This window comes from Lepidochelys olivacea (assembly GCF_965140295.1).
Source record: "Lepidochelys olivacea isolate rLepOli2 genome assembly, chromosome: 7".
NCBI lineage: Eukaryota > Metazoa > Chordata > Testudines > Cheloniidae > Lepidochelys > Lepidochelys olivacea.
Window position 1 is genome coordinate 91,458,765 of NC_140417.1, and position 67,838 is coordinate 91,526,602.

Here is a 67,838-nt window from a genome sequence, read left to right on the forward strand (position 1 = left end):
TAGTTTATTCACTGAAGAATGCTGGTTTGATTAACTTGAAACTATTCGCAAATTTGACACAAATCTCCTGAATAGTTTTGGCCAAAAGAATTTTTTGGGGTTAGATTCACAAAGGGATTTAGAAGCTATTCACAAAAGGGGGGTAACGGCGTGGTGGTGTGCTGCCTGCAGACTGGTGGTTAAGGTACTTATCGGGTATATAGGAGAGGCTGGTTTTAATCCCCACTTTGGATTAGAGAGTTGAATCCAGGTATCTCCGTGCCCAGGTGAGTGCCCTAACTACTGGGCTAGAGGATATCTGTCAATGCAGCTCTCTGTCTCTCCTGTAGAAGTGCTTCACTTTGTATGAAATTCTTGAATACTCATTGGGCCAGAGAGAGAATGAAAATGACTCTACTTTCAGAGATGGGATGCCATCTCTTATGCATTTCTGCAGTGATTCAGTATCAGCCTAAGGGATCGGGAGGGCATTAGGGGGCTGGAGCACATGACTTATGAGGAGAGGCTGAGGGAACTGGGTTTGTTCACTCTGCAGAAGAGAAGGGAGGGATTTGATAGCAGCCTTCAACTACCTGAAGGTGGGTTCCAAAGAGGATGGAGCTAAGCTGTTCTCAGTGGTGGTAGATGACAGAACAAGAAGCAATGGTCTCAAGTTGCCGTGGGAGAGGTCTAGTTTGGATGTTAGGAAACACTATTTCACTAGAAGGATGGTGAAGCACTGGAATGGGTTACCTAGGAAGGTGGAATCTCCATCCTTAGAGGTTTTTAAGGCCTGGCTTGACAAAGCCCTGGCTGTGATGATTTAGTTGGGGTTGGTCCTGCTTTGAGCAGGGGGTTGGACTAGAATACTAAATGACCTGCTGAGGTCTCTTCCAACCGTAATCTTCTATGATCAATTATTCAGTCACTTATGCATGTACTTAACTTTAAGGCTACTGTATTACATGTTGGCTGGATACAAACTAGTTTAAATTTAATTTTCTCTTGTCACGTTCCACAAAGCAATCGCTGATCTGTGTGCAGTGCCCAAGTTGTAAAGGGTGCTAAGATCCCATATAAATCCCATATAAAATGTTACTTGCATCATGTAACATAATGTAATCACTGTAATCTGTGTCTGTAATCACCACAGTCATTGACCTAAACCAACAGCACAAACATGAAGACTTAGCTATGAAGCTTTTAGTCAGATCCTTGTCCAACTCAGTTAGTTGCCGCTGTGCCTGGGAGCTGGTAAGGGCTTTTTCTGTGGCATGGCTAAACCACAAGTAAATACCCAAACTTAAAATGGACTTTGCATGGGCCTTTTGTATGAGTAAATCTTAGCTCACTCCAGTGTCTATGTTAAGCAAATATAAAAGGGGGCAAGAGCAGGGCCAAAGCGAATCTGTGGTGTTTATTAGTTTCAGAAAACATTTCATGGTCACGCCCCCCGTTCTAGCCATTAACAAGCCAAACACTTCTATGCTTAAACTGCATGTTTTAAAAAAGAATGATTTTATTGCACACACTAGCATATCAACAAAAGTCAAAGCACTGGGCACATATTCAGCAGGAGTGGTGTTTTCTGCCAGTTACCCTATTGCCTTCCGTGGCACTGCATCGCTGTAAATGAGTGCAGAATTTGGCCCACACAGTGGTCTACTTGCAGGAAGGAATATCATAGGATTAACAATCAGTACCCGTTTCCCAGTTATGTTCACTCAAAATATAATGTTGACCTCAAGCTAGATTTATTCTTCTTCGGTTTAATCAGCTTAATCAATATGTATTATTGTAGAATGACGAACAAATCTATGAATATGATAAGGAAATAATATATGCAGTCAGCAAAGTACAATCTATTTTATCTAATTTATTAAATTCTTCACAATCTTTTCATGATTATAACTTTTTGGGACATCATATCCCAATCTGGTGTTTTAGAGGAGAGATTACTGAATAGCCCCTCTATAAATACAGTGGATGAAGTTAATAGCAAGCCAGAGATTAACTACTTTTGGTTAATAGCAATGTTATGCCAGGAGCCGAGTCCATCCCATTGACATTAATGTTAATGAGATTTGGATATTGGCAACAGCCATGCTGCTTATCAACAACTTTTCACCTCTCCCTGCTGGTCCTGCCCTGGTATTGGTTGCCTGGGCTTAGCACATCCCAGCATTTTCTTCCCTGGCTTCAGCCTCACAAACCTACCTGTCTCTGGGGACCCACTGCCCAAATAGTAGGTAATGGACTGGGGCACCTGCATCTCCACCCAGCAGGGAAGCCCCTGCTGGAATCCCGGCACTATAGGTTGAGAGGGGAGGTTTCAGACAGGGCAGGAATGTGGAAGGGCGTGGGGTTTTCCATGGAAATCTCAGGGAAAACTTTCTAACTGTGAGAACAGTAGGACAGTGGAACAGACTGCCTAGGGAGGTCATGGAAGCTCCTTCACTGGAGGTTTTCAAAAGGAGGCTGGATAGCCACCGGTCTTGGGTGGTCTAGACGCAACAAATCCTGCATCTTGGCAGGAAGTTAGATTAGATAACCCCTTATTGTCCCTTCTAACCCTATGGGTCTATTATTCTAAATATTGGCATTAAATATCACTCCTACCTCCATTGCTCAGAAATGCTCCTGAAGTGCTCTCAATCCTCTGAGGATGGTTAAGAAGAAGGGGTGGGGGGGACCATACAATTACTTTACACTTCAGCTATTAGGACCCAATGACAGCAACATCAATGTTGATGCCTAAAGAAGATGGTGAGAACATAGGGAAGCACACCTGACACTCCAAAAAAATGCTTTGGAGCCATTTAGAGGGCAATTTAAACTGATCAAGGAAGACCTGTAGACCATTATCATAGACATCAGATGATATTTAATCAAAACAGGTGGTGGCTAAGAAGGGGGATTAGTAATGCTGTGCAGGGAGCTTATAGTAACACAGAGACAAGAAAAATAATTTGTCAACATTTACAAACCAGAATTTAGGTACTTAAATCTGTATTTAGGAACCTCAATAAGTGGCCTGTTTTGCAAAGATGCCAACATCCAGCAGCTCTCATCAAGGCCCTTCCTGGGAATATGTTTTGAGAAGATTGCGGTGAGACAATTCTATAATATCTGAATACTTCATGCTTCTGTGTCCACAATGAATCTGGGTTCAGACCTGACTATGATACGGACATTGCACTAGTTCTGTTGGTTAATGTTGTGCTAATGATGGATGAAAGTCAGGTGGCCACTTTGATTTTGTCAGACTGATCAGCTAATATTTGGAACCGTTAACACTATGATATTTGTCGAGTCATTAGCCTCTGTGATAGTTTTCATTTTGCTCCTCCTTTCAGCAATAAGGGAGGAGCAAATAGATTATTTATCCTCTAAAAAGAAATATTGGATTGATCGCTTGAGAAGTTTGTGATTTTTGTCCCCCTTATGTGAGAAATTGTGGACCTTTGTCTCTGGAGATATCTGAAGAGAGCAGGAGTCACCCATGAGTGGCTTGACTTCTTCCGAGCAGAGAGATCCCAGAGGGTAGTACTGAATGATTACAGTTTTGCTGTGGGGGCTCTGTCTTTCTGTAAGACTATAGCTTGCTCCGATGCACATTCAATGGAGAATGTAAAATGGAGATAAAACATTTTATTATTGATTCTAATACCGCACTTATACATGTGCAGAAGTATGATTCTGTTTTTTGAAACCTGAAAATATCTGTAGTGAAGAGTTTGTGGGCTAAATTTTGCTCTCATTTATTTTTTGGTAAAAAACATACTCTACTAGATATACATACTGCTTTGACAATTGCTGATATCCTCACTTATTGAATAAATAATTCTTTTGAAAAAAGTCCATATTAGACTTAAAATAATTAGGTGCATTAATGACTGGAACTGCGCACATACCATGAAACATTTTCTGTAAATAATGCTACCATGAATATGATTTTGCCCTGCTCAGCTTTGGCCCTTTTTTGAATTTGTTTAATACAGACATTGGCATGATCCAGTTGTAGTCATGATCGTGGAAAGTACATTTTAGTTTAGATATGCAAATATTTGTTCTTGGTTTATTTTATATATGTTGGGATTTTTGTCAACACAACAGTGGGAATAGATTTACAAAAGCCCGGATCAGATCTTTGGCAAAGAAGTAGTCGAATGAACTAGATAAGAAGCTAACCAAATCCTTTGTAACTAAGACTATGCACACATGTGCTGTTGTATTTTATCAGTGACTGGTGATGATAGAAAATTACAGGTTACTATACATACACACTGTAATTAATATATTTTATATGGACATATGGCACTGATTAACACCCTTCACAACTTGCACAGATCAGCAGCTGCTTTGTGTGAACATAAGAGAAGATTAAATTTAAATGAGTTTGCATCCAGCCAACATATAATATAGTAGCCTAAAGTTAAGCTTGTGCATAAGTGAGTGGAGGATCCATGTCTTACTGAACAACGGCGGAAATACATTAAATGACATCACATGCCTGCATGTGGAGGGGAATTAAGGCATTTAATTGCACAATAAATATGGTTTTAGTCATCAGTGGTGTTTAGTGATATGCACCTACTTTAATTGTATCACATAATAAAGTACTGCATGTCTGTCACTTCCTGTTTCTCTTAACACTGGTGTTGACTGAACTGCTGTCATTCAAGCATCCAAATCCCATCTGATGCTGTGAGTAGACTCTGGTTGGTAATATCTTTTCCTTCCTGAACTCAGGTTTACATTTTAGATTCTCTTTTGGAGGCAAAATATCTGATAAATTGTACCTCAGTCACTTGGTTTGTGTCACATTCGTAGATGGTTTTTGACAGGTCCTTAGATGGAGTTATGGTGAATGCTTGTAACATTTCCTCAGAAGGAATGAGGAGAATTGACATTGCAACTCCTCTGGTCTATATATTTTGTGGGGGAGAAAAGATTGTTGGAATGAGGGACAATAGACGGAAAGTTTCCTCAGGGTAGATCTGTTCCTTTTCATAGATTGAGACATTACTTAAAGTTATTGTAAGATGTACTATTTACAGTACGTTACAAAAAGTGCGTGGCCCAAAAGAGTATTCATCTGAACTGAGCATGATACTTTAAATTGATCTCGGCGAGTATTTTGAGTTCTTAATATAGCATTCAACAGTGGGTTCTTCTTGTGCTGTTTTCAATCAAACCTAACTTTCAGTCTTCCAACTTGCGTTGACGTGCCACTACTCTGTTTGTTTACAGCATGTTTATTTTTGTAAAATTCTGTGGTACTTTTGACTCCTCAACAAAGTGAGGGATTGGTATCACAGCATAGAATCAGGGAGAGTGATTGCAGACTATATTAAAGTCATGCTTTTTAAGCACATTTGCTATTCTGGTCATATTATAAATATGTCTTTTATTGGGAGATGTGATTACTATACGGGCCAAGTAGTATGGAGGTTTTATGATGTATTCTTGACAAATTTATCAAAAAAAAAATTAATTTGAGAAATTTATAAACCTGGAAATAATGGTTTATAGTAGTATGTTAGATTATAAACTCTTTGTGGCAGGGACCATGTCTTCCTATGTGTTTGGTCAAAGTCCAGTACAATAGGCTCCTGATCCACAATATATTATTAAGTAATAATCAAATAACAAACGTATAGATATGGCCATAATCTGACTGGCATGAATGCATTCCTTGACATATTTTTAATACTTCCTTTTATTGTGTTTCTGTGTTTAACAAAAAGTAAGACACTAACTTACATAACACCTGTCCTGGGTATAAAGCAATTTAACTGCTTGGTAGTGCTGAAGGTATAACAGTTGTGATAGACCCAGGCCAGTGGGGTACAGCAGAGTAGCAGAAGGCAGATATACTGGCCACTGGATTGACAGTTTTCTGTTCCCTGACTGACCAGAGCAGGGGCTGCTCCAGGCTAATGAGAACACCTGACTCCGATTAACCTGCAAATAGTCAGGTGAGGCCATTAAGCTAATGTGACCACCTGACTCTAATTAAGGCACCTCTGATAATATAAAAAGGCTCACTCCAGTCAGGCAGAGAGGAGCTAGAGGTGAGGAAGTGTGGCTGAAGGACTGGTTAATGAAGACACTCTCAAGTAATCGGTAAGGGAGAAGCAGGAGAGCTGTGGGGAAGTGGCCCAGGGAAATGTAGCAACTCTGGCAGTAAAAGGTTGGCTGCCAACAGCTGCTACTATTAGGGTCCCTGAGCCGGAACCCAGAGTAGAGGGCGTGCCTGGGTTCCCCCAACCCACCACTACAGAAATACCTCCTGGGAGGGGAAAACAGGCCCCTGTCAAGACAGGAGGCTAAACTGTTTTGGCATGAGGCTGTAGGAGCAACAGAGACTGTGGGAATTCTCTCACCAACCTCCATTGCTGGCTTATGATGTAAAGAGCTCAGTGGACTGTATCGCTGGCCCTAAAGAGAGAAGGGCTATGTGGAGGGTTGCAGTGAGCCTCTGAAGCTAGCATAAACCACCTGGAACCATGGGACCCACGGGGACAAGGTTGGAGCTCTGCCATGCAGTGTTTCACATAGGACCTGATCCGTCTTCTATTGCAGGCAAAGGGAATGTTTCAATAAGAGTTGGATATGGCCATAAAGTCAAATTAATCATGACAGAGACTGAAGTAGGGCCTGCCCCCAACTGAATTCAATATTACTATGCTTGTGAGTAAGAATTGGCAGGCAAAATAGTGCTCTCCCCCCCCATTTTCCAACATGAATTTCACACTCTTTGTATACACAAGAGAGTTGGAATAAATGTTACAAAACCAAGATGTATGTTGGTAGAAATGTTATTAACAGACACATTTTTTTTCACAGAAACAAGATGTGGTGGTTTATTGCATTAGCCTATCTAATACAAGTTGTTACAAGCTCAGAAGAACTCATCAAGAAGAAAAGAAACATGAATCCTGAAACGTTTATGAATATTGTAAGTCAAGTATTTGTGAAAATGTTAACTATAATGGAGCATAATAATTAGACACAGGCCTGAAAATTCAGATTCAGGTTGAGGGTCGCATTTCAAATTTTCAACTACAACATTTGGGAATGTCTTGTTTTGGGATTTAGAAAGGCTCATTAAAGACATCCACCAAGTGACCGAATTGAAAACCTTGGATCCAAGTTTAGGTCCATATTTAATATTGATAATGTTTCATTAACAAGTTTTCTCTTTAACTTTTTCCCTTCCCCCACTATACTATATCTTCCCCACTATACCTTCAGTCTGTTTTTCCAAAAGGGCCTTCCAATTTATCTGTATTGAAGGATAGATCAGGGGAAGTATGAAGTGTGCATATGAGTAAGTCCACTATAAATGGGAGTGATCTCTTATATTCAGTTCCATGCATTTCCTTGTTCCCGGGCAGAAAATTCTTTGCACCTCTCTTCTCTTCTCATATGTCATGGTTTCCTATTTTGAGACCGGATCTGAGCCAGCAATAACAAGTCTACATAATAGTATGCTCAAACACTTTTTTTTTTTTTTTTTGGACAACCCTTGGGAAGTGATTGCTTGTATGTATGTTAAGGGATTATTAAATAGATTTAAAGTATGAAGCATAAGATGAATCTTTACAAGAGATAAATTATAAGAAAATGTGGAGCTGAACAGGTGGAGACTTTGCAAAGGGAGTGAATTTCAAGGAGGGAGTGAAGCAGAGAAAGGATGTTTGGTGTGTTTCTGTGGTATTGTAAACACTTTATAACCTTACTTTTAGAAAGAACTTTATTATGAATCCTCTTATATTGTGGAGCCAACCATTTTCTGAGATGTAAAGATATATAATTATTATAGGACAAAGCAAATCTAAGAGAGTCTAAAGTTTGGTTTAATTGAAACTCCTCAGTGGAGTGGATTTTAATAGCTAGAGCTGTCAGAAGGCAAGGACAATCGCTGTCAGAGAATTGCACAAGAGCATGCTGGATTCCTGCACCTCTTGTGTTTTCCTGCAGTGCTGGCCCTTCAGGTTAGGCAAGATGGAGTTCGCCTACCTTGTTTTGGCTCAGGGATATTGCAATCATTATCTGCAGATGTAAATTGGCTCAGAAAGATTTAGCATGTCAGTTTTGCTACCAATGTTCAGTTGAGTTGTCAGCAGACACCATTGCTTATAATCTTCTGGTTCTTACGAGTTCCTAAAGCTGGCATTTTTCCAGAATGCTCTGCACAAACCTACTCGTCACATACGAGGATGAAGTGTTTATATGATTAAATACTCAGGGTCTGGGTTCCAGACCCTATCTCCACTCCATGTGCCTAATTACCTTTCTGTTTGGGTTCATGTTGCAATCCTGGCAAGCTCCCCCAGCTGGACACTCCCAAGGCTGTTGTGTTTGGGCCTCTCACACTGGGCCCATGTGCTTTAAGTGTCCCTTAGTCTGAGTAGTCTGTAACACTGTCTCTTTTCTTGGCATCTCTGGCATGCTTCCTGGGCACAGGCTCCCTGGTTTGTTACCCCGTCACCAGTGCTAATACCCAGATTCTCCCATACTTTAAGATCATCCTATCCCTGATCTCCAAGTTTGTGGCAACTCTGTTTACAGTGAAACAAACAGATGCACAGATTTCTCAAAAGATTCCAAAAACCAATAACTCTTTACTTTAGCTAGCACAAGAAATATACAGAGCTAGACAAAACTATAAGAATCCTGTACATATTTTTCTGCCTCAATGTCCTCAGCACTCTTGACCATTCTTTGAGCTTAGGGCAGAGTACACTAAGGAGTCCAGGATACCATCTCCTGCACATGGCTTTTCCTCCAAATTATGGAGTCTCTCCTCTTCTCTGCACAGTTTCCTTATTCCTCAGCCAGTCCTACAGTTAAATAGAACCGTTCTACTATGACAGCATGTCCCTCTTTTCTTTTTTCCTGACCAAATGCCCTTTGTGTCATTCTTTGAGTTCCTCTTTGTCAGGGATCAGGCTCATCAGGTGATCAATGTCCCACCAGATGATCTATTGTTTAGTTACCCTCCTCCCTGGAGTTCAGACTTTGAAAAACTGGTTTGCCCTGGGCAGCAATCATCTATTTGCTAAAGGTGCTCCATTTGAATGGAGGATCATCAAAGTTGAGTGGCCTACCATTGTTCCTGATCAGAGAGATGGGCGACAACCCTGACAGCTGATGGTGACTGGTACATATTCAATGATACAGCAATTTCATAAAATCAACCAGAATTCTTAAGTTGTACATAAGCAAATTCTCCAAATCATCACAGATCTAAAGTTACTTTTTATTATATTTTTCTTGTTAATAGTCATTGATGCTTTTTATGCCCAAATACCTTTGTTAGCCTCTAAGGTGACACAAGGACTCCTCGTTGTTATTCCAATTAAAACTACTTTCAAATAATAGATTCCTGAATGTTTATTTCCTTCCGACTAATGCCATTGCATTTGGATGTGTGAAGAAAGAACATGGAAATGTTTACATTCTTTGTGGAGAAATTTTTCTAAGCTTTTCCATGACTAATCCAGCCTTCTTAGCACCTCCTTGTTCAGATATTTGGGCTGGAAATCTCAGGAGAACAAGCTGTCTGGGCATATTTTCAATATTTCCTGGTTTGGGCCAGGTTAGGAATAAAATTCTCTCACTATTTTAGGCTTTGTTCCATATCCCAGTTGAAACTAAGTGCAGGAACTCATAAAAGTTAAACAAACACTCATGCTAACACTTCCTTGTGGGGAAATGCTCTCTTCCCTGCAACAGATAATTACAAATCTGATACCTGTAAACAATCTTAGACATTTATTTTAATTCTCTCAGAGTCAGTTGATCTGCTATGAAGGATATCCCAGTGAGGAGTATGAAGTTCTGACTGAGGATGGCTATTATTTGAGAATAAACAGAATTCCTTATGGCAGAGAAAAACCTACAGACAAAGGTATGGCTCCATTTTGTTTGATGCAAAAAACCCCAAATAACACTCATCCAAAATAAAAAAAAACAACCCACCAATCCAAGTAAATATACATACACACACACACAGGAGGCATGTTTAATATCTGTGGAAAAATCCTGAATCTAAATATCAGATTGAAAACCAGTCAATCAAGTCTTTACACGTTTCTATATGTTCATGATTTTTTCTGAACAAAACAGGGTGTGGAAAATTGAGAACGATTAGGTCATGGTTTTTGACATTAGCAATGACATAAGTCTGAGAACAGGAGAGGCTGGATGTCTGTTGACTGAGTTGCACAGTGATTTTTTTCCCCTATAAATTCGTTACTTTTGTATATTTTGTTCTGTTTGGTGGTTATGTCAAGCAACCAGCCTTAGTTATGAGCAACTAAAAACAGGAATTTAGTATGGAAATACTTAGGAAATCTTAACTACAGATTTTAGCAGCATTACAGCTAATTATACATGTATATGTATGGAATACTAATGACAGCCGTAGCTAAAATTCCCTAAACATTTCCATTCTAAACCCCTCTTTGCCGTTGCTTTTAACTATAGCTAATTATTTGTCATGGGGTATCATACTTGTGGGTGTGCTCTGATTTAAAGGTTTTATCAGCATGTGTTTGGGATGAGTGAAATACAGTATGTCATTTTGCCATGTTACTTTACCAAACCTGTATTTCTGTATTCCATTTATTTAGGTCCAAAGCCAGCTGTGCTTCTCCAGCATGGATTGTTTGGTCAAGGTAGCAACTGGGTCGAAAATTTGGCCAATAACAGCCTGGGCTTCATGCTAGCAGATGCTGGCTATGATGTTTGGATAGGAAATAGCAGAGGCACAACCTGGTCTCAAAGACACCAGAAATTTTCAGTTGCCCAAGAGGAATTTTGGGATTTCAGGTGGGATGAACTGGAGAGAAACTAGTGAAAGCGGCAAACTGTTTTGCTTGTTGGCAATTCTGTATGTGTGGTGGTCCATGTTTCTCTTAATTCATGTGAACTTCAATTTGTGTGGTTTGTGCACAGCAATGGTGCTCATACAGGATTTAGATCTGTAATTTGGCTCCATTGTCAAGGCATTGGGAGGCCAACAGTTTAAATCAGCAGAGAACTTCCTCCTGCACCCCCTACTCACATCATTAATGCCACTGATTTTCAGTAGCGCTAGGACTGAAAGACTTAGCACAGAGTTAAACAGAACCCTCTGTGTGGTAGAAACCTTTGCATTGAAACTTTTCTTTGTCAGGGCCATTAGTCGCCTACAGAAATATAATGTGCTGTTAGATATGTTTAGTTGATTAAATATCACGAAGAATCTTTCCCTCACTGCTATCCTATCCAGTGGCCAAGGGCAGTCAGTCCCTGAGCACAAAGCAGAACAGGGATTGCTCTCACCTTGCACCCGGGGTGATAGAGTTTGTCCCAAAGAGGTTAAGGAGGAGCATGGAACAGGCCCTGCCCTCTTCACCTTGCCCACTCTGGACTGGTGCAAATGGAACTATGGGGAGCAGGCAAGCACCATGCTAAACGGGCAACTGCACGTTCCCTTTCACGTGCGGAAGCTAAGGCATAAAATGCAAGGAATACAGGTTTCAGGCATTGTTATCAAGCTTTCCAACTGGTTGCTGCCTCCCCTTTGGGCATTATTTAACTATAGCTGAGCCATTTCCTAACAAGCTGCTTGTTAGTTATTTACTGGAACTGGGTCTAGTTATTAGAAAACCTTTTAAAGGACATTACCATTTTCCTTTAGCACAGAAACAGAATTAAGAGCATTGGGCTAACATTAATTCAAATATCATGGCTTGGCCAACAGGGCAGTCTTATCTTTCCTAGGTTTGTAAACACACTCCATATTGAAAAATAAGGCATCTGTATTATGTAGAGAGACAAAGACTCAAACTCGGGGCTGGCAAACCTAGGCTGGGCTGGATCCCTGAATAGTCGGGTCTGTCACATAACAGCTCAATGGTTCACCAGTGTTGCATTCAAATGCATGTGGGCAGGATTTGCTGGCCAGATTCTCTCCTTAGCCGGAGCGCCACTCACTGCAAAGCTGGTTACAGCTCCCTGATTTTGAGAGCAAGCCGTGCTAATTTTCAGATGCTGCTGAGTAGCTCAAGGCTGCAGAACTCATATAGCGTCTTTAATGGACCTTTTACCAGTGAGGGGGTTGAGAGAAGGATGGAGTAGTAGCCAGAGGCACAGCTCCAGGTCCCACGCAGTTGCATTCAGCAGAGAGCTTCCCTAAACAGTGGGAATTTTCTCCTGGAAATTTACCCCCAAATTCCAGCCCCTTTATGTCACCTTAGTGGCGCATAGGAGCCATAACTTACTTGAGAATCTGGCCCTATAACTTCATTATGTGGTTAACTTCATATTTTTATATTGCAGTTTTCATGAAATGGGCAAATATGACCTTCAAGCTATGATAAACTTTATTCTGCAGGAAACTGGACAGAAGCAACTGTATTATGTTGGCTACTCCCAGGGCAGCACTATGGGTATGCTAGCAGAATTTGATGCATTTGCATTGTACTTTTCTCTCTCAAGTAAGAGAGGCTTTCTCTGGGCTATTATTAACTCTTTCATATGTTTATAAGCAGAAAATTGCAGAGACAATTCCCATTTTTGTTTAACATTGTGCAAGTACTTTATATAGGGCTATGTCCAGGATTCCTTTCTCAGTCAGACCTGATTCAAGTAAACGTCCCACTGAAGCCATGGAGCCTGTGATGTAATCAGAGATGGCCAACAGATTCCTAGAACAACCAGAGAGGTTTTGGTGACCACCAAAGGTTCCTCTTGCTAAACTTCATCTTGCTGTCACAAATGGAATATTTGACTATACTTCAGCCTGAAATATCTTTCATTGCTGAAGGGAACAGGATACCCCTAAAATTAACCAAGAGACTCTGCACCAAATTCATGGCTTTTGTTTTCAAGTGAAATCCATGGTGCTCCCTTCTTCCATACTAATGGATAGTCTAGCCCAAGTGTGAAAATGAGCTTATTGTTCCAACTCAGGCCTATCAAGTGTGATGGGGCAAGGCCAGATGGCGATAGTAAAGTAGTGGGAGACAGATATATTAGCCACAGACTAAACAAATCCCTGTTACCAGGATAAGCAAGTGGCAGCTGCTTCAGATCAATTAAGACACCTGGGGCCAATTAAGATCTTTCCAGAAGGCAGCTAGGTTGATTGGGACACCTGAAGCCAATCAGGGGCTGGCTGAAACTAGTTAAAAGCCTCCCAGTTAGTCAGGTGGGACCATGTGTTGGGAGTTGTAGGAGGAAGCCGTGCCATGGGAGATACTGAGCAATACAAACCATATCAGGCACAAGGAAGGAGGCCCTGAGGTAAGGGTGAAGTAGATATTGAGGAAGGCGAGAGGGAAGGCTGCTGTGGGGAAGTGGCCCAGGGAATTGTACATGTCCTGTTTCCAAAAGGTCCGCTACCATGGCTAATACTATTAGGGTCCCTGGGCTGGAGCCTGGAGTAGAGGGCAGGCCCAGGCTCCCCTCCCCCACCCCCATCTCTCCCCAAATTAATAACTGAGTCTGGGAGACAACAGAGACTGTGCAAGGGAGAGTAGCTTCTCCTCACCTCCCTTGCTGGCTTATGATGAAAATGGCTCAGTAGGCTGTGACCTTTGCCTCTAGAGAGAGAAGGGCTATGTGGAGGGTCACAGTGAGCCTCTGAGGCTAGCAAAATCCACCAGGAAGTGTGGGACCCACGGAAACAAGGACAGAGCTTTGTCACACAAGTTATCATATTCTCTTAGCAATAGGGACAAAAGACTATCCTTTTAGTCTCAATAACTGATAATCGAGAGAGCTGTTTCTTGGCAATAGGCATTAAAGAGGTCCATATCAGGACTATATTTGACCACAGAAATAAAGAAATAATCTCCTTTTAACATCTCTGCTGGGAAAGTGATATAAAAGTTAAACAGACAGGTCATGAACAAATATCCCTGCTAACGCCTCTGAAATGATGATGACTTGGTACAGTTCCCATTTCTGCCTGTTCTTATTCTGGGCTAAATTCATCATTCAGCACAGTCACAGCACTCTTATGTCAGTCCCTGGCTAAACTATTTTATGACATCACCTGTCCTGATTCGTAGTCAAGGGCCATCCCAAACTGCATGCAAATTCCCTCATTCTGTATTAGAACTGATTTCTTCTAAACCAAATACTACATGCTGGGTCCTAGTGAACCCTCTGGTGGATTTTTCAAACAAATGCCTGTAAGTATTCAGTTGTTGTTTGTAAGATTTCTGTAATTATTCTCTTTCACTTTCTCAGCGTTCATAGCATTTTCCTCCATGCCACAGCTGGCACAGAAAGTCAAAATGTTTTTTGCCTTGGCTCCTGCTGTCACCACTGGACACACCAAAAGCCCTATGGTAAAAATGTTGTTAATGCCTGAAGGAGCATTACAGGTATGAGATTTCTCTGTATTTTATTACGCTACTGAGTTACTGGTCTTTAAAAAGAGGCGTTGTACCTGAACAGGAGTTCCATGCGATCAGATAATACAAAAGGAAATCTGCTGTAAACTGTTTAGATTGTCACTGGAATATTAATTCCGTCACAGTGCATGTATGTTCAGTAGCGTTTGTGGTGGTTTGGTTGATTAAACATATGCCTTCATAACACTCTCAGTATGTGCAAAGTGTCAGACTTAACATCCCTGTTCAGAGTCTTATCTGTTGAATTTGTGACTTTAGTATGTTTAAATTAGCCATTTTAATGCTGTGTTCAAGTATATATCTTTTTTTAATTTATCTGAATGTGAATTTTCCAACTTCATGTTCAGCTTATTGTATTGATACCATTCAGATGCATATGACTTTGAGGTATCTGTACAAGTCAGGGGTAGAGGGTGGGAAATACAATTCTGCCTTCTTGCCTTGAATGAATGGAAAATTCCATGAGGTAAGCGTGTATTAACTGTGACGTTTGTGGAATACACAGTTGATGGAGGCACAGTTGTGGTCCTAGTAACTACATGAAAACCTCAAGGAAGTCAGTTAAAGGTATGATCTGGATCAGGCCTGGACTGTGATAAGGCAACTATACAAAATACACTTTGAAGGTTCACTGTAAATAATGCCCTTTCGTTTTCACAGGATATTCTTGGCAAAAAAGACTTCCGCTGGTGGGGTAAGACTATGAGGGAGCTTGCTGCCACAATGTGCTGCTATGAATTACCTAATAGACTTTGTGCCAATATATTTTTCTTTGCGGGTGGATTCAATGAGAAAAACCTAAATATGGTATGTGTGTATATCTATATCAACCATATTTTAGTGATGATGAACTGAAAAAGTTAGCTTGATTTTAAACAGCATTTGTGCCAAATGTGCAATTATTTAATTTGGAATGAGTAAAGCAGGGTCCTTTTAATTGTTGTAGAGTTTTGCTAGGGACTTTCTAACATGATGAGAATGGAGAAAGCAAATGCCTCAATAATGCAGGTGGTGGTAAGCAGTTTAACTGGGAATCTCTGTAGCCTACAATTGGCTTAGTAGTTTGGCTAATGTGTTACCTGTCTTTTTCTCAATAAAGCAGAGTAAATGTTTAATATGGCATTAAAATATCAGTCAAATTTGGAGTTTATAGCCTACAGTCCCAGGCCCTGACTTACATAACAGCAGTGTCACAGAAGCCCCAGGGTGGGTGGATGCAGGTGCATACTATGGCCAGAGCAGTTATGTAGGGTGGGTCACAATGCTCGCTTTTCAGTGCTATGGGTAGGCCGTCTGCATTGGTTCCAGTGGGCAGGAGACAGGCTGTTGGAGCCACTGCCCCCAAAACATTACTCGGGAGAACATACTGTAGCTCAGTGTAGTGGCTTAGTGGCCATAGATGGGTTATGCTAAAGCCCTAATGACTATCTGTCCATTTGAGGAGGTGGTGTGTGTGAATTCCATTCCTCAACCTAACCTCCCCTACACTAGAATGCAGCCCGATAAGGAAAATCTGCAGTTCCCTAACAGGCACCAGTTGCCAACTGATACTTAGCAATAATATTATTAAGTTGTCTGTAGGCTTAACAGACCAAAGATAAAAGTAAAGTCTGCAGACAGCACTGCAAGGTACTCACTGTCACACAGTCACACTTTGCAAGGCTATGTTGTTAGGAATATTTAATCTTCTCTCTGGGGGAAATGTTGAGAGTCCAATGGTAATCCATTTGCCAGAGGTGTCATTTACATGGCAATCTGGAGTTCTCTGAATAAAAAAATGAAATGGAAATTATGCTTCATGTGAGCTGGTATCTTGCTCAACCTGCTCTGAAACAAAGTCCCGTGCAATACATCGAGTCAAAGGCTTGCACCCTTCCAGAGGCGGGTTAAGGTTGGCTCTTAGCACAGAAATTAAGGGCAGGAAACAAAGTTCAGCCCAGCTTTCTACTCAAACTTGGCTGTTCCTACATGAGGCTGCTTAAGCAACACCCCTGACTCATGTAGGAACATATACACTTCCTTTATATTCAGGTGGTCTAACAATCCACCTAGCTCAATGGGTCAATAGAATCCCCCAAGATCTCCAAATGGTAAAAGCATGAGGTAGTTCAGGCAAATATTGCAAGCCTGTTTTTTATCTAGCACTCAGAACCATAACTCAGACAGAATTAAACCAAACCTTACAATAGGGTTCAAGGAGAGCTTAATATTTTAGATGTTTTCTTACTACTTTTGGCAGAACTGTCATTAAGTAATTGATTTAAAAATTAACAGATAGGCGAGGGAATTATATTTCTGAAAATATTGCAGTTTTTCTGGCCATCCAACTTGCTCCGGTTTGGATGATTTGTAATTCTGTAGTTACTGAACTGAATGGTGTTTTGTTTATGTAGAATCCTGCCTTTCTCCCATTTCATTTAGAAAACACATGATATCCTAAAATTGTTTTCTTGCAGAGTCGAATGGATGTGTACACAGGCCGCTTTCCAGATGAAACATCTGCTAAAAACTTACTGCACTGGGCCCAGGTAAAACTTCTGAAATCTTTCAATATTCTGTGATTTATGCTCTCTGATCATAGTTAAACCTGATTTATTCAGAACAGACAGGTATTTATTTATCAATGAGATTTTAATATAGTGACATAATCCTTTGAGTTCCATCTTTGACGTTGTTGGTTACTGAGAGTTTTCAGTGTGAAAGGACAGGCATGTAGGAAAGCTATGAATATTAAGATTGTAAAGTCACATACTCAAAAGTTAGGAAATTCCAGAATCAAGTTTGCTCAGGCAACTTTAATTAAGCCCCTTGTGCATAGGTATTATGATACAGTCTTTAATTACATGATCACAAGCTATTTTTTTCCACAGGGCCCTGCCTCATTCAGTGCACAGAATGGACATGGTTCAGGAAACCTAGACATTTTCCAATAAACGCCAACTGGTTTAATTGAAATTTGCCAAAAGAATTTAGCCTGAACTAGACGCCCAGCCTGAAAAACTTCAGCCTAAATTAAAGTTTGGCGCACTGAAAACAGGGTCTTATAATGAAAAGTGCCAGGTGATCTTAACTATAGGGGTTGCTGCTCATCTCAGTGATGAACACCAGTATAGAAAGCAGTTCTGAAAAGGAAAATTATAATTCTTTTAATTGTTTATATATAGTGTCAAGAAAGAGAGAGAGTGAAAAACTCATGGGCTATGTAATACCAAAATCTGTCAATACAAAGTTCTTAAAAAGCACCCCTTGTGCACGTTAATGATAAAGTTAACAAAAAGGAAAAACTTGTTTGTTAGCAGATACAGATTAAAAATTGCTCGTCGCCAATGAAAAGTGAGAAGTGATTTTATTTTTTTATGCTCAAAATGTGCTGTTGTAGATGCAAAGGGTTAAATTCTGATCCTATTGAAGTCAATGAGTGTTTTGCCAAAATTTCATCCAAAATGTCTAAAGTCCTGCATAATGTAACATAATTGATTCATGATAGTTTAAGACAGAACAGCACACTGATATGCAAAGGCATGTGGATAATTTGTCTAATTTTACACTTTCTTTTCTTCTTTCTGCTAGGCAGTTAAATCAGGAGAATTCAAATATTTTGACTATGGCAGTGAGAACAAGGCTAAGTACAACCAGGTAGAGAGAAATGATTTTTATTGAAAACTAAGTGATCTTTTAAAAATAAGAATGATCCCCTGCCTTCCCACACTCAGTCACAACACATCCCCAGTCTGTCCAGCATTTGACTACAGGAAAACTAGCATTAGTTTATGGACTTTTGGGGTGTATTTAATATGGGTTTCATCCATTTGAAAAACTTAATTATACAGTCTCCTTTTGTTCCTCATTTCATCTCCTCCATTATTTGTTCATTTCCTCTCTTTCCCCAGGCTTCTCTGCACCTGCTCATCTGGTCCACTTCTTCTTCACTTTCCTGCCCTGTGTTCACTGCTGCTTTGTCCTCACCTTCCATGCACAAGGTCATTGTTACTTGGCCCTTGTCTCCTCCTGTATGTGCTCCTCCGCTTCTGGGTCTTCCTCTCTCCCTGCACAGCCTCCAGCTTCCTTTCTTCCCCACTGCCTTGTATATGTTCCAGTTCCCTTCCTGCACGTTCTCCTGATCCTGGTTCCCTGCCATGTGTTTCCTTTCTCCTCTGATCTCCTATGCATACTGCCTGTTTCCCTTCTCTGCTGGATGTTTGTCTCCAGCTGGGTGGGTCTTGGCTCTTCTCCCACTGGCAACTTCTTTCCAGCAGCAAATCTGTGAGAACAGTTCCTTTTCCTCCTACTAATCCCATGTAGCACTGATCCCTAGTGAAGAAACTAGGCAGGCTTATCCTGCTGATTTCCAGTGACCCTAATGGGCACCCAGACACTATGTTACAAAGATGAATTGTGACACATGTAGAAGGCAGCTCTTTACGGAGCAACAGCAGGTGCTGTGTAGACTATTGAGCACGGTTTGAGAGCTGCTGTCCCAAAACACTGATCATCTCAGATGAATCTGGCAATTTTGCACAGCAGTCAAATGGTTAATCAATGATTTTTGTTTAAAAAATTAAGACAGGGTCTGAGACTTACTTTTTTGTCTTTCAGTCTGTCCCTCCCTTCTATAAGATAGAAGATATGACTGTGCCCACTGCAGTATGGTCCGGTGGAGAGGACTGGATGGTAGACCCAAAGGATATTGACATGTTACTCCCTCAAATTACTAACCTAGTTTACCACAAGAATATTTCTGACTGGAACCACTGGGATTTCACCTGGGGTCTTGATGCAGCCAAGCGTGTGTACAGTGAAATTATTGCACTGATGGGAAAGTATCCATAAAACCACACAGCATTGTTTGAGAATTAATTAGTTAATTTAGATTTATTGAAATCTACTTTCTGTATGTGTGGCAATAGGCTGCTTTTCTAGTTGCTATTTTTTGAGTCAATCATGGTGCTTGTAAACGGATTAGGGGGTTACTGTGAAAGGATTTAATATGTACTTTTTTTTTGGTAGTGGTACCAATTTTTCCCCATCTTCCTGGTAAAATTCAGCAACCAGGATTCTGTTACTCAGAAAACTGAATTATATTTCTCAAAGGAAACACTTCTGAAACCAAAACTAAAATCTTATAGTGCACATTACAGCTGTGAGCCAGAATATGCATGCATGCCTTAAATCTTTTAGCACAGTCCATTAGATGTTAAACTAATGAGGACATTTCTCTGGTCCAGTTAAAATACTAGAGAACTTTCCCATGTTACATATTAAAAATATTTTTAATATGTAAATCAATAATGCAGCCTTTCATATATAGTTAAGACAGTCTATGTTAGTTTTACTTTGACCGTTTATTTTGTATAGATACACATGAATATACACAATAATAAGACAGCAAAAGCATGACAGGAAAAATACACACATCAAAGGATATCCTTGAATTGAAAGAATCACACTCGGAAGAGATGTATGGGGACGGGGGGGGGGGGAGGAGGAATCAATGTCTGAATCTAAAACATTTGTGTACAATTTAGAGCATAAAGTTATTTCTTTCTCATGTAAATTATATTTTTACTTCCAAAAATTGCTCCCACACCTCACAACATTTTGCCAGGTCACGAAGCTCTCAGTCTATCAGCTTCACATAACCCTATTTCTCCTTTACACTGAAATCAGTCTTCTGATATTGGTCAATATGGATTCCATCCACCTTATCACAGAGAATATAGCTAATGCAATCTAGTTCTTTCGATTGAGAGGTTCTTAATTTCAGTAAGGGTATTATGTGGATGAACTGAGGTACTGCTCTTTCCCCAATTAGTTCCATTCTGTGTGGCATCTAATTCCGGGTAAGATACTTTCACTTGCATATCCATACAATATCCCCCATATCAGAACAATAGTCTTCAGAAAAGGCACCTTTTAGCAATCTGCTTGGAATCCAGTGCATTTGTTTGAACTGAACTAAGTATTGCTTAATTCTCAAACTGAATTTACAGGTGTTGGAAAATTCTGTCCCTGACTTTGCTAGTGAAAGAAACATTAAAAGCCCTTTCCTAGCTACATTTCAGAGAAATTACTAGTGACATTGGGTATTTTCACTATTAAAATTATGTGCCTCTGAAATTGTTTGCATTTTCTTAGGATTTTTCTAGAACTGTTGAAAAAGGTATTGATTTTGGATGAGGTTCTATAGTACTTATGTGGCAAGGAAATGGTGAATTTTGAAGTATATACAATCATAGTATAAAAGTATGTTGTACATAGCCAAACAAAAAAGGGTGATATCACCGGGGCAAAACCTGCATTCTGAGGAACGCTGGAAGGAATACCATGTGAGGCAGAATCAATTTGCTGTTTTTAATCCATGTCTATAGGTAGCAATATGACCCAAACTGGTATGTGGAAGAACCTCAAAAGTAGGTTGCTCTGATTAAAAATGTTAAATATCCAGGATACTAATACAAACAATATTCTCAATAATTATTTTAGTTCTTGTTGTTCGTACACTCATTCACTACAAAGAAATGTATTTTAAAAATGTAACAGTGAAGTTCTTTCATATTCACTCTTGCTCTTCTTGTAAATGAAAAATAAAGAGGGAAAACAATTCTTCTACAAAAGTTCCTTTTCTGCTTTTTAAAACTTATATTTCTTATGTCCTCAATGCCAAATTCTGTGAATATTCCCTTATTCAAAATGGCTTATTTTCAATGGGGTTGACACCACACCGCCCTAAGTCACATTCTCCATCACTTCCTAACATGTGGAAGTAAGGCTGTCCCTAATAAAGATGGCCACCAATTCCCATTATTTGAAGTGCAATTCATTAAGGGCCTATACAAGGAACTATAAGGAGGCAGGAATGTCTGGTGCAGTAGGTCATTGAAGAGGTTCAGGAGGAAATAGGGGGCATTGAAGGCTGAAAAGCTGAAGGGGAGAAGAGAATAAGGAGGGGTAGAGAAGGAAAGTGTGAAAAGTAGGATACTGGAAAGGAGGAAAAATATGGTGGACAGATTATGGGGGCATGAAGGCAAAATGTGACCCAGCATCTTCTCCTGTTGAGGTTGTGTTTTTCTCTACAGTTCTGTCTTCAATAACTGCCCATGATTTTCTGGACAATTTATTACAGGTAAACAGCTTGGGAGGGCCAGAGGGCTTTGCAAAGTGAAACCCTACTGCTTAAATATATGGCGCTGGTGGTCTGACACTCCAGCAATTTTCAAGTGGTCCACGGGGGGAAAAAAAAAATTTGAGAACCACTGCTTTAGAACATAACCTTATGCATGGAAAAATTGTTTGGACAATTTTGATAAGATCAGTCTAATCCTGCCAGAATTACAGGATTCACTACATGAGTTGAAGGGCCTTTGCAATCTCAAAGCCAAAAAATGATGTTTTGTAAAACTCTGCTTCAGTATATGCTGACTGCTACAGGTAAGTTCTCAGATGCAACGGTAAGGTGAAATTTACAAATGATATGTTTAAAAATGGGAGACCATTTCAATTTTTTGGGAAGAAAGAGTTGCGACACCCGCCACATATGGTTTCACATTCCTTTCAGGCATTCAACATCGTGTCTGGTGGACATCATTCTGAAGATTCCTGAATTTCAAAGGGATATTCTATTCCAGGTAACCGGGGCAAGCCAGTCATGAGTACTGAAGAAGTTTCTGAGCTTATGCTGAGTGAACAACACACCTTTGAGTGGGGTAGGCTGGTGTCCCACAAAGGAGGACCCAGAAAGTCCCTCTTCCCTGAAATGTGACTACCCATCTTAAGTCCCTACTTCAGGAAAAGTTTGCAGATGCCTATATTAGATTTGGGGGGTCAGAAGGCCACCATCCAGGCTGACCATCTTATCTCTGAGGTCAGTGTAGTTTCCAGCACCAGGTTAAAGTCCTTATAAATTATGCAGGATGTCAGGAAGCTCCCAGAGGTGCAGTTCTCATCCTGGAATAGTAGCTCCTGATATATTTGATCCCTTCTCCGCATTGGTCACTGCTCTGTTGAGGTGATGGTAACAAACTGTCTTACTGAATTCAAAACCAACACTGCCAGTTTCTCCACTGTTGCTTGGTACACGCAGTACTCTTACTGAGACTGAGTGTTTTGCTCACCTCACAGAGCTTTACCAGATTCTGACTGTGGTCCTGTGACCAGCTAGCAGTGCATTTGGCAAAGGACGACTTCTTTTCGCCGGTTATAGCTAACGCAGAGATGGTTCACTCTGCAGCAAAATACATTGGAAAACTGAAACTCCCATCGTGCATGGTTACAATGGAGCTCATCTCAAGAGTCTTGTCATGCAGGATTTGAACAAAAGTAAAGAAAAAGGTTTAGCTCCCCATTGTGAACGTCTTACTCTTACTAGTTAACAGTTATTCATTCAAGCTGTCCCAGGGTGAGTAATTGCTCACTACTGGAAGTAAGGACTTTAGCTGAATTTGATGGCTTGCACACACAGGTGCTGGAAGTAGGGGTGCTGCGGGTGCTACCACACTCCCTGGCTTGAAGTGGTTTCCATCCTATACAGGGTTTACAGTTTGGTTCAATGGCTCTCAGCACCTCCACTATACAAATTTTTCCAGCACCCCTGCTTGCACGTGTGCTGAACTGGAAGGAAAAAAACAAGGAAAGAGATGTGATCTTGCCTAACGCTCTCTAAAGCATCTCAATCTGTGATAAACCATCACTGAAATCCTACTTTTCTACAAGTTACGGGTTTAGAAAGTTTTAGAACTGAAAATAGCACACCATCAGAACAGTTGTAATTAAGGCTGATATTGTACTTTCATGCTGCTATGAGTGGGAAGACATTGCCGTCTCCAGCCCAATTTCAACTGTCACTTGAAGTTAATAAAGCATGTGTGTTATCCACAGAAGTCCATATTATTATCCACAGAAGTCAGTTTCTAAATTCAAAAGTGCCTGAATTACTCAAAATAATTGTACTCTCTTTGAAAATGATGCTCATTTAATTTTTGCCATTATACAGTCCCTTATAAAAAAATACTCCAGAAACAATATAAATCACTAGTAGTAAACATCAGATTTTTTAAATAAGGCATAATTTTGACCTGATCAGAATGCATTTAAAATTAAAGTTACAGTGTTGCCACTTTAGAGAATTTATCTTCCATTCAGCAAGGCAGTGTATAAATTCTGACTATTGGTATTTTTGGCAAAGAAGAAAACTGAGTATTTCTCTTCTTACAGTGAGCTGTGCTGCCAGGAGCTGGAGTGGAAGCTCAGAGCCTCCATGTGCAGGGCTGGCCCTAGTTTCCTGTGGATCCCTGAGAAATCTGCCATATTTCAGGTGGGCTCTATACTCTTTTCCCAGGGTGAAAAAACTCTGCAAAGGAATCATCAAAGGCTTCTTTCCTTAAGGCCCTTCCCTGATGTTTTTCTTTGGAAAAAGATAATCCAAATAGTAATAAAAGATCTATGACATACCTGAGTGTTAGTAGGAGACGTACCTTTGTTTCCTGGGCCTTGTCATATAGGATAGGTAAACTAAAACTAAAGTTTACATATGTCCTGTCTCATTGCAGGTTTTAGTGTCCACTGGCTACTGTTCCATGATGCAATGTTTATTAGAGTTCAGCAATTTGCATATTGGTCTATTTTTCTATGGTATTGTGAGACTTTGTGGTAACATTAAAATCTCTCTGGGGGTGGATCACTTTTTAATGTAGGAAAATAAACAAATTTGGAATGGAATACTTAGACAAAGATAAGAAGATAGGAAAGGATGTGCTGTCATGAGAATTTACTTGGTCTTGAAGTTCTATCACTTTGAAGAGCTTGTAGCTGGTTAGTAATAGGCTTTGCTCTGTATAAAGGAAAGTTTCCAACTAAATCATGAACTGAATTTGCTATGACTTCATTTTATGTGTAATTTTTGATATTTCTGTAGTTAAGATAGCAAACATTTCTAGACTTCTGATTTTGCTTGCCAGAATAAATACTTCACTGTTACTTAAAGGCAAACTATTTATTACTATTTAGGTTTTTCCTCTGATTTTATTTCTGTTTTTTATGGTAGGCAGTTAATCTGGGAAACACCAAGCTTGCCAAAGTATATAGTTCACTACAATCAGGTAATCTACACTTAAAGGAAACTATTACAGTATTTCAAAGACAAACAACAAGATTTTCAGCTGGTGTAAATCATCACAGCAGCATTGACTTCAATACAGCTATGATAGTTTACATCAGCTGAGGATCTAGCTCAAAAAGCACAAAGGAAAAAGGAGGCTCAAAAGCCTTTCTCTCTCACCAACAGCAGTTGGTCCAATAAAAGATATGACCTCACCCACCTTGTCTCTCTAATATCCTGGGACCAGCATGGCTACAACACTGCATACAAAGAAAAGGGAAAGCACTTTACCATTTATAAATAACACTCTTTATTGGTCAAAGTGGGATTCAGCCAGTAATATCAGATGTTTAAGAGAAGTCAGTATAAGTCAGGCCGGCTCCCTTACACACATAGCAGCCATGGGAGTTTTGTCTTTGACTCCAGTGGCAAGTAGTCATCAGACCTTTAATCTATTTGATACTTAACACTAAAAATTTTATCCTGGAAAATATAGCAAGACTTTTATAGGTTACATTTTTCATTCATTTCTGAATTTTCTCCGGTTTCTCAATTTGAAATGTTACATACTTTGAGAAATTTCAGCCATCTCTTATAAAAACCTTTTATCTAATTATCACTAGAATTTTATCAAACAAGTGAGGTACATTATAATCTGTTGGCATAACAGTATTCACCTGGCTTTTTGCTTTATAGCTCATGAAACTCAGCAAACTTAGGATAATTAGTAGCAGATTTCAAATTTGAAGGAAATCTTGTCACTAAAGTGCAAGCAAAGAGAAAATAGTGTTAAGACTAAAGTTCAAAATCAAAGATCCCTCAGCTGGGTAAGCTTTGTAGATGCAGTATGATAGGGCTTTACCTAAACGTGTGATTAAATCCATGGCCAGAGCATGACATTTTTTGCCTCTGTCTTCACGAACAAGGTCAGCTCCCAGACTGCTGTGCTGGGCATCACAACATGGGGAGTGGATGGCCAGCCCTCTGTGGAGAAAGAGGTGGTTAGGGACTATTTAGAAAAACTGGACGTGCACAAGTCCATTGGGCCGGATGAGTTGCATCCGAGAGTGCTAAAGGAACTGGCGGCTGTGATTGCAGAGCCATTGGCCATTATCTTTGAAAACTCGTGGCGAACGGGGGAAGTCCCGGATGACTGGAAAAAGGCTAATGTAGTGCCAATCTTTAAAAAAGGGAAGGAGGAGGATCCTGGGAACTACAGGCCAGTCAGCCTCACCTCAGTCCCCGGAAAAATCATGGAGCAGGTCCTCAAAGAATCAATCCTGAAGCACTTACATGAGAGGAAAGTGATCAGGAACAGTCAGCATGGATTCACCAAGGGAAGGTCATGCCTGACTAATCTAATCGCCTTCTATGATGAGATTACTGGTTCTGTGGATGAAGGGAAAGCAGTGGATGTATTGTTTCTTGACTTTAGCAAAGCTTTTGACACAGTCTCCCACAGTATTCTTGTCAGCAAGTTAAGGAAGTATGGGCTGGATGAATGCACTATAAGGTGGGTAGAAAGTTGGCTAGATTGTCGGGCTCAACGGGTAGTGATCAATGGCTCCATGTCTAGTTGGCAGCCGGTGTCAAGTGGAGTGCCCCAGGGGTCAGTCCTGGGGCTGGTTTTGTTCAATATCTTCATAAATGATCTGGAGGATGGTGTGGATTGCACTCTCAGCAAATTTGCGGATGATACTAAACGAGGAGGAGTGGTAGATATGCTGGAGGGCAGGGATAGGATACAGAGGGACCTAGACAAATTGGACGATTGGGCCAAAAGAAATCTGATGAGGTTCAACAAGGATAAGTGCAGGGTCCTGCACTTAGGACGGAAGAACCCAATGCATCGCTACAGACTAGGGACCGAATGGCTAGGCAGCAGTTCTGCAGAAAAGGACCTAGGGGTGACAGTGGACGAGAAGCTGGATATGAGCCAGCAGTGTGCCCTTGTTGCCAAGAGGGCCAATGGCATTTTGGGCTGTATAAGTAGGGGCATAGCGAGCAGATCGAGGGACGTGATCGTCCCCCTCTATTCGACATTGGTGAGGCCTCATCTGGAGTACTGTGTCCAGTTTGGGGCCCCACACTACAAGAAGGATGTGGATAAATTGGAGAGAGTCCAGCGAAGGGCAACAAAAATGATTAGGGGTCTGGAACACATGACTTATGAGGAGAGGCTGAGGGAACTGGGATTGTTTAGTCTGCAGAAGAGAAGAATGAGGGGGGATTTGATAGCTGCTTTCAACTACCTGAGAGGTAGTTCCAGAGAGGATGGTTCTAGACTATTCTCAGTGGTGAAAGAGGACAGGACAAGGAGTAATGGTCTCAAGTTGCAGTGGGGGAGGTTTAGGTTGGATAGTAGGAAAAACTTTTTCACTAGGAGGGTGGTGAAACACTGGAATGCGTTGCCTAGGGAGGTGGTGGAATTTCCTTCCTTAAGTTTTTAAGGTCAGGCTTGACAAAGCCCTGGCTGGGATGATTTAATTGCGTATGGGTCCTGCTTTTGAGCAGGGGGTTGGACTAGATGACCTCCTGAGGTCCCTTCCAACCCTGATATTCTATGATTCTATGACCATTTCAGAGCCTCCTGATTCTTTGCCATTAATCATGAATAACTTATCAAAAGCTTAAAGCCGTCTTTGGGTGCTCTTTAACTTCTGTAAACATTATAAAAAAAAAATCCATTCCAATGACAGCAGCAGTTCTAAGGAAGATAGCTGCTTTATGTCCGGTCTTAGGCTATGTCTACACTATGGAGGCAAATCTTATATCATAGAATATCAATCACTCGGGTGTGAATATTCAGTCCTCTGAGTGACATAAGTCACACTGACATAAGCATTCTTGCACACAGCTATGGTGGCGGAAGAAGCTCCTGCCGACGTAGCTTCTGCCACTTATGGAGGTGGCATGCTCTCCCGTCTGCACATAGCCTCTTCACTAGACCCGCTGCAGCAGCACTGTACCTAAAGACATACCCTTACTTTACTGATCAAGTGTTCTCTAATTAATTCATAGCTGAAGTGAAGTGCCTGACAGACAGCACTAGACGCACTTATTCACAGAAAAGCTGCAGTTCAGGCAGCAAAACTGGGAGGTGAGTCAGTCATAAGCTTAGAGAGAGAAGAAAGTGTTAATGTGAGACATAAAGCAGTGAGTCAGTGCCTTGGATGGGTAGAGGGGGAAAAAATTCAAAATAGATGAGGCAACACAATAATGTCTAGCTTTTATCTCGCACTTTTATCAGTAGATCTCAAAGCACTTTCCCAGAAAGGTCAGTATCATTCTTCCCATTTTAGAAATGGGGAATCTGAGGAACAGGGAGGCAAGTGACTGCTTCTGCCAGTGGCAGAATGAGGCTAGAAACCAAGTGTCCTGAATCCCAGTCCAGTGCTCTATCATGAAAGGGGCCAAAAGAGAGGCAAAGAATGAGGTGTGAATCAAGACACCCAAACTAAAATTATGTGAAGACCTGTCACAACAGGCTTACAAATCATCTTCTGTCTGGTAAAATTGTAGAAGTATAGAATGATAGGTATTATGCAGCATGTTTCTACTGCAGCTAATAAGGACAGTGAAAGGTGATTTTTTTTAAATGAGGTTTGTGTGATTTCTCAGGCTGTTCATTAAAATATTTCTTTACCATATCAGAAATGGATCAAACCACTATTCTATCTTGTTTGAAATCTTACTTGTCAAAGTAAAAAGAAAAGGAGTACTTGTGGCCTTAGAGACTAACCAATTTATTTGAGCATGAGCTTTCGTGAGCTACAGCTCACTTCATCGGATGCATCCGATGAAGTGAGCTGTAGCTCACGAAAGCTCATGCTCAAATAAATTGGTTAGTCTCTAAGGTGCCACAAGTACTCCTTTTCTTTTTGCGAATACAGACTAACACGGCTGTTACTCTGAAACTTGTCAAAGTAGTAATTTAAACAGGTTAATTCTGATTATTCACAGAAGTAACAAAAAAGAAAAAAAACCCACCCATATTTGTAATATGTCGTCTTTCTAGGACTAATTAATCAAACTTTTATTTGCTCAAGATATTCCTCCTATAATTTGAAGCTTTACTTAAACAATTATTTCTGCTTTGCTTTTTAGACTTGGTTTCTTTTGTGAAGGAGTTGCCCTTTTTGCAGAGCACTCCTCCAATGCACAATGACACTGTTATGAAGGTGCCAGTTTATGATTTGGAGTGGTGGACATAACTGTCTTGCTGTCCCAAAGAATGTTGCCATGTTGCTTCCTAAAATAAATCTCATTTAGCACAAGTATAATCCTGATTGGAACCATCTGGATTTCATGTGGAGACTCAAAGCATCTCTGCATGTTTAGAGTACAACCCTTCACCTGATGAAGAAATAGCTGTCAAACTGCAGGGTGATGGCTTGCTGTGCTTACTTCATGGTTAATTTGTTCAGCTCACTTTAAAAAAAAAAAAAAAAATCTTGTTACAATTACAGTATCACGTCTTTGAAAACATAAGGGTGGATTTTGGCATTAGCTACCAATGTATTTATTTGGGGCTATTAGCTGTAAAGTTACACATGGGTAGCTGGGTAGAACCTTTAACAATAAGAAACTATTCCTGATTGGCATTGGCCACAATAGCAGCTCCAACTACCACCTATTTTACAGTTTCCATTAGAGGTTGATCTTATCTTTGATCCTGCCTCCTGCAGGGCCTGTTTTGTTTTTAGCTAAAAAGTTTCTATAGAAGCTCACCTGGGGTTAGGATTTCAGGCTGGGGCTCGGAGGGCTCCCTGGGGTTAGGATTAGGGTAGTGATTGGGGCTTTACAGGGTTTAGGGGAGTGGAGGATAGGGCTTCATGGGGCTATGATTCCAGCTGGGGTGGTATGGCCTCCAGGAGCTAGGATTGTGGAGGGGTGGGTTCCCAAGCTATTGTTGGCAGTGGGATGGGGAGAGCAATTTGGGTTAGGATTAGGGTTGTGTAAAGTAGGGCATCCCAGCCAGCAGTTAAGGTGCTGTAGGGTAGGGTTTCCCAAAAGTAGGTTTAGGGCTGTGAAGGGTAGGACTCCCCAGGGCTAGGGTTATGGTTGGGGCAGATAGGGCACCATGGATTAGAGTTAGGTTTGGGGCAGGTGGTGCTCCTTGGGCTAAAGTTAAGGTTGGGGCATAGGGCCCTTCAGGATAGGGAAAGGTTTGGAGGGTAGGACTCCCTGGGCTTGGGTTGGGGTATGCAGGCCTCCCTAGGCTTGGAGCAGGGTTGAAGTGATGGGTTCCTTATTCTAAGCTTAGTGTTGGGGTAGGTATTGCTTCCTGGGCTTGGGTTAGGGTTGGAGACGGTAGGGGTCCCCGCCTAGGATGGGTGTGGGGAAGGGTAGGCCTCCCTGGGCTAGAGATAGAGATGGAGCAGGTACTAGTCATTTGGCTAGGGTTAGAGTTCAGCATATAGGACTCCTCAAGCTAGGGTTAGGCCTTGTGGAGGATAGGGCTTCTCAGGCTAGGGTTTTGGGTTGGGGTGAACAGGGCTCTCTGGAGTAGAGTTAAAGTTGGGGCTAGGGCTGGGTTGTGGAGGGTAGGATTTCTCAGGCTGCCATTAGCTAGGAGGGGTTGGGCTCCTTGGGCTAGGGTTAGAAGTGTGGAGGGTAGGGCTCCCCAGGCTAGGGCTGCGGTAGATAAACCTCTCCAGGCCAGGGTTAGGGTTCTGGCGAGTAAAGACTTCTTCCTCCTCTGCGATCACCTTTCATTATCGCATACTGAAAAATAGTATTTGAGATTCTACACTCCCCCTACCAAATATCTGCCCTCATTAAGAAATAATATAGAATTATTATTGCTTTTAGTTTTTATTAATAATGTGGCCATCTGATTTGAGATTGGAGGTGGGGAATGCTGTCATTCAATTATCTGAAGTGCTGCAGTTGCATTGTCCCCTGAAATTTGGTGACAGTTTTGATTTACTAGGGATAATTGCACAAAGCAAAAATCAGACACTTCCCTTGCAGGTACTGAGGGATTTATATTTGTAGAGACATGTAGATATGTACAATGCCAACTGGTACTACTACTTTATGTAAATATTCCTACGGTCACTTTTCCTTTTGGCTTCCCTGAATTTGTCTGTTTATCCATATGTTGTGTCCTGTCATCTTCAACTATGAGATTTCTGGGGGAGGGTCTGCCTCTTTTTGTTGAATACAATGGTGCCTTGATCCCTGGATAAAACAAATGCCGTTTTCAAAGCAGAGAGAAACCAAAACAGTTGATCCCTTTTTCTGTTTATCTTTGTGCTTATTTATATTTTATGGATATTATATGCACCAGAAAAAGCATAGCTTTTGAATCTCAGATACAATCATCCTGTGTGTTAAATTTTAGAGAATTTAATGTTTAGAGCAAAGAGATTAAACTTTAGGTATGGCTTAAATATCTTTTTAAGAAAATACATTTTATGGGAAAAAGCCTGATAACTTTTGCCATTATTATTCTTACCTCCTTTTTCTTTTCTCCTCGTACAATATAAAGAGAGACATCAGAAGCCACAGAAAGAACAGGTTTATTCTTGTTGCTCCATATGCCATCTGGTTCTAAGGATTTTATTTGGTGTTTTTTCACTTCTTTGGTTTCTTACCTAACAGTAGACAATAATGGCTAAAGGGAAACCTGCACCACTGAAACATCTATGAATTCAGAAGAACAGCAGGGAAAGCAAGTGTTAAAAGTCAAAATATGACCATCCATGTGTGGAAGAAATTTTGGCCTTACAAAAACTCTGAGACTGCAAGAGGCAACAACTTGGTAACAGAAGGGCAGGGCTAGGGGGCTATATTGTATGCATGACTGTGCATTAACAAGACCATGTGCAAGACCTATTTCTGACAGAGATAAAAGGCCCTTTTCTCAGGTACTATACAGTCCCTTTGTGTTAGGCCAGTTTTACATTATCACTCTAGTAACTAGCCAGCTGCAGAATGCCCCTGCATGGAGGAGTCCCTGACCCTGGCTCCCCAGAATACTAATCGAGGCAAAAGGGATGTGTGCCTGGGGCACCATTGCGTTCCAGTAGCTGCTGGTTGTTGGGACATCCCCTTGGAGCTACTAACAGCTCTGAGGTTGCTTTAAATTGTGCAAAGGACTAAACCAGCCCCAGGATTTGTTGTTAAATGTGATCTTTGACTCTTCCTTCAGTCTCATGGTGCTCTGAGTGCAGCTTAGCTGAACATAAAAGTTGGGGGCCAATTATTTGAATACAGGGAAATACCTAGAAATTCACTGTACTTTTTGGAGTAACGATGTGGTGATTGTGTTAATCTCAGAAAACAAATTCCTGAAAAATAAAGCCGATTTCATGACTACAAATGTAGAGGCAAAACTTTTAAAATATGTCCGTTTTCCCAGGAGGATAAGACCTAATGATAGAGGAAAAACTGATCTGAATTTGTCTGCTGCTATCCTGCTTTCCTTTCATCCATGGATGAGTTGAAATAGGACTTTCATGGTCGATTTGCCTTTAGGATGACACCTTTAGCTCTGGGCACTTTTTTAAAAGCAGAACTCCCTGATGATTTTATGGGGAATTCCACTTAAGAGCGGATGCCATGCTATGGCTTTGTCAGTAACATAGTCCCCAATATCTCTGAGAAATGAGGGTTTTAAAATATGATCTTAAGGGAAATATAAAACTTCTTTTGAGCCATTCGTTTGGGGACTATATCTTGGTCCTAGCTACAAAATCCTTTTGAAAACAAAAGTGGTTTTTGAAGGTATTTGTTTCTGAAAATGCCTTTGTTTCCAGTAAGATTGTGAATTGTGTATGCCTTGCCAGTCACACTATTAATGATACCAGAAAATCCATCCTGGTTTGTTGAGCTGTGTATTGAGGAAGCAGAAAATTACAGCCTGGTGGCAGTTGTGTTGTCAATGTGCAAATAAGTTGCATAATGAGAACTCAATGTGGAGCAATAATAGTTGAATTTCATATCAAAATAAATAAGAGACGTGCACTAATTGTATTATTCGCTTTCATCTGTAAATACTTTTTTAAATCTCCACAATGAAGCTGCTGCAGAATGAATTTTCAAGAGGCTGATGGAGAATCTAGATTCCCACATTTACCAAGTGTCAGATAATGGAATTTTTCCATGTGAAATCCATTTGGATAAATAGGTTTTTCATATAAAAATACTCACTGGAGTGTGCAAGTGATAGATCCCACCACCTGCCTGCACAGGTGATATTGCACAACAAAGCACACCTGTACGTGTGTATACAAGCAAAACAGCATGTAAGTAAGTGGAGGAAGTCTCCTGAAAATTAGGCCCAAAGGATTTGATTTGTATGAGGAGAGACAAGAGACAAAGTAATGCAACACTGGAAGGATTGTTCTGTAAAAAACTAAAATGAAAGGAACAGTTTGACTTAGAACTATAGTACAGAGAGCTATTTACTGGAGTTCTAATAATGGTATTGGATATACAAGATGCAACAGACACTTTGGTTTTGAAACCTCTGGTAATATTTCTGTTTGAATGTATGCCTTCTACTTAATAAACGCAAGTAGGAATACAGTGTGCAAGATTAACTCATCCCTGTCTCCCCAAGCAAATAACCCACTCCTGTAAATCCAATCTTTCCTGACCACTTGGAAGGTGTGACAACGTAATAGAGATGAACATGTATTAAAGATATTAATGGGAGCTGCAATTAATAAAAGAAAATCAGAATGCCTTGTTGATGGTTTCATTTAATTGAAATTGATTGTTTTAATAATATAAAAGAATCATCAACATTCAGAGAGGCATTGTGAGCATATACAGAGCCCTGCATATTCAACCAAGATGCTGCAGGACATCGTCTAACTGGTTTTACATTAGTTGCCACTTATTTTATTTGCTCTCTCCATCACTTTTTTTTTTCTTTTGTGGTTGTGCGTTATGAGCCTGATCCACTCCGATCTCCATTTTGAACCTACCAAGTTAAGGGGGGTTTGTATCTGGAACTTTAGTTTCTTGTTGTTTCAATTCAGAATTTGTTCAGCTATTCATCTGGGCTGCAGAAAAATTGAACCTATGGTTAAGTGGCTTCTGTGCTCCACAAATGTTCCTTGCTTGGAAGGGTAATATACAGTAATAAATAATTTCTATAAACCGAGACTACCCCTGTGCATAAAATTAAGCACGTTTATAAGTCTTGGGAGAACTAAGCCCTAAGCATCTGATCCTCTGAACATTTACTACTAAACCAAGCACTTATTACATCTGTAGTCCCATTGAGCTCAACAGTCCTGCCCTGCAATAGTCAATATGCCAATACATTGACAATTATGGAGTTGGCGCATTTGTTTGATTCTACCAATCATGTCCTTTGTTATAAATTCCATATTTTTCCATAAGATACAACTTTTCCCAGAAGAATGAATCAGACTTTCTTCAGAACCAGTTAACACCACTGCTTAATGAATCTGAACAATGTGAGGCATTCAAAGGTAAGCACATATTTGAACAGTCCATTCTTGAAATTCATGTTGTTCTTCAAAGATAAGGGGACTTGGAGCTCATGCTGAAAGGAGGGATAGACAAAATCCAGGGACAGACATAACATTTATAAGTACATTCTAACATGAGATATTTGATAATTATTTCCTCTTTTACTTTCCGGCCAGGTCCTGAGTTCAGGACTCTGTGACAGCAGATCTCATGGGATCAGACTCGCTCCTAAAACTTTCCTTCTCATTTCTGCCTGGGCTGGAAATACTAGAAGAACAATCTTTCTTATAGTAATTCAAATACATCTGGTCCTAACCAGAACCAAAACTGCTGAGGGGAGTTGCATGAACTAATAATAAAAATAAATAGAATTATTCAAAACCTTGAAAGAGGTTCAGCCAAACACACAGAAAAAGCTTTGAGTCAGTTGACTCATTCTTAGTCTTGTTCAGGAGAACAGTGTCTGATAAGAAATTTAAATGCCAGAAAACAAACTCTCTAATAAGGAATGATTCATTTCAAGATTTAAAAATACCAAATTAAAGTGGACATAGTATAAAGAACAGTAGCTGTTGCTACACTCAGACTATAAAGAAATGAGCTTTGACCACATTTCTTATTACTATTTATAAGTTGTAATCTGGGTGTTCCTCGGAGCCCCCATCATGGATCAGGGTCCCACCGTGCTAGGTGCTATACAAACCCAGGCCAAAGGGATGGTTCTCCCAAAAAGCTTCCAATCTATACTTGCTCTGGGAAGCAAATAAACAGTTTTGGAACCAGCTCAGTCCCAAGTATGCTGGGGAAAATACTTTTGAAATTTGAAGCTGTTTAGTATTTATCTCAGGTTAAGCTTGAATACCAAGCACAATTTTCTAACAGCTGTGATGGTCTTCTTTAGCCTTTTACAGTTAAAAAGGCACCTGGCAATTCACTTCCAAAGTCTTTCAGCCAACATCCTTGTGAATTTCTAATCTGGGACATAAAGAGCAGGTCACGTTACCTGAATGGTAGGCCCACTGTTACGCCACTATGTAATAAATGTATACTTGGGTCCACTCCTACCAGAGGCTGGGCCCAACAGTTGAGGACACTGAGAATGTGGTGGACAGTACACCACGAGCCATTTAAGCAAGTAGTGCTTTTTAGGGCTTGCTTCCACACTGATTGTTATATTACACAATACCTTGATCATTATAATTGCACACCGAAGGGGTTTGTATATTCATTATTGTGTGTGTATGGAATTCACACTGAGAGTATGCCTGTGTAATCAGAATATGGAAACCCCCGTAGCTGCTTCTGCATCACTTTAGCAATATGGAATGGCAGCATGTGCATAAAAGAGAATGAAAACATTTTTGTGCTGTAAAATTTGTATTTATCATGGCATCAAAGAATGAGGCTACCTTCCATCCCCTCCATAGAACAAGCATATAACTGGCTTGGCAGGCTAGCGGTAAAAAAGGGAATTCTTCCAGGTTTTATTGGCGTGATACCTCTGTGAATGTGTTTGTATTTGAAATTCCTGACGAGGCTGTTCCACTTCAAGGGGCTTGGTATTCCCTTTAAAACTACAGCATTCTGTGAGAGTCAAAGCAGTCAGCTCTTATAAGTAGCACTAGAGCAGTGCACTCCCTTTAATATGAATAAGTTGAAGTGCTGCTAACTTACCAAGTAAAAGGAAGAGGAGAGAATTCAGTGCTCACTACTATCATTGGAAAACTGTTGTGCGATCCATATCACATTGTTTATCTCTTTTACCTACTGCTGCTGTTAAACATTGGGGCCATCAGAGTTGTCATCTCTCCTGCTTCGGAATCTCTGAGTGGAACAAGTGAACTTGAGCACAAGGTTGGTAATACTTTCACTTCACTCTGATCCAGAATTGTGTGGTGGCTTTCTTGGGGTTGCAAGAGACAAAGCCAAATAATGGTTTAGCATGTGCTGTTGAGGACTTGGAAAGCCACTTTCCAAGGCTTGTTGTTGTTGTTTAAAATTACACGGACAAAAGAATTGCTGCTTGCTGAAAGGTGGTTTCTGATAAAGAGTGACTGTACAACTCATTCTTTTCTGGTCTGTAAATCTTTTTGGTAGGGGGGAGAGAGGTGAGAGAATGAGTAGGAAGGATCAGTTGATCTGAAAGTACTTTAAAATGCATTTATCCTTTTCATTATAAAAGAAGTGAACTTTTCTAAACCGCTAATATTTTTTAAAAAGGGACCTTGTGTATACAGTGTGTATATCTTTGTGTATATATGTGTGGGTAACTTTTCTGTTCTAAGAGGAAAAATAAACCCTTTATTTATGTCAGCTTTTCTGAAAAGACTACCACAGATGCTTATTGGCCTGAGGAGCAGCAACTGTAGTGTGTTTGCCAGTGAAATCTGCTCATCTTAGATGTACATTACTGGTTCTCTGAAATCTACAAAATGATTCAGAGGTATTCACAGACCAAAGACGCATTTAATAAATACCCTCTCACCTTTTGTCCTGTCCTCATCCACTTACATTCTTATTCCCACGGTGTGGTTGGATCTTGCTGCACTCAACTGAATTTCTCAAGGCCCACCCCCTTATCCCGTTAAGTAGAAGGACTTTGACATTTAGGTAGTTTGTATAAATTACAAATTCTGGCCAAGTTTTTAAAAACTGGGTGTCTACATTTAGGATCTGAAGTCTTTAGTTGGTTGCTACGTAAGTCACCAGATTTTCAAAAGTGCTGACTACTCAGCAGCGGTGCAACTCTTGCTTCTGTTGATAGTCATCCCTAGTGCATAGCACACTCATCACCCATTCAGAGATTTTGCTGACTCCTTATGTGTAATTCTTCAACAGTTTTTTAACCTTTATTTAAGTATAAACTAACATTTCAGAACCAAAGAAATGTTGAACCAAAACTTCAAACTTTTCTCTTCTAATTTTTTTCAGATGGGGAGGTTTGTGGACACCCAGCATTTCCCTGAACCATCTGGCTTGCCTCTTCTTTACCTAACACTCATTCCCAGGCAGTTTTATCTTACACAAAAGATAAAAACACAAAAATAGTATATGGAGCTGGGTCCAGTGACTCAGTTAATTCAGATATGCCAAGAATGAGGCCATCAGGTATTGTTTATACAGGTGACAATGACATTCCCTGTGTTGATCCTGAGATTAATTCCCTGCCAACAGATGTCTAGCACCTTTGTTATGAAGGGTTACTAGGGCTAATTAATCCAATTTTAATAGCTCTCTGAACTAGGTTTTTTATCTGCCTCATTTTCATTGGAGAGCTATGGACAGGTATGAATAATTTGCCCCTGGGCACTACAGCCTAGCATGCAAGGGAGTCCTGAGTTGGTAATGTGCCTGACTCTTGCGTGGGTGCATTACAAAGAAATGGATCCCATCACCCCTTCTCTTAGCACACCCAAGCAGAAACAGCTGCTAATTTGATGTAAGTAACCTACAATGAACATGCAAAACTGTATCACTCCAATAGTGTGTGCTCCATGAGAATGTCTACAGGGCCCTTTCTCCAGGTACTGTTCTCCTCCTGGTTTACTGATCTTTTCATCCAGTATTGGATGAACTTAACAGAGAATGCAGGCTGCTGCCAAGCTACCTTTTCTTTTTGCTTCCAGTTTTTGCTGCTTGCAATGCATAAGCAATCAGAGGCTGTGCCAGATGGCTTACTGTGGTACCAGGCACAACTTCACCACACCAAGCTTCATCTCTCAGCAATTCACTTCTCATCGGATATAGTGCAGTGTCTGCATTGTATTGTATGTGCAGAGAGAGCACTCTTGTTAACTGATGAATGTGCTGTTTTACACAGAACCAAGATGTGGCTATTCATTACAGTGGCATATTTGTTCCAAGGAACTGTATCTTCAGAGAAACTCATAAGAATGAAGAGAGATCATGTGTATCCTGAAGCATATATGAACATTGTAAGTTATTCATTGGAATTAATTTAAAATGAATGGAATGCTGATAGCACAAAATTGTTTAGAATGGTCTGCATTAACAGGTGCAGGTGAGATGCACTTCGCTAACATTTCCCCTCTTCTCAAACACTTACTGTCATTCTGTTTTGCCAAATGTTCCTTCCTATCTACATATATAGGAGTCCAGCTTATGAGGGGTAGAAACTACAACAAGTTCTATTTTTCTTTACTAAAGTAGCATAGTAAAATTTCCCCTTTGAATATTTGATTGCTGCAGCAGCACCAGCCTTCCAGCTGAAAAGGGCAAGCACTGAGGGTTCTGGAACTACATACTTCCTCAGCCAAGATTTTTGGAAGTGATTTGTGATATTTGGATGTCTCCATTTTGGGGGGCGCCCAGCATCAGACATAGTAAAGGGGCTGATTTTCAAAAAGTGCTGAGCACTCACTCCCTGAAAATCAAGCCCCTTTAAATCACTAGTTTCTTTTAAAAATTTTTGATCCTACTGTCCTGCAGGGTAAATGCCACTAAAGAATGCTGAATCTCTGTAAAACAACCCTGTCTTCCAGCAGCAAATGTGGAACCTTAAAGCTCTGGGACAGTGGTGGTTTCAGAGCAATGAGCCAGCTCTGCTCACTTCCTGTGTGACCCTGGGCAAGTCACTGTGACATACCTGGGTCCAATCCTGGCTCAGGAACAGCTGTGTCACCCTTGCCATGCAACCTTGGGTGCCTTACAATGCCTTACTGAAGTAACTCCCACCTGGGCAGCTCACAAACAGCCTTCCAGCAGGCAAGCCACATGCTGAGTGTCTGTGTGTGACTGCAGTCTGCCATCCACACTTGGATTACACGCTGGCTCTCACCAGCCTTGGTTATACTGCAGGGTGACCCCAACACACCCCCAGTCTTAGATTTCCCCCCAGAAATGTATGTCCCATACAGCCCAGCCCTCTTCTGGACAACACAAGTTACATTAGGTCCATTATTTCTTTAAAATAAATAATATGTGCACAACTTGCCATCCCAAATGTAGTTTCCTAGGCACTTCAATTTAGAGACACTGGATTAGATAAAACAAGTTTATTAACTACAAAGAGAGATTTTTAAGTGAGTACAAGAAATGAGGCATAAGAGTCAGACATGATTACAGGAAAAATAAAGATAAGGCATTTTCTAATACCTAACTTAACAAACTATATCAGATTCAAGCAGTTTCTCACCATATATTTTCAGCAGTCTTTCTGATCAAACCCTGTAGATACAGACCCCTTCTGTGGTTCAGATTCAACATTTTCAGATGAGCACTAAGAGACAAAAATTCTATGTGGAAGGATTACCCTGCTGCCTTTTTCTCACTTGTTTCAGCTTCCTTTGTTTCCCTTCCTGTTTGATGACTCTGTTTATTGCTTACATGCAAATTAAGCAGAGCCCACATTCCTTTGTTTATGACAGACCTGTTTGCCAACCTCAGTTTGGGCAGGGCAGTGGGTTTTGGAAAATGCTGGAAGGGCATAATGAGTGGGGTCCCACAAGGATCAGTTCTGGGTCCAGTTCTGTTCAATATCTTCATCAATGATTTAGATAATGGCATAGAGAGTACACTTATACAGTTTGTGGATGCTACCAAGCTGGGAGGGGTTACAAGTGCTTTGGAGGATAGGATTAAAATTCAAAATGATCTGGACAACCCGGAGAAACAGGCTGAAGTAAATAGGATGAAATTCAATAAGGACAAATGCAAAGTACTCCATTTAGGAAGGAACAATCAGTTGCACACATACAAAATGGGAAATGACTGGGACTAGGAAAGAGTACCACAGAAAGGGATCTGGGGATCATATGGATCACAAGCTAAATATGATTCAACAGTGTAACGCTGTTGCAAAAAAAGTGAATATAATTCTGGGATGGATTAGCAGGAGTATTGTAAGCAAGACATGAGAAGTAATTCTTCCACGCTACTCTGCTCTGATTAGGCCTCAACTGGAGTATTGTGTCGAGTTCCGGGCACCACATTTCACGAAGGATGTGGACAAACTGGAGAGAGTCCAGAGAAGAGCAACAAAAATTATTAAAGGTCTAGAAAACCTAACCTATAAGATTGAAAAAAATGGCTTTGTTTAGTCTGGAAAAAAGAAGATTGAAAGGGGACATCATGGTTTTCAAGTACTGTACATAAAAAGGAGGAGAGAGAAAAACTGTTTTTCTTAACCTCTGAGGATAGCCCAAGAAGCAATGGCTTAAATTGCAGCAAGGGAGATTTAGCTTGGACATTAGAAAAAAGTTCCTAACTGTGAGGGTGGTTAAGCACTGGAATAAATTGCCTAGGGAGGTTGTGGAATCTCCATCATTGGAGACCTGTCAGGAATCATCTAAATAATTAGTCCTGCCACAAGTGCAGGAGGCTGGACTAGACAACCTCTCCAGGTCCCCTCTAGTTCTATGATTCTATGTGTTAATAAAGTCATATAGGAAAATCTTATAACTTCGCATACATTGTTGCCACACACATTTTATCAGGACAACAATGACCAGCAAATTGAGTTTTCAAATGATACCTTACAAGGTATACTTTGAACAAAGATTATTACAAAAATTTGTGAATACCGGGGTATATTTAGTCACTTAACCTTTCTGAGCCATCATGTAGCCTACTGTAAAATGGACATAACAGTATATTATGGGGCAGTTGTGAGGTTTGCTTAGTTCACAGGCAATTTTGAATTGAAAGTTAAGGTGGTTTCATAATATTTCTATTCTAAAAAGCTGGAAATTCAGTATCAGAAAAGTTCAAAAACTGACTTTAACACTACCTGAGATCATTCCTTTTTCCCTATTCCCTCCTACCCCCTGCTTACATTTCCAACTTATTCCACATGTCTTCTCTGGCACTCCCTAGCTGCATAGAGACCAATGAATCATCATCTCACCAAGCCTCAACACAGAGTCCATAGACCTAAGTTTTCTCCACCGCACCACATTTTACACTCTTAAAAATGTCAGCATTTTACATCTTAAATTTGTAATCATTTTACTATTCCTGCCCTTGAAAAGGGCTCCTTGCATGAGTGAATGTCAATATCTACCTATATTCAAATTTTGTAGTGTTAGTTGATTTCATTGGAGACAAAGAAAAGGGTTATGTAACTGGCACACCTATCAAAAAGGAGCCAACTTTAAGGGGTTTTAATCACAAAAATAACATTTCTTTTCAATTTCCTGCAAAAGTTCTCTGATCTACTGAAAGATTAACTTTCAGGGAATCTTTTGAGAATGTGATCAATGTTATTGTTGCAGTTGGAGTGGGACTTAGTATTATCTAGGTCATTCCTCACAGGTGTTTATTTAACCTGTTCTTAAAAACCTCCAATGATGGATGGAGATTCCACAACCTCCCTAGGTACAGTAATTTGTTCCAGTGTTTAACTACTCTTTTAGTTAGGAAGTTTTTCCTAATGTCTAACCTAAATCTCCCTGGCTGCAATTTTAGCCCATTGCTTCTTGTCCCGTACACTGCGGATGTATCATTCATGTATCATGTATCAACAATGTATCATTCTCCTTTTTATAATAACCTTTTACGTACTGGACACAGTACTCCAACTGAGACCTTATCAGTGCTGAGTAGAGTGGGAGAATTACTTTTCATGTCTTTCTTACAACACTCCTGCTAAAACATTCCAGAATGTATTGTGGAGTATGAAAGAAAAGAGGGGTAGTTTGAGGGATGTGTCATTAAAATATGTCTTTTTTTCTTTTTCTTTTGGACACTTAATAACTAAGGGACCAGATCCTCAGCTGGTCTAGTCCACAATGTTTTCTCATCACAGAGATCCTTCCATGTACATACTGTGTAGAAAATGGACACCCGTAAGCCATCTGAAGCAAAAGCATTTGTGTTTTCTTTTGCAGAGCGAGCTCATTACCTATAGAGGGTACCCCAGTGAGGAGTATGAAGTGGTGACAGAAGATGGCTATATCCTTAGCGTTAACAGAATCCCTTATGGAATAGAAAATCAGGGGAATACGGGTATGATTTATTTCTGTAAAGCAAGGAAGACTTAAGAGGACACATTTTGAAAAGCAGGTGTCTAAATTGCTTTGCCAGTCTGTATAGGTTTGGACTCAAGTCCTGCTTGCCTTAAGTGGGTAGTCACACTGAAGTTGATGGAAATGTTTTTGTGAGTAAGGTGAGCAGAATTTGATGCTAAATCAGTGGTATTGAAACAATTTGTATAGAGGGGGTGCTGAAAGCCATTGCACTCCTGGTTCCAGCACCCATGTGCTAATGGTCTGTTTTTGAAAATCTGGCCTTGAATGAACTGAAGCTTGTGCTCTGATCATAAGCAATTTGGCATTTGATCAGTAGAAGTTTAAAAAAAAAATGTAATCTACCCCAAACACCCACTGTCAGGAGAGCCCAGTTTCTTCCTTGGATCTCATGGTTTGTGTTGTGGTTGCTTTTGTTCACAGCTGTTTAACCTCAGTGATGAATTAACATTTTGAATAAAGAAGGCCTTTATTAAATATTTCATGCCTTTACTACTTAAATTAAGGTATTTAGAAGCTCATTTCTCAGTTCCGCCAGAACGTCTTCAGTAAAACCAGGGAGACTAGACTTTACATTCTGGTATTCCTAAGATAAACAGCAAATCTACTTTTTAAAAGTCCAGGCATTCATTATATCGCAGAACAAATTGAAAAAGGGATACACACTTTAAAAAAAATCCATAGGAGTCTGACTTTAATCCAGCGCAGGACTGGGAATCACAGTTTTGAGTACTGGATAGGATTATCATTGTATTACCATATTAATCAAGCAGCTCAGTAAAGTGTGTTTTTTTTCTTTCAGCTGTAAAGCCTGCTGTGTTTCTCCAACATGGATTACTAGGAGATGCTAGCAACTGGGTCACAAACCTGGCCAATAACAGCCTGGGCTTCATACTAGCAGATGCTGGCTATGACGTTTGGATGGGAAACAGCAGAGGGAACACCTGGTCTAGAAGACACCTGAATCTTTCTATTGAGCAAGATGAGTTCTGGTCTTTCAGGTAGACTGAATTATTGAGCACTATTGGAAATAGTATTTGGAGGGACTTGGGATATTGATAATGGGATATTGAAATCTTTCATTTTTATCTGTCTGCTCATCTATCTAGATTTTTATAAAGCACCCATCACTGTGGTGTCAGAGTGAATCTAGGTCATTGGTTTAAACTCAATGCAGGTTGACAATGAGTAAAAATTGTTGACATCTGCTGGCTTAGAAGCTGGTGCTGGATCATGAGCTGGCTGTGATCTGTCCACACTGTAGAAATATTACCATAACTAGCACTAATTGGAGTCCTCGTTGGCCTATCAGACACTGCCGAGGTTCAACAACGGGCTCATGGAAGACTGTACTGCCTGTGTCCACACTGTATCTTCCCTGAAGACAAACAGAAAACTTTAAAGTTAATACGGAGATATACCTATCTCATAGAACTGGAAGGGACCTTGAAAGGTCATTGAGCCTAGTCCCCTGCCTTCACAGCAGGACCAAATACGGTCCCTTATTTTTGCCCCAGATCCCTAAATGGCCTCCTCAAGGATTGAACTCACAACCCTGGGTTTAGCAGGCCAATGCTCAAACCACTGAGCTATCCTTCCCTCAAACTTCAATCACTAGGGCTTCCAATGCACTTTTATTTTAATGATTGTTTGAAGACTAGACTGTAGTGGTACATTATATGATCCTGTGTCACAATGGAAATGGTTCCATTGCTGTGTAATTAATTCTTCCTTCTACATAAGATTAGGCATTGGTTTGATCCTAAGATCACTCAAATTAAAAGGAGTCTGTCCATTTACTTCAATGGGGTCTGGGTCAATCCCTCAGGTATGAGCAGAAAGCACCTCGGAAATTAGTGAACTGTCTCTTTTACACTAAGCGCCACAAAGACCTAGGACTCTCAAAAGCAGAATTACTCACAAAACAGTTTGTTTTTTCTCATCTGACAAACCTAGATTTCCCTTATCCAGTACTAATTCACCTGGGATTTAATTTATGCATGCATGTTTTGCATCCTTTCTTTCTGCAGTTTTGATGAGATGGCGAAGTTTGACCTTCCAGCAGTGCTAAACTTTATTATGCAGAAAACTGGACAAGAGCAGTTGTATTATGTTGGCTATTCACAGGGTGCCACTACAGGTACGTAATGTTACAAGGAATGCAGACTGATGTGTTATGGATAGGGCCCTACCAAATTCATGGCCATGAAAAACACATCACGGACCATGAAATCTGATCTCCCCCCCATGAAATCTGGTCATTTGTGTGCTTTTACTCTCTACTATAAAAATTTCATGGGGGAGACCAGCATTTCTTAAATTCGGGGTCCTGACCCAAAATGGAGTTGCAGGGCATCACAAAGTTATTTCAGGGGGGTCATGGTATTGCCACCCTTACTTCTGCTTCTTTTGGAGTCAGGATCCCTACAATTACAACACCATGAAATTTCAGGTTTAAATGGCTGAAATCATGAAATTGGTGATTTAAAAAATCCTGTGACCATGAAATTGACCAAAATGGACCTTGAATTTGGTAGGGCTCTAGTTATGGAATCATGTCTGCACTGCTATACAGTAGTGAAGACTGTGTTTGGATCTCTGACTCCTTTTATGAGTGACCTAAAATTCAGATGTAAAAACACCTCCTAAACTGACAGATGTAAAATGTAGGCAACTTTAATGAATCCAATTTTTATTTATATGAAAGATAACAAAACAGAATGGGCCAAATGCATTCCTGCTGTAACTCCAATGATTTTGACTTACACTGGAGTTTAAAATGGCCCAATTCATGGGTTAAGGGGTTTGGAATCTAACTGGGGGATCAGGGCTTAAGATAAGGCAAGCAAAATATCGAGATGGCCGCACACAGAGGGGTTGGGTTTAGTGGAGGATAAAAACAAAGGCAATATGATGAGGTAGTTGTTTGGGAGAGTAATGCATGTATCTTCAGAGCTAAATAGTGTATATATACTTGGGATGAATTTTTGGAGAAGTAGTGGAGATAGGGTATCAGTGTAGGACGAGTATGTAAGATAATAGTTTTCAAGCCTGTAGGACAGGGAGGATAGTGGAGTTTCAAATGAACTCTAGGATGAACACTTACTTCAATAATCATCCTGCAGTTTGACTTACAGGCAATCCTATAGCTATTCAAATATTGATTGGAGTAGGATAAATACTGATATTTTAGTTTATGAAAGTTGCTCTAGTTAACTTTTCTCTTGAATTTTCTCAGCTTTCATTACATTTTCAACAATGCCCCAGCTGGCTAAAAGAATCAAACTGTATTTTGCCTTAGCCCCTGTAACTACAGTTAAATATGCCAGAAGCCCTGCAGTAAAACTCCTGTATCTTCCTGAAAAGTTTCTCAGGGTATGTGGTACTTCTACTCAAAATATTTGATCATCTAAATATTTATTTGACTTTTAGAATGGACGAACTGAAAACATATATTTAACTAGAAATTTATGGGTCTGTTCATGTCTGTGGTTAAAGATGTTCAGCTCTGCCCTACAACACTGGGTGAATTAATTGACTTCCTTACGTCTTTCACTTACTTATGTCCAGAAATACAAAAGGAGAATATTTCATTCCACAAAGTTAAGTTCATGACTTAAAAAAAACATACTTACCTATATTTTCTGTAACTCCAGAAGAATTGCTGTGGCTCCAGTCCTACAGACACTAAATCACATGCATAAGTGTTACGCAAGTGTGAGTAATCCCACTGATGTCAGTGGGGCTACTTATTTGTGCAAAACTGCTCGTGTGCATAAGTATTTGCAGGTTCAGGAGCAAAAGCAGAACTGGAGTTAACTTGAAAGTGAGTCTATCATTAAACAGGCAAAAAAATCTGAAGCACATTGATTGGGCAATGCCTGTGCTATACCTGTTTGAAGGATAAACAAACAACTTACTTCCCACATGTCCCCTCTTCCCCCCCCCCAAGCAATATGTAGCCAGCAGGGAGGAAAAATAGGTGTGTAATCAATAAGGAAGGGGAGGAAATAAAAAGGGGGAAATAGAGTATGACGGATGGGGGGGGGTTGAAAAAAGAAAAATGCATAGAACAATTCAGTAAGTGAGCAATACCTTTGTGTTTTTACAGGTCTTGCTTGGCAGAAGGGAATTATTTCACCAAAGTGAATGGCTGAGAAAGCTAGTTGTTTCCTTTTGTGGCCGCAGCATTTTTGCTAAGCTTTGTGGAAATGTCTTCTTCGTTCTGGGAGGCTACAATGTGAATAACATAAATATGGTATGTACAACCCAGCTGGCTGAGTTGTGTGGGGAGATTTCTAGCCCCTGTGTTTGTATTCATTTTTAACTTGAAACTCTGTGGCCTGAATCTTGAAGTCCTTAGTCAGGGCCAAATCACATCCTTCCATGGAAAAGTCCACAGGAATGGTTTGACAGATAGGAAAACCCTCAGAGGGCTATGTTCCTGTGCTGGGGGAGAGCTTTGCTCTACCTGTCAGAAATTCAGGCAGTTCAGTCCCCAGAATCCACAGATGTCCCAAGACTCACAAGTGTTTAGGGAAATAAGCTGGCTGCTGCCTATGGAACTGTAGTTTATAACTGGGGTTTCACAGTGCACTGGGTCACCCAGAAGAGGTTATTAAGCCTCAGGCTGCACCCCATTTTCAGCAGATTCCCTCTAAGGTTGGAAGGGAGAGAGGAACAATGCTTGGTAGCAAACCCAGCCCCCTCATCTAACTCCTCAACACTGCAGAGGTCTCTCCAAGGGTCCAAGAATGAAAGACATGCATGAACAGGGAGATTGACACTTGGAGGATCCCTTTTTTGTGCAATTCTAGGCAAAACAATCTGCCCCTCAAGTTTTTACTTGCACTTTTTTCAAGCAAAATCCCCTTTGATTTTTGAATTAGAGTTTTGCTGAATTACGGAATGTGTAACAGCTTCTTAAAGACGTGACTCGGGATGTGGCTGTATATGTTTATAGTAGTTAACACGTTCCTGGACCATCAAGGGCTCCCCCTCATATCCCAAATCCTAGCTATTAATCCCTACAAGTGTGAACTAAATAAATACTCTGTAGTCTCTTGGATAAATCTCCTGCCTTATCAAAATGGTTGACTTCATATCCTTTGAGACTATAACTCCGTTAAAAATTCTGCACAATGTTTTTCGGTATCCAGTGCGTTGCCACATTTGAAGTACTTGGTAAAGCCTGATCCTGCCACCCTTACTCTTATGAAGTACCTTACTCCATGAGTAGTCCCACTGCTATCACCAGAAGTACTCTGGTGAAAAGATACTACTCTGTGAGAAAGGGGTGGAACTGGTCCCTCACTGAATGTTTTCTTTCAGAGTCGTGTTAATGTATATGTAGCCCGAGCCCCAGCAGGAACATCTGTGCAAAATATAATCCACTGGAGCCAGGTACTGTTCAGCTTTTAGGCCGCAAAGTAGGTACTAAGCACTGAATGTTATACAAATTGGGTATATTTAATATTCTCAAATGAAGTTACAGCTAATGGGTTGGAAACTCGCCTAATTTGTGGTTTACAACTGAAATCTCAACAAAAACAGTACTTTTTATTGACATTTAAACAACAGGTATTGAAATTCCTCCCGGAAAGACAAGCACATTTGGAAATCCGAGGGAAGGGTAATGCGCCACGTAGGCTTACTAATATATATACGGTACAGCAAACGAAAAGGCTCAGGTTCTTATTTTAATTAATTACTCCTTATAACAGCTCTTATTACATCCTTTTTTCTATACAACCTATCAATTCAGAGGCAGTATTAGAACTACAGATGATAATTTTTCTAGTCAGTAGGTTTACTATTTTGCCTTGTGTGACAGCATATCCTAGGAAAAGGAAATCTTGTATGACCAGGTTGATGAATTTTTGGTGTTGTGGTCAGTATAAGATAAGACATTCTTATACTAAGATAAGTACTCTGCCAATACTGCAGGATGGGGGACAGAGAAGGAAACACTTCCAAGTACCGTGCACTTGCAAATATGCATATGCAGCCATTGCAACCACAAACACTTGAACAGGAGGGAAAATACCAAAGAAACGCACCACAGCAGCACTTCAGAAAGAGGAACCACACAAAAATGAGGAGGCTAATTAAACAGATATTAAAAGGAACCGTCACAAGAGTGAAATCCCTGCAAGCTGCATGGAAACTTTTTAAAAACACCCCAATAAAGGCTCAAACTAAATGTATCCTCCTTATTTAAAAAAAAAACAAACAATGAGAGGACGAAAAAGTGCCACCATGGCTAAGCAGAGTAAAAGAGGCAGCTAGAGACAAAAAGACATCTTTTAAAAATTGGACATCAAATCCTACTGAGGAAAATAGAAATGAACATAACCTCTGGCAAGTCAAGTGTGCAAGTATAATTAAGCAGTCCAAAAAAGAATTTAAAGAACAACTCGGCAAAAGACACAAAAACTAACAGCAACATTTTTTAAAGTCCATCAGGAGCAAGAAGCCTGCCAAACAATCAGTGGGGCCACTGAACGATTAAGGTGCTAAAGGAGCACTCAAGAAAGACAAGGCCATTGCAGAGAAGCTAAATAAAATCTTTCAATCAGTCTTCACTGCAGAGGATATCAGGGAGCTTCCCACACCAGCCATTTTTTTAGGTGACAAATCTGAGGAACTGTAACAGATTGAGATGATAAAATTAAACTGATCAATTAAATAGTAATAAATCACCAGAACCAGATGGTATTCACCCAAGAGTTTGGAAGGAATTCAAATATGAAATTGCACAACTACTAACTGTGGTATGTGACCTACTGCTTAAATCAGGATAGCTAATATAATGCCAATTTTTTAAAAAGACTCCAGAGGCAATCCTGGCAATTACAGGCCAGTGAACCTAAATTCGGTACCAGGCAAATTGGTTGAAACTATAATATATAACAGAACTATCAGACACACAGATGAACACAATTTGTTGGGGAAGAGTCAACAAGGCTTTTGTAAAGGGAAATCATGCCTCACCAATCTATTAGAATTCTTTGTGTTGCAACAAGCAAGTGGACAAAGGTGATCCAGTGCATATAGTGTACGTGGACTTTCAGAAAGCCTTTGACAAAGTCCCACACCAAAGGTCTTAAGCAAAGTAGGCAGTCATGGGATAAGAGGAAAGGTCCTTTCATGAATCCATAACCGGTTAAAAGACAGAAACAAACTGTAAGAATAAATTGTCACTTTTCACAATGGAGAGAAGTAAATAGCAAGGTCCCCCAAGGATCTATACTGGGACGAGTGCTGTTCAGTATATTCATAAGTGATTTGGAAAAAGGGGTAAACAGAGTGAGGTGGCAAAGTTTGCAGATATAAAATTACTCAAGATAGTTAAATCCAAAGCAGACTGCAAAGTGTTACAAAAGGGAGGCAAAATAGATATTTTGGATGTGTGAACATTTGGGAAATTTGTCCTGATTATACTTTTTATTAGGGCTGTTGATTAATCACAGTTAACTCATGTGATTAACTCAAGAAAATTAATTGTGATTAATTGCAGTTTCAATTGCATTGTTAATAATAGAATCCCAATTGAAATTTAGTAAATATTTTTGATGTTTTTCTACACTTTCAAATATATTGATTTCAATTGCAACACAGAATACAAAGTGTACAGTGCTCACTTTACGTTATTATTTTTATTACAAATGTTTGCACTGTAAAAATGATAAAAGAGAGTATTTTTCAATTCATCTCATACAACCACCATAGTGTAATCTCTGCATTGTGAAAGTGCAACTTACAAATGTAGGGTTTTTTTTTGTTGTTGTTAAATAACTGCACTAAAAAAACAAAACATTTTAAAACTTTAGAGCTCACAAGTCCACACAGTCCTACTTCTTGTTCAGCGAATTGCTAAAACAAACAAGTTTGTTTACATTTACGGGACACAATGCTGCCCGCTTCTTATTTACAATGTCACCTGAAAGTGAGAACAGGTGTTCGCATGCACTTTTGTAGACAGCATTGCAAGGTATTTACATGCCAGATATGCTAAACATTCATATGCCCCTTCATTCTTCAGCCACCATTCCAGAGGACATGCTTCCATGCTGATGGCACTCGCTAAAAAAAAATTCGTTAATTAAATTTGTGACTCAACTGCTTGGGGGAGAATTGTATGTCTCCAGCTGTTTTACCCACATTGTGCCATATATTTCGTGTTATAACAGTCTTGGCTGATGACCCAGCACATGTTGTTCGTTTTAAGAACACTTTCACTGGAGATTTGAAAAAACACACAAAAAAGGTACCAATGTGAGATTTTGAAAGATAGGTACAGCACTTGAACCAGTTTAAGAATCGGAAGTGCCTTCCAAAATCTGAGAGGGACGAAGTGCGGAGCACGCTTTCAGAAGTCTTAAAAGAGCAACACTCTGATGCAGAAACTACAGACCCAAACCACCAAAAAGGAAATCAACCTTTTGCTGGTGGCTTCTGACTCAGATGATGAAAATGAATATGCGTTGGTCCACACTGGTTTGGATTGTTATCGAGCAGAACCTGTCGTCAGCATGGACCCTTGTCCTCTGGAAGAGTGGTTGAAGAATGAAGGGACATATGAATCTTTAGCGCATCTGCCATGTAAATATCTTGCAATGCTGGCTACAACAGTGCCATAAGAACGCCTGTTCTCGCTTTCAGATGACATTGTAAATAAGAAGCGGGCAGCATTATATTCTGCAAATGTAAACAAACTTGCTTGTCTGAACAATTGGCTGAACAAGAAGTAGGACTGAATGGAGTTGTAGGCTCTAAAGTTTTACATTGTTTTATTTTTGAATGCAGTTATATTTTGTACATAATTATACATTTGTAATTTCAACTTTCATGATAATGAGATTGCACTACTGTACTTGTATTAAGTGAATTGAAAAATACTATTTCTTTAGTTTTTTACAGTGCAAATATTTGATAATGAAATGAAAATATTCATGAAAATATTTCATAAAAATGAAAAACAAATACCAAGTGAGCACTGTACACTTGGTGTTCTGTGTTGTAATTGAAATAATATATTTGAAAATGTAGAAAACATCCAAAAATATTTAAATAAATGGTATTCTATTATTAACAGCGTGATTAATAGCGATTTTTTAAATTGCTTGACAGTCCTACTTTTTATGTGTGTACTTTTTATGTGTGACCTGTATCTCTTTAAAGAAATAGATACAGATTCATAGCTTCCAAAGCCAGAGGATCCATTGTGGTCATCTAGTCTGACCTCCTGTATAACACGGGCCATAGAATTTCCCCAAATAATTCCTTTTTAACTCGATCATATATTTTAATCTTTTATAGAGGCTCAAGGGGGAAAAAATGATTTCATTCTATACTAGTGTCTGTCCACCAGTTGGCAAATATGACAGGTGCTGTAATTTGGTGTCCCAAGCCCAGTTAGTTGTTGTTGCTATTTATTATTTTATATTGCTATTTATTATTTGTATTACCAAAGTGCCTAGGAGCCCTACTCATGGACCAGGACCCCATTGTGCTAACAAGGTTACCAACTGTTGGTAATTTCTTGGAAACTGACAGCAACACCTATCCACTTGTCTCTGAAACCTCTAACTAATTTAGTGTAGGCCTCCACATAGCCTTGAAATGGGATTAAGTGTAATTGCTGTCAACATAGTGTAAGGTGGAATCCAGCCAAAGTCTTTGAGGTGAAAGATTTCATGACTTACTTTTTATCCCCTGATCAATTGATTTGTATATTAGAATTGTAACTTTTTATCTTTCGTGCTTTTCATATTAGATACTTAATTCAGGGGAATTCCAAGCTTATAACTGGCGCAGTCAAACCAAGAATATGGCGAAATTTGGTCAGGTAGGATTATGATTTTTTTTTTTGCTTAACAGTGCCATCATCTTTGGAAAGATAAAACAATTGGGAAGAGAGCCCAGGAGTGGGGGGAGTAAGGGGTATTTTTCTTCCTGGTTTTGATTGCGGAGCAGCTTCTCTCATTATTTACTGAATGGATGTGTATAAAATTTGCTGTGACTTCACAGACTTTTATTTCTACACTATTCACTATTTTCCAGGCCACCCCTCCTTTATACAAGATAAAAGATATGACAGTGCCAACTGCAATATGGACTGGTGGACAAGACTTGCTTGCAGACTTAAAGGATGTTAATATTTTACTTCCTCAAATTATTAATCTTGTTCATTACAAAAACATTCCTGAATGGGCACATCTGGATTTCTTCTGGGGGCTGGATGCACCGCTGCGCATGTACAGTGAAATCATTGACCTAATGGAGAAGCATCCATAAACCACATACAGTAGACATGCTTTAGGTTAATGATGGCTTCCTCTGATGAAGCTAGTTTTCTCTGTGTAAGAGAAGAACCTATTTTCCTTTTTATAAAAAAGTTAACCCTTCTACTGACTCCATTACTTACTATGATTGGCTGTATTTTCACTACTTTTGTTGTTATATTTTCTATCCTGCTGCTGATTTTCGGTAACTACAGCATCATTTCAGGAAACAAAGCTACATTTCTCAAAAAGAAAAGGAGGACTCGTGGCACCTTAGAGACTAACAAATTTATTTGAGCATAAGCTTTCGTGAGCTACAGCTCACTTCATTGGATGCATGCAGTGGAAAATACAGTGGGGAGATTTATATACACAGAGAACATGAAACAATGGGTGTTACACACTGTAAGGAGAGTGATCAGGTAAGGTGAGCTATTACCAGCAGGAGAGCTGGGGGGGAAAAAAACCTTTTGTAGTGATAATCAAGGTGGACCATTTCCAGCAGTTGACAAGAATGTCTGAGGAACAGTGGGAGGAAGGGAAGGGAATGGAATAAACCTGGGGAAATAGTTTTACTTTTTGTAATGACCCATCCGCTCCCAGTCTTTAGTCAAGCCTAAATTACTTGTATCCAGTTTGCAAATTAATTCCAATTCAGCAGTCTCTCTGTCAATCTGTTTCTTCACTTCAGCAGTTGTAGTTGTGAGAATGCTTGATAGAGATCTTGTAGATGTTTGCCTCTGTCTGAGGGGCTGGAGCAAATGCGGCTGTATCATAGAGTTTGGCTGTAGACAGTGGTGTGGTCTGGATGAAGGCCATTGTCTACAGCCAAGCTCTATGATACAGCCGCATTTGCTCCAGCCCCTCAGACAGAGGCAAACATCTACAAGATCTCTATCAAGCATTCTTACAACTACAATACCCATCTGCTGAAGTGAAGAAACGGATTGACAGAGACAGGACAGGCCCAACAAAGAAAATAACAGAACGCATACGATGATGCATCTGGTGAAGTGAGCTGTAGCTCATGAAAGCTTATGCTCAAATAAATTTGTTAGTCTCTAAAGTGCCACAAGTCCCCCTTTTCTTTTTGCAGATACAGACTAACATGGCTGCTACTCTGAAATCTGACATTTCTCAAAGAATCACTTTAACTTCACTCCTGCTATGGAAAGCAGAAGAGAGTCCAGTGCTGAGAGAGTGTGTGTGTGTGTGTGTGTGTGTAGAAGTGCTGAGCAGTATCCTGTCTATCTGCAGTTCATAAATGGTAGACATACTCCTGCCCCCACACCCAGCTATCATTGGGATGAAACAATAAAGATCCGCTAGCTCTTACATTCAGGACCAGTGTAAGCAGTGTTTTTTAAAAGGTCTGATTGTCTACCACCTGGCTTCTCTGCAGGATATGTCTGTTCCCCAGACCCTACTTCCAGGCCACGCTTTGTTTTGCATGGGTTTGTGTTTTTTTGTTGCATTGATTGAATATATAATTCTATTCAATCTAATCTCTTTGGCCCAGATCCACACAGGCATTTAGGCCCTAACTCCCAATAGAATCAGCATTTATAAATTGTTCATCACTGAGGTACATAGGTATGCTCTATGTACATTAGGAAAAATCAATTTTATATTTTGCATTGAGGTAAAACCATATTGAGATTACTAGCTATGGACTCACCCTTCAGTTAACATAAGTATTAGCATAAGCCCCACCTAAGACAAAAGGGATGTGTGAACCTGCCTGGGAGATTTTGGCTGAGTATTTTGTGTGTGTGTGTGTGTGTGAGAGAGAGAGAGAGAGAGAGATCAGTCAAGAACAGACAGAGAGGGGAACACAGCCTGAAGAGGCAGCTATAAACATGGTGGCTGGCCCTGGAAGAATCCTGGGAAGAGGTGTCTGAGCTGACGGCTAAGAGTGCTTTTGGTGTGGTGAGCAAATAAGCTGTTTCCTGCTATTTGATTCCATATGCAGTCAGAAACAGAGACACATTGTAAATAAAAAAGAACGGCATCAAAGCAACTCCATCAATTTCTACTTCTAACTGGAACATCCAGAAGGTAGAATCTCCTTCCTTAGAAGTTTTTAAGGTCAGGCTTGACAAAGCCCTGGCTGGGATGATTTAATTGGGGATTGGTCCTGCTTTGAGCAGGGGGTTGGACTAGATGACCTCCTGAGGTTCCTTGCAACCCTGATATTCTATGATTCTATGATCTCTGGGGCCCAAAGCTTTGACTTGCTGCTCAGGGTTGAAAAGGGCCAACAATATCATTAGGGATCAGCAGTCTATTCCTCGCCTTTTTAGGCTGTTTCCTATGATGAACAAGATTTTTGTTGCTGATTTTCAGAGATGCTGAGTGCCCACATCTCTAGTTGAAATTAGATGCTCAGGTCACAAATATAAAGGGAAGGGTAACCACTTTCTGTATACAGTGCTATAAAATCCCTCCTGGCCAGAGGCAAAGTCCTTTTACCTGTACAGGGTTAAGAAGCTCAGGTAGCCTGACTGGCACCTGGCCCAAAATGACCCATGAGGGGACAAGATACTTTCAAATCTTGGGGGGAAGGCTTTTGTCTGTCTGTGTGATACCTTTGCCGGGAACAGATCAAGGATGCAAGCCTTCCAACTCCTGTAAAGTTAGTAAGTAGTCTAGCTAGAAAATGCGTTAAATTTTCTTTGTTTTGGCTTGTGAAATTCACTGTGCTGGAGGAAATGTGTATTCCTGTTTTTGTGTCTTTTTGTAACTTAAGGTTTTGTCTAGAGGGATTCTCTATGTTTTGAATCTGAGTGCATGTAAGATGATCTTCCATTCTGATCTTACAGAGATGTTCTCTTGTCTTTTTTGTTCTTCTAATAAAGTTCTGTTTTTTAAGAAACTGATTGGGTTTTTTGGGTGTTAAAAATCCAAGGCTGGTCTGTGCTCATCTTGTTTGTTTTCAAGCCTCCCCAGGAAAGGGGGTGTAAGGGCTTGGGGGGGATATTTTGGGGAAATAGGAACTCCAAGTGGTCCTTTTCCTGTTCTTTGTCTAAATCACTTGGTGGTGGCAGCATACTGTTCAAGGACAAAACAATATTTGTGCCTTGGGAAAGTTTTTAACCTAAGCTGGTAAAAATAAGCTTAGGGGGTCTTTCATGTGGGTCCCCACATCTGTACCCTAAAGTTCAGAGTGGGGAGGGAACCCTGACACTCAGCATCTTTGAAAATCAGGTGATGGATTTCTAGGAGGAATGATGCTCCTGCAGCTCTACTCAGGAATATTCAAATGTTTTAGATTGTTTGCCGTCTAGTGGCTAGTTTAGGGAGATATACCTAATACTTCTTACTAATAAGGGAGATTTTCCTCTAGCTTTATTGAAAGCAGTCTGTGTTTATTGAAGCAGAAAGTGCTGAATTTTACTGCTGCTGGTGAACATGCTATTAAGTTGACAAATGTGAGTTCTACCGACACTTATGATATGGATAGAAGATGGAACAGAGAGCACAGAGGCTGTTATATGTAAATGTCCTGCCTGCCCAGGGGGACTTTGAATGACAATGGGGGACATTTGAGATGTTTGTCCAGATCCAACCCACCTCACTTAAGAAACTGAACTCTTTGTCTATCCGAGAGTATGCATCTTTGTTTTTCAGGCAAAAATTATTTCTGTGATGAATGTGGTCATTTTGATAATGATTTGCATCAGAGTTTTTCCCCAGAAGCAATATTTCATTACTGTGTTTTAAAGAATGTGTGAAGGCATCTCCAGAAACATGTTGGAACAGCAACCATTTAAATCTAGGTTTTGACTGATCGTTTTAGATTACATAAGGAGTTAGGTTTAAGCAAGGCTTGCACAATAAGCATTGCAACTGCTTGTCTACAGGTTAATCACTTGAAGGAATTGAGGGGAGATGGGGGAGTCATTGGTTTTTACGGATCTGTTAGAAGGATGATATGCTCAACCCAAACCATTTTGCTGATGCTTGTTTCCTATTTTGTGTGTGTGTGTCAGAAGTTTTTGTGGGTTGTTTTTTGTTTTGTTTTAAATTGAGTAGCACAAATGCAGTGAGACAGGGTCGGGCCAGATGGCTACAGGAGAGTAATAGAAGGCAGATATCATAGAATATCAGGGTTGGAAGGGACCTCAGGAGGTCATCTAGTCCAACCCCCTGCTCAAAGCAGGACCGATCCCCAATTAAATCATCCCAGCCAGGGCTTTGTCAAGCCTGACCTTAAAAACTTCTTGGGAAGGAGATTCTACCACCTCCCTAGGTAACCCATTCCAGTGCTTCACCACCCTCCTAGTGAAAAAGGTTTTCCTAATAGCCAACCTAAATCTCCCCCACTGCAACTTGAGACCATTACTCCTTGTCCTGTCATCTTCTACCACTGAGAATAGTCTAGATCCATCCTCTTTGGAACCACCTTTCAGGTAGTTGAAAGCAGCTATCAAATCTCCCCTCATTCTTCTCTTCTGTAGACTAAACGATCCCAGTTCCCTCAGCCTCTCCTCATAAGTCATAATCATTTTTGTTGCCCTCCGCTGGACTCGCTCCAATTTTTCCACATCCTTCTTGTGGTGTGGAGCCCAAAACTGGACACAGTACTCCAGATGAGGCCTCACCAATGTCGAATAGAGGGGAACGATCACGTCCCTCGATCTGCTGGCAATGCCCCTACTTATACATCCCAAAATGCCATTGGCCTTGTTGTCAACAAGGGCACACTGTTGACTCATATCCAGCTTCTCGTCCACTGTCACCCCAGGTCCTTTTCTGCAGAAATGCTGCCTAGCCATTCGGTCCCTAGTCTGTAGCGGTGCATTGGATTCTTCCGTCCTAAGTGCAGGACTCTGCACTTATCCTTGTTGAACCTCATCAGATTTCTTTTGGCCCAATCCTCCAATTTGTCTAGGTCCCTCTGTATCCTATCCCTACCCTCCAGTGTATCTACCACTCCTCCCAGTTTAGTGTCATCTGCAAACCTGCTGAGAGTGCAATCCACACCATCCTCCAGATTATTAATGAAGATATTGAACAAAACCGGCCCCAGGACCGACCCTTGGGGCACTCCACCTGTTACTGGCTGCCAACTAAACATGGAGCCATTGATCCATATTAGCCCCAGGTTAAGTAGGTCCCTTTTCCCTGGTTAAGGTAACAGTAAAGGTTTCAGAACAATCAGGAACCTTCTGGAGACAATTAAGACAGACAGGCTGATTAGAACACCTGCAGCCAATCAAGAAACTGCTAGAATCAATTAAGGCAGGCTAATCAGGGCACCTGGGTTTTAAAAAGGAGCTCACTTCAGTTTGTGGTGAGTGTGTAAGGAGCTGGGAGCAAGAGGTGCTAGGATCTGAGAGTGAGAACACATACTGTTGGAGGACTGAGGAGTACAAGCATTATCAGACACCAGGAGGGAGGTCCTATGGTGAGGATAAAGAAGGTGTTGAGAGGAGGCCATGGGGAAGTAGCCCAGGGAGTTGTAGCTGTTGCACAGCTGCTCCAGGAAGCACTCTAGACAGCTGCATTCCACAGGGTCCTGGGCTGGAACCCGGAGTAGAGGGCGGGCCCAGGTTCCCCCCAAACCTCCCAACTCCTGGTCAGACACAGGAGGAGTTGACCTGGACTGTGGGTTCATAAAAACAGCCAAACTGAGGGCTGCTGTCAAGCTCCAAGGCAAGCAAATCCGTCAATAAGCGCAAGACCCATTAAAGTAGAGGAGGAACTTTGTCGCAGCAGAAAAACAAAACTAAAAAAGTTTAACCTTGTTAACTAGGATTTCACTGAAAGCAGATGTAGAAAGTTGAAAAGAATCAAATAACACATTTTATTGTTAATTTTCCCATTGAATCTAGCACATGATTCGTGGTAGCTTATGATGGCAGTCAAGGACCTTGGAGAATTGGCTGAGTTGCTTCCTTTTCTTCCTGATCAAGAACAGTCAGCATGGATTCACCAAGGGAAGGTCATACCTGACTAATCTAATCGCCTTCTATGATGAGATTACTGGTTCTGTGAATGAAGGGAAAGCAGTGGATGTATTGTTTCTTGACTTTAGCAAAGCTTTTGACATGGTCTCCCACAGTATTCTTGTCAGCAAGTTAAAGAAGTATGGGCTGGATGAATGCACTATAAGGTGGGTAGAAAGCTGGCTAGATTGTCGTACTCAACAGGTAGTGATCAATGGCTCCATGTCTAGTTGGCAGCCGGTATCGAGTGGAGTGCCCCAAGGGTCAGTCCTGGGGCCGGTTTTGTTCAATATCTTCATAAATGATCTGGAGGATGGTGTGGATTGCACTCTCAGCAAATTTGCGGATGATACTAAACTAGGAGGAGTGGTAGATACGGTGGTAGGTAGGGATAGGATACAGAGGGACCTAAACAAATTGGAGGATTGGGCCAAAAGATATCTGATGAGGTTCAACAAGGATAAGTGCAGGGTCCTGCACTTAGGACGGAAGAATCCAATGCACCGCTACAGACTAGGGACCGAATGGCTAGGCAGCAGTTCTGCGGAAAAGGATCTAGGGGTGACAGTGGATGAGAAGCTGGATATGAGTCAACAGTGTGCCCTTGTTGACAACAAGGTCAATGGCATTTTGGGATGTATAAATAGGGGCATTGCCAGCAGATCGAGGGACGTGATCGTTCCCCTCTATTCGACATTGGTGAGGCCTCATCTGGAGTACTGTGTCCAGTTTGGGGCCCCACACTACAAGAAGGATGTGGAGAAATTGGAGAGAGTCCAGCAAAGGGCAACAAAAATGATTAGGGGTCTGGAACACATGACTTATGAGGAGAGGCTGAGGGAACTGGGATTGTTTAGTCTGCAGAAGAGAAGAATGAGGGGGGATTTGATAGCTGCTTTCAACTACCTGAAAGGTGGTTCCAAAGAGGATGGATCTAGACTATTCTCAGTGGTAGAGGATGACAGGACAAGGAGTAATGGTCTCAAGTTGCAGTGGGGGAGGTTTAGGTTGGCTATTAGGAAAAACTTTTTCACTAAGAGGGTGGTGAAACACTGGAATGCGTTACCTAGGGAGGTGGTAGAATCTCCTTCCTTAGAAGTTTTTTAAGGTCAGGCTTGACAAAGCCCTGGCTGGGATGATTTAATTGGGGATCGGTCCTGCTTTGAGCAGGGGGTTGGACTAGATGACCTCCTGAGGTCCCTTCCAACCCTGATATTCTATGATTCTATGATTCTTTCCCCTCTTCCTGCAGGGCTCATTTTCTGAGGTTACTGGGAGCTGGAAGAGTCTCAGTTACAGTGGGTTAGCTTGTTAAGATAAAGGGAAATTGTCTATGTTTGGTACAGATGAGACGAGAAGTCAGTGAAGAGATCAGGGCAGGAGGGAAGAGGAGTAGTTAGTAAGTACTGTCTTGGACCTGGCTATTCTACTGTTCATGATGACAACCCTCTTTTAATGTTTTGGTTGGTTAGTTTGTGGGTAGGGGGTTGTCCTGGCTCATCCCCCCCCCCCCGTCTCCATATAGGGGAAGGGCAGAATACATAAAGGACCTGTAATCTCTACCTAACTACCTGGAGCACTTAGGCAAGACTTACAAAGCCAACCTCCCCATTACAATTTAGACTTGCTCACTCTATATTTAAATCAATCAATGAACGTCTGTTTCCTTGAGGAGCTGTTGCTGTTTGCATTGAATTGTGACTAATACAAATAGTTAGCAACTATCAATAGAAATAGTTGTAGTTTAAAGTGACCTGCAGTCATCATCATAATTTTATCACTATAATGTTTTAAACCTGTCTTAGTTTCTCTCAGTTTTACATTAAGAAAAAATTGTCTATACATTTCTTTGGTGATTACAGTGAGTGTTACTCGCTATCAACTTCCACTCTCAATTTCACATTTGTTTTATAACTTCATCAACTTAACATGGAGCAGTCAAACCTCAGTTCTGAGAAATGTTGTTACTCCCATGAGTCACTTTATCATAAGATGGCCCCATTCTCTCTCATAGTCAAATAGCTTGTTCATGGCTTCCTTTATGTAAACATGAATGATGACTTCTCAGTGCATTCTTTTTCTCCATATGACAGACCTTGGCAGTATGTTCTTTCTCACCACAGCTTTGCATTGTGAGAAGTTGAAGATAGATTGGGTGATATGTTAATACATTTCTTTTCTCCATGATCCTCAGAACAACTTTTCCCAATACACAAGCAGTGTAGACACTTAAGGAAATTATCTGGGTTTAGAATTAATTACTCTAAGACAGAGGCTCTCTCTTTAGGCCTTACCCAAGGGTATGTCTGAATTGCAGTAAAACACTCTCAGCTGGCCCATGTCAGCTGACTCGGGCTCAGGCTGTGGGGCTATAAAGTTACAGTTTAGATGTTCAGGCTCGGGCTGGAGCCTGGGCTCTGGGACCCGCAAGGGAGGGTCCCCTTGTCTCCCTTATACAATAACCTTCTTGATACTCTTGGGAGACTGTGAATCCTTGTATGAAGGTTCAGGGCTGGCTCCAGCCTTTTTGCCGCTCCAAGCGGCGAAGAAAAACCTGATTGAGCTGCTGCCAAAGTCCCACCAAAGAGGAAGGGAGGGAATGAAGGATCCACTGCCTAATTGCTGTCAAAGACCCGGACGTGCCGCCCCAATAATGGACAGAATGCCACCCCTTTCTATTGGTTGCCCCAGGCACCTGCTTCCTTCGCTGGTTCCTGGAGCCGATCCTGTGAAGGTTGGGATCTTGGTGGTTTTACTAGATTTCTTGATAGAATGTCAAATATAATGTATTTGGCCAATTTAAGGACACACAAGAATTTCAGAGATACACCTTTATTTCAATGTTTCCAAACTTTAATATTTTTACAGGTGAAAAATTGATTAATGATCGGGTGCCTATCAGGCTTTGACATAATACTAATTAATATAGCTAATGATAGAAATAGCTTTTCTAAAATCTACACAACACTTTTGAAAGCTCAGAACCCCCAGCATGAAGGCAATATAGATATTCAGGAGTTAGATATTAATATCCCTGTTGAATTTAATTTTAAAACCTGAGGAAACATCTTGAGACAATTCTAAATCATCTTTATGTACTAACCACTTGAACACGAAAGGCAAGTCATTACACAGAGAACCTACTTGAGTGCACCTAGATTACGTGACTGAGCTGAACTGAATCAGAGAGATACCGTTCCTGTAAGTCTGCTAATAGATCCTTTAAAAATATTGTGAGATTGTAGTTCCATAAAAATTTGGTAAAAATAGAGCAAATATGTGGATTGATTTTTCCATACAACTAAAAATATCCATAATCCTCCTGTTGATAATGTCATTCCTAAGAGGAGGGTAGTTCATCTTCTCTGTTTTTTTTTCTGATAGTTGCAAGACATTCCAGTGTTGTTCAGGATCATAATCCCTATGCTCCTTCTATGATCACTTGGTTAATTAAAATATGGGACATTCTTACTAAGTGACAAAGTTCCTGCTCTACCTTGGTGGGTCTTGCGCTTATTGGAGGATTTGCTCGCCTTGGAGCTTCACGGCAGCCCTCAGCTTGGTCGTTTTTTTGAATTCACAGTCCAGGTCAACTCCTCCTGTGTCTGACCAGAAGTTGGGAGGATTTGGGGGGAACCCGGGCCCGCCCTCTACTCCGGGTTCCAGCCCAGGGCCCTGTGGAATGCAGCTGTCTAGAGTGCCTCCTGGAACAGCTGCGTGACAGCTACAACTCCCTGGGCTACTTCCCCATGGCCTCCTCCCAACACCTTCTTTATCCTCACCATAGGACCTTTCTCCTGGTGTCTGATAATGCTTGTACACCTCAGTCCTTCAACAGACCGCGTTCTCACTCCCAGCTTCTAGTGCTTCTTGCTCCCAGCTCCTCTCATGCACACCACAAACTGATGTGAGCTCCTTTTTAAAACCCAAGTACCCTGATTAGCCTGCCTTAATTGATTCTAGCAGCTTCTTGATTGGCTGCAGTTGTTCTAATCAGCCTGTCTGTCTTAATTGTCTCCAGAAGGTTCCTGATTGTTCTGGAACCTTCCCTGTTACCTTACCCAGGAAAAACGGACCTACTTAGCCTGAGGCTAATATATCTGCCTTCTATTACTCTCCTATAGCCATCTAGCCTGACCCTGTCACATATCCCCTCCCTCTGCTCAACACTACGGGGTTGGACAACTTGGGATGTCAGGCAGTGAACCCATGACAAGCCATCTGCATTGCCATAGTGGCTTCCAGCCCAGTGTTGTATGGTGAACTGGAAAGGTTGTAGGGACAGGAACCATCTGGTCACCCTTGCGTTGTTCTTTGTTTTGCTGCATTCACTGGAGGGGTGCATGGTCGGTCACAAGGGTAAACCGTCATCCCAGAAGGTAATAACATAGTGTTTCCATGGCCCAATTCACAGCTAGTTACTCTCTTTCAACCATGGCGTACTTCTGCTTTCTTGGGAAGAGTTTCCTGCTGAGGTTGAGGACTGGGTGTTCTTCATCTCCGACCATCTGCGATAGGACAGCTCCCAATCCTACTTCAGATGCATCTGTTTGTAAAATGTATTCTTTGTTGAAGTCTGGGGCTATAAGCATGGGGTTACTGCAAAGGGCTGTCTGTAGATCCATGAATGCTTTCTCTGCAGCATCTGTCCACTTCACCATGTCTGGACCCCAGGCTTTTATCAGGTCTGTCAGGGGACTCACTCTGGTAGCAAAATGGGGACTAAATCATTGGTAGTAACCCACCACACCCAGGAATGGCCAGACTTGCCTTTTCCGATTCGGCTGGGGCCAATTTTGGATAGCCTCTAGTTTGTTTAGTTGGGGCTTGACCATGCCCCTTCCTAGAATGTAGCCAAGGTATTTAGCCTTGGCCAGCCCTATAGCACACTTGGCTGGGTTGGCTGTGAGGCCAGCCTGTCTTAGCATGTCCAGAACCGCTTCCACCTTTCCTAAGTGGGTTTCCCAGTTGGGGGTGTGAATAATCACACCATCCAGGTATGCCACTGCATAACTGGTATGGGGCTGTAGGAGCTTGTCCATAAGACGCTGGAAGGCGGCAGGTGCCCCATGCAGTCCAAAAGGAAGAACAGTATATTGAAACATACCCTCTGGCGTAGAGAATGCCGTCTTTTCTTTTGCATCTTTGGCAAGGGGAATCTGCCAGTACCCCTTTGTTAAATCAAGGGTGGTCAAATATCGGGCATTGCCCAGGCGGTCAACTAACTCATCGATATGGGGTATGCATTGAATTTGGATATCTCATTCAGCCGGCGAAAGTCATTACAAAACCTAGTGGTGCCATCGGGTTTGGGCACCAACACAATCGGGCTTGACCACTGACTGTGGGACTCTTCGATGACTCCCAGCTCCAACATCCTTTTTAGCTCTGCCTTGATCTCCTCCCTTTTTACTGCTGGGACCCGATAGGGCCTTAAAGTTACCTTTGCCTCAGGATCTGTGATAATGTGGTGATATGTTTCGGTGGTCCGGCCTGGTTTGGTTGAAAACATGTCCTGGTATCAGTTGATCATCTCAGTTACCTCCTCCTTCTGGTTTGGTGTCAGATCAGTGGATATCCTGATCTGCTCCTGCATATTATTTCCCTGGATCGGGGTCTCTTGGGCCACTACACACGCCTCTCGTTGGTGCCAAGGCTTTAAGAGGTTAATATGATACATTTGTTCTTGTTTTCGGCGTCCTGGCTGCCGCACCTTGTAGGTTACTTCCCTCACAGGTTCAGCCACCTCATAGGGCCCCTGCCATTGGGCCAAAAGCTTGCTTTCTGTCATGGGTACCAACACCATCATCCGATCCCCTGGTTGGAACTGTCGGACTTTTGCCTGGTGACTGTAATGGCTTCGCTTGATGGACCGCTGCTCTATATACATAGACTGAAGTTCTCAGGGTATCATCCACACACCAATGGGCTGGTAGAAAGGTTTAACAGAACCCTCAAGGCAATGATAAGGAAAGTGGTAAGTTGAGACGGAAAGGATTGGGACACACTACTATCCTACCTTATGTTTGCAATCCGGGAGGTACCTCAGGCCTCAACTGGGTTTTCCCCCTTTGAATTATTATACGGACGCCACCCCCGTGGCATACTAGATATTGCAAAAGAAATCTGGGAAGAGGAACCCAATGTGGGGAGAAATAAAATTGACCATGTGTTGCAGATGTGAGAACGGATAGCCCGGGTCACTCCTATTGTACGGGAACATTTGGAAAAGGCGCAGGAGGCCCTAGCTTCGACATAAATGGGGTACCTTGGTCTGTTAATATCTCCTTTGGTAGCCCCACTTGGGCAAAGATCCCCACCAACTCTTTAGCTATCATTTTAGAGGCCATGTTCCGCAGGGGGATGGCTTCTGGGTACCGAGTAGCATAATCCAGAACGACAAGTATATATTGGTGGCCCAGACACCCGAGCTCTAGGTGCTGGTGCTGCTAGTTTAACCCAGGGTGCTTCTTCCTTAACTGGTCGGATCAGCTCTCTCGCCGTCCTTTGCCTTTCTACCAGCGCGACAACCTCGTCGTAGGTGGAGGGTTCGTTCTGGCTTACCCAGGTGCGAAGGTCTGGTGATAGTCCTCTCATGTACCGGTCGATGACCAGAACCTCTAGTATCTCCTCCGGACTCTGGGATTCAGTTCATAACCACTTTCGTACAAGATGGATGAGGTCATATAATTGGGACCTTGAGGTTTTGTTTTCCTGGTACCTCCACTCATGATATCGCTGGGCCCGCACTGTGTTCATTACCCCAGATCTGGCCAGGATCTCTGCTTTCAGCTGGGGGTTGTCTACCACAGCCTCTTCAGGCAAATCATGGTAGGCTTTCTGGGCCTCCCCACACAGGAATGGAGCGAGAATGCCAGACCACTGTTCTTGGGGCCAAGCCTCCCAAAGGGCTGTCCTCTCAAAGGCCAGGAGGTATGCCTCTATATCATCCTCCCGCGTCATTTTCTGCAGCCAATTGCTGGCCCACATGATCTGCGTCCCATCATGGCTGTGGTTCAGATCTGTAAGGGCCTTTACCTGGTTTACCAGTTCCTGCAACATAGCCCGGTCTTGAGCAGCCTGGTCTATTAGCAGGTGATTAGTCTCTTGCTGCAGCCACACTGCCTCCTGTTGGGCAGCTGCCTGGACATGAGTAGCCTCCTGCTGGGTAGCCGTGGTTTGTATCATTGCCGCACGGCCTCCTCCATTGTGGTGAAAAAAAATAAAAATAGACCCTCTTCCCCCCTTTTTTTTTCCCTTCCAAACACTCTCCTTCTTTCGCAGCGCTGTGGACACCAGATCCCACTGCTAACACCAGTTGTGACAAAGGGACCTACTTAGCCTGGGGCTAAACTCTCCTATAGCCATCTAACCCAAACCTGTCACACGACCCAAAGGAATAAAAATAATAATTATAATGCTACCTGGCCTCCTCAAAAATTGTTGTACATCATTTCCCTAATACCATGTATGAAATCCTAGCCCCACTGAAGTCAATGGGCATTTTGCCTTTGATTTTCATAGACAGAGCCACAATTTCGTACCCTGCATCTTTTTATGGAATAATTTTATATCACTCTATAATTACATATTTTATCACTTATCTCTGTATGCTACTTTCAAAATCTCAATTTGAAAAAGTTTGCTTCTGAGGCCATATCATATTTTCATTGTTTTAATTACATCTTATCATTTCTTAGTGAATGTTTGTAAAAATCAATAAAAAATAACCAGAAAAGGGTTTTTTTAAATAATCCCAAAAAGTCAGAATATTAAAATATACAACATGAAATCCAAACAGGTTGATGCAGTCAGCCTGATAAGAATCCGAGATAAGAGAGGACAGACTGTATTCCCCTCTCCACACACCCGATGAGCTGAATGAAAAACAAATTTTGTTATCAATTTGTTTTTAATTTTACATTACTATCTAATGTGGCCTTAAACACACCCTTCTACATGTGCTGGCAACACACAGCAATTGTAACTGCTGCTCTTAAGTAATGAATGCATTTAATTACCTGTAACTGTGGTATGTTTCCCACAATGAATCAGCTGAGGTGGAATCAGCCTCAGAAGTAGAGAGGGAAGGAAGGTCTGAGAGAACTGAAGCAAAAATAAGTTTCTTGTATATGTGAGTTCGTGGTTTCTTTGTTTTATCACCTATTTATGAATAAGAATAATCTGCAGGGAATGCATGGTGTCTTTGTTTCTGATGCTTATTGCCAGTGTGTAATAAGAGCTCTCTGCTTGGTGATTGATGCTGGAAGACGGGATATGTGTGTGTGAATTGCTGCTTCTCCTGCTTGAAAGCGGTAAGGGAGATCAACTATTTCATCTTCTTTACTTCTTTTTTTTTTTTTAAACCCTGAGGATTAAGAAATGCAAATCCCTGCTCTCTCAGGGTGCAGCTAAACTGGCAAAAATTAGACACAGAATTTAACATTGGTAAAGTTGCTTTTGTGGTAACAAGTGGAAGATGTACTGAAAAGAGGGTTAGTGTGTCCAATTTTTGTGAGTATGCGCGCTGTCTAATGGCTTTTGTGTCTTTTATTTGTGGTCGGCAACCTATGGCACGCTGCTGCCTGCTGGGTCCCAGCTGCTGGACCAGCTCAGCCCGCTGCCGAAGCCAGGCCAGGACCCCGGCAGGCAGGAGCCTGCCATTAAAAATCCTGCTTGCCCCTGCCTGCTCTTGTCCGCCCCCCGCCGCCCGGGGCAGGGTGAAGAAGCTTGGTGCTGCTGCTGCAGAGCAGGCAAGTTTCGCCTCCCCCGCCTCTTCCCCCAGCATGCTGGGTTCCTGCCCCTCCTCCTCTTGCTCCCTGCTGCGGATCAGCCGATGGCCCGTGCGAGGGACGGGGAGAAGCGGAGCTGCAGCGCGCTGGCTGCTCCGGGGAGAGGCGGAAAAGAGGTGGGGACAGGGCCAGGTGGAATCAGGGCATATCCCCTCTAGTTCACGGCAGAGGGCTGCTCAGGGCAGGGGGCTGGGAGCACCCCCACGATCCCAGCCCACACCCCCAGTCCTCCGCCCTGACCCCTGCACCTCACCCACACCCTCCTAGCCCTCTGCCCTGACCCCTGCACCCCCAACGACCCCAGCCCTGACTCCTGCACCCCCCTCACACACACCCAGCCCTCTGCCCTGACTCCTGCACCCCTCTCACATGCCCCCAGCCCCTCTACCCCATGTCTGGACTCTTGCACCCCCCACATTCCCATCCCCACCCTGAGCACCAAATGGGAGCTCCTGCACCCATTCCCCACCCCCCACATTCCCACCTGCACCCCTAGCACCAAATGGGAGCTGCCCAGGTAAGCACTCCACCCCCAAACCTCCTGCCCCAACCCTGAGCCCCCCCTCTCATTCTAGCTTCTGGCCAGACCCTACACCCCAACCCCCAGCCTGCTCCTTCCCCCCCCGCCAGCCCTGTGCTCAGTGCACTCCCACCCTCAGCTCAATGCAGAGAGAGAGGAAGAGGATGGGCTAGAACCAGGGAGAAAGTAGGTACCCACTCTATGTGGGCAGGGCTGGGATCCCAGACCGGCAGTGGTCTGAGCGGGGCTGGCAGTGGGGACCCTGGCTGGCAGGAGCTGGCGGATGGAGCCCCAGGCCAGCAGCGGGCTGAGCCGCTCAGCCCACTGCCGGTCTGGGGTCCCGGCTGCTGGCC

The 67,838-nt window shown here is 41.5% G+C and overlaps 2 protein-coding genes across 2 annotated transcripts; both read left to right on the forward strand.

Moving 5' to 3' along the window:
- The first annotated feature begins 6,066 nt into the window (after window positions 1–6,066).
- On the forward strand, window positions 6,067–19,408 carry LOC311523099 (lipase member M-like). Its single transcript, XM_084632822.1, has 10 exons — window positions 6,067–6,108; window positions 6,832–6,943; window positions 9,784–9,901; window positions 10,626–10,824; window positions 12,319–12,428; window positions 14,236–14,372; window positions 15,063–15,209; window positions 16,859–16,930; window positions 17,973–18,038; window positions 18,999–19,408. Exons 1-10 carry the CDS (start codon window positions 6,086–6,088, stop codon window positions 19,230–19,232), a joined length of 1,218 nt encoding a protein of 405 aa, XP_084488948.1. The 5' UTR covers window positions 6,067–6,085; the 3' UTR covers window positions 19,233–19,408.
- Window positions 19,409–33,888: 14,480 nt separating this feature from the next.
- Window positions 33,889–52,307, forward strand: LOC311523713 (lipase member M-like). Its single transcript, XM_084633985.1, has 11 exons — window positions 33,889–33,950; window positions 35,748–35,805; window positions 37,772–37,886; window positions 41,799–41,916; window positions 42,739–42,937; window positions 43,967–44,076; window positions 45,175–45,311; window positions 46,048–46,194; window positions 47,268–47,339; window positions 51,715–51,786; window positions 52,002–52,307. The coding sequence occupies exons 3-11, from the start codon at window positions 37,779–37,781 to the stop codon at window positions 52,233–52,235; spliced, it is 1,197 nt and encodes a 398-aa protein (XP_084490111.1). The 5' UTR covers window positions 33,889–33,950; window positions 35,748–35,805; window positions 37,772–37,778; the 3' UTR covers window positions 52,236–52,307.
- The last annotated feature ends 15,531 nt before the right edge of the window (window positions 52,308–67,838 follow it).

Excerpts from the sequence above, each read along its gene's own strand:
- LOC311523099 (XM_084632822.1), top strand. The coding sequence starts at position 6,086 with ATGAAGACACTCTCAAGTAATCG. Across the intron at positions 6,944-9,783 it reads CTGAAACGTTTATGAATATT|AGTCAGTTGATCTGCTATGA; the intron begins GTAAGTCAAGTA and ends TAATTCTCTCAG. Across the intron at positions 15,210-16,858 it reads ATGAGAAAAACCTAAATATG|AGTCGAATGGATGTGTACAC; the intron begins GTATGTGTGTAT and ends GTTTTCTTGCAG.
- LOC311523713 (XM_084633985.1), top strand. The coding sequence starts at position 37,779 with ATGTGGCTATTCATTACAGTGGCATATTTGTTCCAAGGAACTGTATCT. Across the intron at positions 42,938-43,966 it reads GATGAGTTCTGGTCTTTCAG|TTTTGATGAGATGGCGAAGT; the intron begins GTAGACTGAATT and ends TTCTTTCTGCAG. Across the intron at positions 45,312-46,047 it reads TTCCTGAAAAGTTTCTCAGG|GTCTTGCTTGGCAGAAGGGA; the intron begins GTATGTGGTACT and ends GTGTTTTTACAG.